General features: G+C 37.3%; 1 protein-coding gene across 1 annotated transcript; it reads right to left on the reverse strand.

Annotated features, from left to right (window-relative positions):
• Positions 1 to 6,653: 6,653 nt before the first annotated feature.
• On the reverse strand, positions 6,654 to 18,117 carry LOC142627200 (tobamovirus multiplication protein 3). The gene is made up of 11 exons (XM_075801006.1): positions 17,557 to 18,117; positions 17,346 to 17,436; positions 17,177 to 17,229; positions 16,972 to 17,064; positions 16,780 to 16,851; positions 10,453 to 10,525; positions 10,317 to 10,362; positions 9,287 to 9,350; positions 9,138 to 9,191; positions 8,689 to 8,766; positions 6,654 to 7,280 (listed from the first exon to the last, which is right to left on the reverse strand). Exons 1-11 carry the CDS (start codon positions 17,725 to 17,727, stop codon positions 7,188 to 7,190), a joined length of 888 nt encoding a protein of 295 aa, XP_075657121.1. The 5' UTR covers positions 17,728 to 18,117; the 3' UTR covers positions 6,654 to 7,187.
• Positions 18,118 to 72,089: the final 53,972 nt, after the last annotated feature.

Here is a 72,089-nt window from a genome sequence, read left to right on the forward strand (position 1 = left end):
CACATACCATAATTTGCCATGCAAATTTTAAATTCTTTGTTTTTTTTTTTGGAGAAAATATTAGTCCACGTGGGGACACTCATAGATTTTGTGTTTGTGATTCACTTCTCAGTGTCATGGACGGTGTACAGACAACAGACAGCACAGTACAAGTACACAGCTATAATTCTCCACTCCCTATACTGTAACTTTCCTTCGCACTTTTTTGTATCATCTGGCTCTGTTTGTCACTTTTTTTTTTGGGAGTTTTGATTAAGCTCATGTATTATCCAAAAACTATTGTCTATTTTAAAATTAAAATTTTTCCCTATTTTAGTAAATAATTTTTAATTGTTTCTTTATTTTCACACATAGTAACTATGATTCATTCTTTTTCTTTACCCTTGAAAAATGTAAAGAAATAATAAAAAATGATTTTGTATGAGTTACAATGACTTGTATACTTGCATATATACTAAGCAAAGTCTCGTTTAGCATAACCAGTACATGATTTAATGTGGATGATTTTTGGGCTTCATTGTATATATTCTAAGCTTTATGCTATTTTAAATGAGCTGGTGCAAACGCTTATTTAAGGAAATGGATAGTCCTTTCTTTTCTTAAAAACAAAATCTTATCCGTTTAATTTTACGGTTTAAAATTTTATGCCAAGATTTGCTTCAAATGCTTTGAAAAGGAAATATTTTATTTATTTATTTTTTGATAAGTAAAATGGAAAGAGTTATGCAAAACTAATTTTCATAAATCTAATAAGTAATCACTATCAGATTACAATCATCTAGAATTCATAGCCTATGTTTGATTGTGGTGAAAATAGAGAAGGTGAAAAAGGAGGAAGGGAAAATGGAGAGTGGATTATGGTTTTCTCTCATTTGATTGGAAAGAAAATGAGGAGGAAAGAAAATGGTAGGGCTCAAGATTTTCCACCTGAGCCCACCAATTTTCATTACTCCAAAGGTGCACATTGCTCATTTTTAAAATATAAATATAATTATTAGTATATTATTATTTATATATATAAATACATTGGTCCAAAATTACTAATTTTTATAATTAATATTTATTATTTTACTTAATTAATTATGATGTCAACCTCTCATTTTTTTCCTCAACTAAACAAAGAAAATATATATTAGTTTTCCATCATTCTACTTTTTCATCCTCTTAATCAAACACACATGATGGAAAACCAAATTTTTTTTCTATCATCCTGCTTTTCTATCATCACAATATTTCTTTATTCTCTCACTTTTCAAACCTTGCAACCAAATAGAGCATTAGTTCTACATGAAACTCTTAAATCATATTCATCCATCATAAAAATTATCTTGAAAATTTTAGAAAATTTTAATCCCACACAGGCGTATGTCTCATTGAAAAATTAATAAATAAATAACATCTTATCCATTTTTATGGCATTAATTAATATTCTACTAAGAGTAAGGATACATTTTACACTAGAATGATATCCATTTGACCAAACAATTCCTCTCCTAGCTCATGAGATAGCTTGAATACTCCATGAATCATTAGTGTGGTGAATGAAATTTAAAACTTTTAGATACATAACGTCCTTCAAGTTTATTGAGCTCACCACTTAAATAGTGTGAAGAAACCTCGTTATCATATTTAATTTCTAAAATTCAACATGCAAACTTGGTTAAAACTTTGGAGGGGAAATGTGATGTTAATAAATAGCTTTATACCTTTCTCTCATTTTGTATTTAATTTGCTTATAAAATACTAAAATATCATAAGTTATTTCCTTCAATTTTTGTTTTTTTTTGCTTTTTGTGGTGATTTTATTTTAACATGAACTTCATGACCATTATTTGACTGCAAAGATGGGACTGGTGGAGATTTTTGGAAATGAGCTCCTACTTCCACGAGTAGGAGCCCTTCCTTCTAGATTTATCATGGTTACTTTTGTTGTTGTACATGGTAACGCCTTGTTTCTTGCTATTGATTGATTGAACGGTTGATAGTTAGTGTAAAATGACAGTTTTGCCTCTGGTGTTAGATTCATTAAATGATTATTGTAAAAAATGGTGTCTACAACGATCTAATTACTTCATGGCTTTTGCACGCTTCAATGAGAAGTTTTTTTTTAATTTTTTTTTAATATATATTAAAGGATTGAATGTTGAAAAAGTCTTGGGAGAAACATATTGGAATCAACTTTGTTTGAACTAATTTTATAACAAATATTTGAACTAATATTATAATAGATATAAGAAATTTAGATATGAATTTTGGGTTTTTGTTTTTATTTATATATTGCGATGGAGCCTGGATCAGCTTAACATTTGTTTTTTCCCCTACACATTTTTTGAGTTTTGTTTCTATTCAAATTTATTCATGGATCATACGTATTAATAACTTATAAGAGAAAATATTTAATGAATAGATCATTATTTAATGACAGAAAATGGCTTGCCATATGTTATAACCAAATACAATTTTAATAAACATAATTAAAATTTTTAAACATAATATCAAACATTACTTCTCATAATAATGAATTTTGTCAGAATTTATTCTATTATAATTCATTCTCTGGAGACTGGACATGTGTTACCAAACGCAACGTGTATTTGATATAAAAACAAACAACAATTTACCGATCAAAAGAAAATTAGAGGTGAAGATAGTAGAACATATATAGCTACTCCAGTACTCCTATATATCCTATGTGACACACAGCCGTTAGCACCGAATGAATGACATACGAGAGAGAGTCATGAGAAAGGGGCAGAGGTTCGTGCATGGATTTGCAAAATCCTATATATATATACGAAAGGGGCAGAGGTTCGTGCATGGATTCGCAAAATCCTATATATATATATATATATATATATATATATATATGTGTGTGTGTGTGTGTGTGTGTGTGTGATAGTGACACTATAGGATTTTGCTAATGTGTAGCCTAAGGGCACATAATAATTAATCAACTTTAGAAATATTTTCTCGAGAATTGAAAAAGTAGTGACAGTTTTTTCAATTTTCGAGAAAATATTTTAAAAAATAGATGGCTTAATGTGTGTATACATATATATATATATGTATGTATGTATATGTATATAGTAATGTATGTATAGTACCTGTGAATATATATATATATATATATATATATATATATATATATATATATATATATATAAACAAACATATATGTGATTTCCTATGATAATGATATATGCATTCATCCATAGCTATCAACAATGATGTAACAAGCAATTATGAGTTTAAATTGTCTGGCTCTTTCAGTTCTGAAAAGCTTTAGTGTGTGGGTTCTGAACAAGAAAGCTTGAGAGGATTTCTCCTGTTCGTCTGAACAAGTTTGTTAAGAATATTTAGGATATCAATATAGTGTGTTTGTAAAAGTTTTATTGTACATTCAAATTGAGCAACACTAGGAGTCATCCCTCAACCTCATGATATAAACTAGGTTTGCCAACTAAAAAACCAGTTAGATTCAGATTGGGACATCAATATTCTCACTCAAACCTTTGATAGAAACACTGTTTTACCAAATTTTACAAATTCCTTTCCACCTGATCAGCAAGTCTAGGCTCCCCATAGCCAAGGTAAATTCACAGTCAAATCTGCCTACCATCTAGACCCAAAAAATTAGATTCCTCTCTCCCAAAAGAGGAATGGAAACATTATCTTTGGAAACTAAAAATTTTAATGAGATGTTCAAAATGCTCGTGTGGAAAATAGCTTGAGATGCTCTCTCCACAAAAGAAGCTCTTAACAAAAAATGGCCCTAAGATGACTTAAATTGTGTACTGTGCAATCGCCATCTAGAATCAATTGAGCATCTTATATATCATCCAATGCCCCTACACCATAAACACCATGCCACTCAACCTCTCTAAGGTAGCATCCATGTCTAATAGTGAAATTGCAATCACCATCTAGAATCATTTAACCGTTTCACGTTTGACATGGACACGCATATTTATTCCTTCCAATACCACAAACACTTTATCATTTCTCTCAAAAGAAAAAAAAAAAAAAAAAAAAACCCACAAACACATCACAGAGAAAATAATGATGCTTACATATATATTTTATAAATATTTTAATTGTTACAATATTAGGTAGAGAGGATTTAAACATTCTTTCATTTTATAAAACAGACTAAGAAATACCACCGAGCTACAATATTTTTAAACAATATATTACATCTTAATTATGGGAAAAAAATACATAATTTTTGTTTTTTCTAATTAGCTCAACTAATAAAATCTCTAATAGTTGATATAATTTTTTGTTAATTATATAAAAAACCAACCCCACTCCCCAAAAAAGACAAAATAATATCATCAAGGGCATATCAAACTATCAAGGCTTAACCAACTAACTCTCAATTGATTCCCAAGAAAACAAAAAAAATCTCAAATTACTTGTCAATAGCTTTTTGGCCTGAGCAGTGACACCCCCAAGGCCTCGACGCTTGTGGTGGCTCTGTCCAGAATTCAAAATCCCCAGTAACTCCACATAATTTTTTATTATACCATCATCATCATCATCATTATTTTAAAATATATACTCTCAATCATTCAAACACCCCCAGTGAACGAAGTTCTCCTATTTGAAAAATACAACCAAGTTATAGATATGGTGTAGTCCTAAGAAAGGTATTAGTGTTCTCCAGGTCATTAAAATGCTTTTGTTTCAACAGAGATAAAAAGAATATTCTTATATTTTCAGAGTTGCTCATAATCTAAAAGAAAAATGCTCCTCACTAAAAAGTTTTACGAAATTTCTGTATACACAGCCTCATGCTCGTGAACTTAATTAGCTCGAATTTCTGTGTGCATGGTTACCCTCTAATCCAAAATACCTACAACGAAATGAAATTATGAGAAATACAAATGGCCAAAAAAGTGGTTCACTAATCACTATAACTCTCAATCTCAAGTAACTTGATTGAATGAGTTTTGGTCACCTTCCTCGTCCGTCCATTAGATCAGTTTCTTTGAAAATGAATGTCGAACCTCTCTATGTTGAAACAATAAAATATAAATAAATATATTTTAAAAAAAGAGTAAAACCTACCATTCCATATGCTAAGAGGTTGATACCAAGACTGGTAGAGAAGACAAGACTAGAAGGTGAATGAAGTACACACCAGCAACTAGTCCACCCTTCTCAATGGGCTTTCATATCCCAAATCATTTCACACACACATTCGTTTTCCTTTAGAATTCAAGGATTCACCCAATTAGTTCTCCTATACACAAATCTACAAGAAACAGCTATAGATGGAAGACAACCAGAGTTTCAGCCATCTCAGAAAAGTTGGTCCAAGGTATGCTTCCTTTCATCCGTGTACTTCTTCCAATAACTCTGTAAGTGCTGAAGTCGATTTTCATGTATAAGTGTACTTGGTTGAGATATGCTTCCAAATAAGAGTGTATACCTCTCTTTATTTTTATTTTTTTTTTCGAAAATGATTAGAAATACTATTAGTAGCTGCCCACAGCTTGAAGCCCTCCCCCTGTTGTTTCCGATGCCTTTATGATGTGTTCTAAAGCATTAGATAAAGCAGCAGACCTTGATGTTTTGGATCATCCTATCCAAAACTTCATATACTTTTTTTTTTGAAAGTGGACTTCCATTCATATAACTGCGAAAATGGAGTACAACAGAGGGAAAAACACAGGTACAGACAAATACAAAAAAAGGAAAGACAAAACTAGGGAGGCTCCTTTTGGTGGAGAAGGTATTGTAACACCGGGAAGGGGGGTGACTCCTTTCCAGACCTGTGTAGTTCCTGAAGTTTGGGCAAGCTGAGCAAGGTCATGAGCAGCTCTGTTGTGCTCCCTTTTCAAGTGCCGAAGGGTACAGCTTGGGAAAGAGGAGAGGAGGCCGAGAATTCCATCGAGGATGTGTCCCAGGGGGCCTCCTGTTTTCCTTTGCATTCAATGATTCCACAATGGTGAGGGCATCGGATTCAAAGGCAGCCCGTGTGATATTCATCTCCAGAGCAAGGAGTACTCCTTGTTCAAAAGCAATGACTTCCACTGAGTCAGCTTCGTAGCAGCCAGGGAGGACTTTGCTCATACCAGCAAAAACATGGCCAGAAGAGTCTCGGATGGTAATTCCTATGCTTGAGGGGCTGCTGTCATGGGAGGTTGCTCCATCCACATTTATACCACCTGGTAAGTTTTGGTTTATTATCCTTATCCCATGTAGATGCTCATTGGTATGTAACACTTCGGATTGTCTAGATTTGTGTGTCGATTTGGATTGTGAACATGTGTGTGTGTCATAAGGGCTGAGTTCCACATTCTGCGTTTAGTCTAAACTTTCCTGATCAATGTTGTTTACATAATTTACACTTTGATTTCAAAAGACGAAATTTCAATTTATATGAATTACTTCTCATCAAGACCAGAAAATTTTAAAATCTACCCTGTAGTCTGCGACCTCATATGAAAATAAAACAGAATATTTTATATATTTTGGTTAGTATGTTAAACACGTACTCAATTTGTCTTGAACCCAAAACCTTAGCCTTCATCTCATAACAGGATGAGATGACAGTATCAATTGAGCTATAGCTTACAATTAGGAACTGGTTTGGATAACAATACCAAAACAGAGGTAATTATACCACTGTCACTACACAATCATAGTGAATATGAATTTAGAATAACGTTTGCTTGATACTTGACAACATTCTTACACAATCCAAAGTAAAATCACAACAATGGGTATTGCATGTTTTTCAGACCATAGGGACAACATCGTAAAATCCGACACAGATCACGTTATAACTAGTTTCAAAAGTTCATTGCCCCAAATCATACTAAAAGCCCCCCCTTTTTTTTGGTTTTAATAGCATGGTGGGTCACAAGTTCAATCAGTATGGAACCTAAAAGAGCACTGATTATATGTTCCCAAGACATAATAGCATAAAGATCACGACACTAACAAGAGTCAGCAACATATTTCATAAGCCTTGAAATTTGGTAATTTCTTGTCAACAAATCTACAACACCATAAGGAGCACAAACAGACAATTCTGTACCCATAAGATTAGCTTGATACTCCAACATAGAATGATCAACATTTGTAATCTTTTCCCCAGCTCTTGTTCTCCAAAGTTGACTCATCCATTACCCCCTTTCTCTAGGTTTGCTTTTCATCATGCATCATCTCCAATCCTCTCAGCGAATAGGGTGGTACTGTGTGATACCACGTTTTGGAGGCAACTTCCTCAAAATGAAAAGGACCAAAGAAGAAGGTAATATTTCAACCAGCTGCAAGAATGGGGGGAAAGGAGAAAAATCAACCTCAAGAATCATAAGGTCATATAAAACAAATTCAAAATCTAGAAACGATACAATAAACATCAAGAATAAGACACTCCAAGATGAGTTATCCCAGAACAAAATTCAGGTACACAAAATACATATGAAATAAAATCCTAATCTAGAACACTAACACAATACATGTTCAATGAACATTCCCAACCTACAGCACAAGAATAACACCTTATCTAAAGCTCAAGAATAACACCTTTCTAGATGAGTTGTCCCAAAACACAGTTCAGGCCATTAAAAACCAACAAACACACACACCCCTACATATTAATCAATAAAATTGAAGACTGGCTACCACTGAACCAAAATAAAACAAAATAATGATAATCAGGGTCGAGATGCAACGCCTAACCATACACCCAACACTCACTAAGTACAATTCTTAAAACATCAAAAAACTTCGTGACTCTAGCATTTCCATTATGTTCAAATTATTTTTTGAATGAGAAAGTCATTATTTTTTCAACTGTCATTTTCTATCCAAGAAGAAAGGGTTTACCTGAATTAGTAATTATAGAAAATCAACCACTACAAGAATATGCCCTCATAAAGTACAACAGATGAAGCATACCAATGTAATAGTTACTTAGAGCATTCCCATCTGGCTCACCAGATGTTATTTTTAGCAAAACAATTTACCTAATCAACCCAAAAACAAATGAAAAATACCTCAATACTCTTCTTGAGGGTACTGTTCATCGCTATTGGTAAAACAAAATCATTTTTTATTCACTCTCTCTCTCTCTCTCTCTCTCTCTCTCTGTGTGTGTGTTGATGGAGGTGCACAGTGGGTTGATTCTTTGGGTTGGCATGCTCGACATTACCACCACCGGTGCTTCGAAGTGCTCACATATTGGAGATTTGTGGGTTGATTCTTTGGTTTTGGTTGATTTATGAATGATTTTTTTGGGTTGATTTGTTTGGTTTGGGTTGATTTTTGTGCAATGGTTAATTGTGGTGGTTGTTGTGGGTTGATTTTTGGAAAGAGGAAAAATAGTATTTAAACAGAATGGATATAGAGTATTGAGGCTAATGTAGTAGAATGTGAATAGTAGATTAGCTGAAGTAACAAAAGTTGAGTTTTGGAGGTCAATTTGGCTAAAAAGTGCATTGAGCCTAATGCTAATGCTCTTATAGCGTGAAAGCTTCGCCATTCACCAAATCAAGTCCATGTAATTAGCCACATCGCCCTAACTCCTAGACACTTCCAACCAATCAAATTAAGTCAGGTAACAAATACAATGTACATTTGCTGTTCAAGTTACTATATAACCTGACAATCAAAACAAGATCAAGGGTCAGTTTGCCATCAGATTTTCCTCTAGGATTATAAACCAAAACTTACCAGGTAGTATATGAAGTTTAGAATAGGATGATCCAAAACATCAAGGTCTGCTGCTTTATCAAATGCATTAAAACACATCTGCAGCGAGGGAAATGATTTTAAAAAGTTGTTAATCAGTGGGATAGACATCAAAAGAAGTGAACAGTAATAGAGTGAAATTGTCATCATCAATTGATCAACTGAACAGCCTGAACTAGGAATGACCAAGCAGCAGGCACAGGATTGTAAATAATTTAGGTCACAAAAAGTATATACACACCAAAATCATACATAAAGCATTCATGTATAAACTTCTGAAATTAAGTAAATATCGACTGACCACCCTAGTAGCTTCATCAGTATTAAACTAAGTAAACATCAAACCAAGTCCACTTTTTGGTTTTGTTGGTTTAAGAAGCAAAGGCAAGGTTTACGGGAAGTGAACCTGAAAAGAATCCAGGTGAACTCACCATAATGCATCGGGCAAGGAAACATGTAAAACATATGGTGGTCACATAGCCAACCTGCCCAAGACAAGAGACCCACAAAAATAAATTCAGAAATTTTAAAAAGAAAAAAGTGAAAAAGTAACAATGATTATTTCTAAAAAAGTAAATACCTCTTGCAACTTCTTACGTCGTCCTTTGGATTCTACAGGGAATCGCTGCAGCATCAAAAAGAGTCTGACAGAAGATGACAGCTGAAAATGTTAGAAGATGACACAAGGTATATGCCAAAATTCAAAATTATGCAGTTATGCCACATCCATGCAACCACATTACTAAGTGATTGAAGATGAGGGATGCCAATGAACAATTATAATTAGGAGAATGATTCACCAAACTAGATAATCAAGTAAGGTGTCACACTGTCAAAATTTCTACCATAAATTGTAGGTAAGACCTAGGAAAATGAGACAGTCTCAACCTGCTCTTATGAGGAGAAAATTTGTCATTTGAGCTAGAGCTCATTGGCAACATACAAATTTTTACTAAATTTCCCAATTTCTTCATCCCATTAAAGGAAAGGTCAAACTTTTTATTCAAATACTCTCAAGTCTCAACTCATTGGCAGATAAAATGCAGATTTTCCTAGCCAAAAGAACACTGACCCATAAGATAGTATAATAAAAATTGAGAGAATAACTCAGGCAGCCAGATTTTCACATAATTTGGATCAAACTGGACTAGGCACAGGAAGAGAAGACTAGCTATAGTCCAAAAAGTAAATTGTTTGCCAAGTTCTAATTAACAAAAATTGAAAATTAAAGCTCACAAACCCATTGAAGGTGAGCTTAGGTTAATGAATGAAGGAGGTTGAATTGACATTGTCTGGTATGAATAAGTCCAATGACATGAAAAAGACATGTCTCATTTTCCTTTGTGTGTGTTTATACTATTTGGTTTCCTGGAGTTAGAGACTGACATGAACACAAGGCCTCAGGTGTAAGCATGCAGATAATATCTTGTAAGTGTTACTGAATGAGCTATCCATTTGGGGCAGAAGAAAATCAGCTGACTAAACTTAATGCAGGGGCAAGTGGATTTTGGTCTATACCTTTACATATACTTATTTATATATGATGCAACCTTGGATGAATTAATGTTGATTGAAAAGCAAGTGCAGCAAACAAAAAAAAAAGAAGTTACCTGCCACCATAGAGGAGAAACCCCAGGGCTGCAAACAAAGAGACACCTGCCAGAATACATGGACCAGGACCCATAAATCAATATCAGGATTAACTAAGCTTTACAAAAATGTATTTAGCGTATAGTAGAAATTAACCTGCAAAGAACATCTTAGATAGAATGACCACAATTGGTAAAGGCTTCCACCACATAATCAACCACATGGCAATCTGGATCCACATAAAACTTCAGTACATAATAGAGTAAATTTGCAGATCAAACTATCCTTGCTTATAACATAAAATCTTATATAATACTCTTTTAGCTTGCATTTACCATAAACATAATTCTATAGTCAACAAGCATGCAACATTATGGATCAAGTAACAAGTATATGATATTGCCAGGATCACAAGCAGAACAGGTGCATGCATAATGATCCCACCAACAAAACTTAGATAGTAATTAGGATGGGTATCAAAGAGTGCAGGGAGAATAGGGAGCATAGTTTCAGAATTGAGATCTAGTACAGGGAGAGTGGGAGACTATCAGATGTACATTACAGACGTGCATATCACACACGCACCATTGGTACTATGACATACACTAAACAGACTGGATAATTATTGCACAATACTGTATAAAATATTTTGTATAAAGCAAGAAAAGCTTAAGATATAGAGGAAAAGCATTGTGATATCTCCAACACAAACAAAGTAGACGATCATTCAACATAAAACTTGCAGGAACCAACTCTCATAAGTCATAGCATGAACCTCTGAGTGAATGGTCAATGAAGAATTAAAATGTGAAAGGAGCATTAAAAAAGCAGCTCAGCATCAAGTCATGTCAACCATGGATTTTTTAATATCATAGGTGACTTGCAAACCATCTCTCTCTCTCTCTTGATATCTCTTTTATTTATTTATTAGTGTTTGCTCTAATGGAAACATTAAGCTACATAACAAATATAACCTCCAAAAAAATATGAACCAAATCCCACCCATGAGATCAAAAAGGTCATTTTCAAATGCTATATAGAGATGTAGATACATATATATATGTATGTAGTAAACCTTATATCCATTTTGATATGAAGGAGAACTTCATTTTTGTTTGCAATAACTTTCTCTTTTTTTTTTTTTTTTTCGTGTGTAGATTGGGGGGTGGGGTATTCTCCTTGTTTGGATTGGTGAATTAGAACTTGAGAATCCACCGCGCGCGCACACACACGTATAAAATTCAATGGTTACAATGGGGGAGGGGGGATTTAAACCATGAATGTCTTCGTTGGAAACACTAAGAGGTGTCAACCAGTTGATCTACAAAGCTACTGACTGCTGGAAAAAACCCACCAAATATATGGCGTACAAATACAATAATAACTAGATGCGAATATGACTTTCATTACCCATGATCCAATCAATGACCATTTTAGCTATCATAAAAGAAAGGAGGAAAAAGGTGAGGGGCAACAAATACTAAAATCATAAAACTAGTCTTAAATATCACAAAACTAGACTAAAATATATGACTTCACAAAGTCCATATGCAGTATGTTTATATCTTATATCTCTCAAAAAAGTAGAAAATTGTACAAGGATCTAACTCCAATGAGGATTCAACTATAAAATACCAGGTAGCGAAGAAATAGACGACAAAAACCAACCAATGAAATCTAGCTCAATTAGCATCTCCTCCCCCCAGGGATAGAGTGGAAGGCTCAAGCCCCACTAGATAGCTAACTTGCTAATAAAAAAGAAAATACATGACCATAAAATGATCAAGAACAATTTGGAAACATCAAGCTTCACTCCATTTGTTTCAACAAAAAATAGTTTTCTCCTATCTTTGGTTGCATCCCTCAAATGATCCCAAAAACATATTCCACTATTTTTCACAATGAGGTCAAAGGGTGCAATGTTGGAGCTGGATTGAGGATAAACCTATGTCCTCGACAAAGGAATGTGATGGTTCAAAATGATCAAATGCTTGGTGTTGTTCAACAACGTTAGGGAGAAAGGTGTGTGTGCACACACACATACAGAGGGGGGGAGAGAGATTCTTTTTCTTTATTTTGTTCTATCAAGAATGGAAGCCATGTAACATGGAAAATTTTTAAGCATTTAAGCCATTTTTGGGTTATTTTCCATTGACTTTAGAAAAGGTCTTCCATTGACCAAATCTTCAATTGTACCAAACGTCAAAAAGTGTTTTATACCAAAACAATTTGAAGAGTTAATGAGCTAACAAGAGAAGGATTGTGATTCAAGTAGCAATTTTGACACTACAGTGTTTAATGAAAGGAGTGTAGACATTGTGCACTCATAAATGAGGAGTGAGTAGTTAAATACATGGATTCATGTTGCATTTGATATTTCTCTTTATTGATGCCACATTATACAATAGACTTTTAGTAAATAAAAATTTGTTCAATCCATAGTGACTTGCTTGTATTCAATACATATATCAGACACAAATTTAAGTGAATTGCTTGTATCCAATACATAAATCAGACATGCAAATTTCACATTACTCGAATTACATGAATCCCACACCTAACCAAATTTCAATTCAAATGAGACAGTTATTTATCGCCAATCATCGATATTTGATGAACGAACGTAACTACTATGGGTAGCACATGTAATCCGAGATAGGTTTGAAAAAAATATTGAAGTAATAATATCCAAGTGGAGTTTATCAAGTGAAAAAAGAAAGACTTTCAAGTAACCGAGCATTTTACCATTTTTCTTAATTAGATACGAATTTTGACAAATCCATCATTGGATTACGTTATCTTCATGTATTCTCCATGCTTGCAAAATTTCAAGATGATCAAAAATCAATAGCCATGTCATCAGCTAATTGTTTAAATTCAACATTTTGTAGTTTAAAATAATGCATAAAAGATAAGTTTATGGATTGAATAGTAAATAACATCTAATTGGCATAAAAATTAGCATACATATTAAGAACATTTAAAACATGTAATCCAACTGTGGAATTTTCAAAATATGAATTTAATAACAAGTTATTGAGTGCTGTAACATTGTTTAGAATTATTACTTATATAAAAAAAAAACATTGCTTAGAAAATAAATAAATAGAAAGATAAAAAATGGTAGCTAGGTTAAGCTCAAGGGGTCCATAAATTCTAGGTGCCACAAATTAGAAAAGGAAGGAGATGACAAAGTCCACCCAAATAAAGAATTCAAAAGCAGGTATTTCAACTCCATCACGCTGACTACTTGGTCCCCAAAGAATTGTGCCTTCCGTTTTCTCCATAGACACCACATGAGACAATGGAATAACTAACCATATCCCTCCAATAACCCCTACTGTACCTCCAACTCTCTAACATCTCCTAATCTGAAAATGGCATCATTCAGAAACACCAAATAAGCATAACAACGTGGACCACAATTCCTAAGCCACCTCACAATGTAGAAATAAATGATTCACATTCTCCTCACTTATTTTACACATAAAACACCACCCACAATGATTTTTTTTTGATAAGTATAAAACACCACCCACAATGATAATACCCCTCTTTCGTATATAATACACTGTCAAAGGGTCAAAATCCTTTCTAAAACCACACACCAGACAGAGAACGTCAAGGGAACATCACCCTTGGTAGGGGAGGGGTTTTACAAATATTTTTCCAAGGAAACTATGATCCACCCCCATAAAACCATGCAATAGCTCCATACATGGAAACCCTTTTGGGCGACGAGATCCACGACAGTCTATCTCTCTCACCAATCTAGATCCTTTTTCCTTTATTTTTATTATGTAGGAGAACTTCACTCAGATTAGTTGAGCATCGCAGAGAATACTGAACAACAATCCTTATTATTAACCAAACTCCTATGGGCAACAAATCCCATCCTCCAGAACCAGTTACTGGGTAATTCAAGGGCATTTCACCCCTAACGGGCTAAGCAGTTTATCCTATGCCCAAGAGGGTCTTCCCAATCTAGATCTTATAGTAATCATATTATTTATAAATGTAAATTGTTCAAACAAATCTACAAGGTATGAGGCTAGGCAATGATAAAATTGAGCACGTTTAATTAAGGGTATTATAAAATTGAGCACATTTGATCAAACATTGATAAGTGGCTATGGAGGTTCACATAAGAGAAGGATCATTCGTGGAAATGATTGGTTTTAAAAAAATAAGAGTAGGAGAAGATGGTTGGATCTACAACCCCGTTGGTATAACAGACAAGGAGAGTTTGTAAAGCCATTAAAGTTGGGTGGGATTCTTTTGATAAGTAATAAGATTTTAATGAAAGAAAAAGGGTATAACCCAAGTACACAGGAAGTATACAAGAGCATTTATAACCACAATGTTCCTTAACCAATCATAAAATGATACATAGAGTTAAATTTTGGAATGATCTTAGGTGCATTGATAGCACCTTGGCATCCATTTTCATTGATCTATTCCAGCTTGTAGCGAATAAGGATGCTAGGGTGTCCGTGAATATGGAACTATCCTATGGGAGAGTGCATTGGAATCAATTTTTGTGAGACATGCTCAGGATTAGGAATTAGACTTCTGCTAATCTTTTTTGAGGTGTTGTACACCACCTTATTAGTGAGGAAAGGAGAGGGTGTTTGGGAAAGTAAACAAAAATGAGTTCTTTAGTGTGCACTGATACTATGAAGAATTAAGAGAGAATGATGCAACAAATTTCCCTTGGAAAAGCAATACAGAGGGTCAAGGTTCATTTGAGGTGGCTTTCTTAGTTTGGATGGCTTTTTGGGGAAGGATATTCACAATAGACAACCTCATAAAAGATAAAATGAGGCACGTTATTGTAAACTAATGTGCTATGTGCAAACAAGATGAAGAGCTGCTGATCACTTGCTTCAACATTGCTCAATGGCAAGGGACTAATGAAATTTTATTTTTGTTTAAATTGGCTTCTTCATTGGAATCTATAAGTAGAGATGAGTGGAAAACTAAAAAACATGGTTCTTAAAATGGTAAACAAGGTCATTTTTTGCAAAGAGAATATTTGGAAGCCTCGTGTGGGGAGTAGGGGGGAGGGGGGGAGAGAGAGGTAGCATTTGATGGCAAGGGAGCATGTGGCCGAATTGCATGGGAATAGTTATACTCAGCGAAGTGTTGGAAGGCCATGGGAGTACGTAATGGGAAGGCATTTTTGGAGGAAGATTCAGATGAGACTGTTCAAGAACCAAGGCCTTTCCTGAAGACCAACTATTGTATGAGGAACTTGGAGGAGATCTTAGTGAAGGTCTTGTGCACATGATGAAAAGACCCTCTCAACACCAAAACAAGAGACCAAAGAAGATTGGTTATGAACCAACATCTTCTTTACCACATGTAACATGGGTGGGCGAGTGTGCAACATGATCATATATAGTGGGAGTTGAGAGAATGTGGTGTTCAAAGAAGTGATAGACAAGCTGAACCTCAAAATTGAAAATCATTCCCATCTTTACATACTTTGTTGGTTCAATAACAGCATTATGTCATGATTACTGTGAGCTGCATAGTACCATTCTCTATCCAGAATTAGTACTTCAACGAAGTTCGATGTGATGTGGTGCCCATGAATATATGCCATATTTGTCTTGAACAACCTTGGCAATATGATCATCAAACCATTCATGATGGGAAGAAGAATATTTACAATCTTCACAAGCTAGGTCCATGATATACGTTGCTACCAATGAAGAAGAAGGCAAGTCCGAAGCCAATAGCAATAATGAAGGAGAGACCTAAGAGAATCAAGTAATAAGGACAGAGACATGACGGACTTGCAAAGAATGTCCAAGATCCGGGAGTCCAGTGCAAAGTATAATCCAAGAAAATCCCCATATATTACCTGTTATCTTTTCCCTATATTTGATATCCAATAATAACCTGTTCAGAAGCCCCAGGGTCCTCCCTCTCAAACAAAACCCAAACTTCTGAATAAAGGTAATTCCCAATCCGCACACATTACTAAACTTTTTTTCATCCAAGATTCTAGAAATTCCCAAACTTGTCAACTGATAATGTGGCATAAAATTACATTAAATTCCTTAATACATGATTCTTAGAAAATTAATAAGTCAAGTACAATTATAAATACACAGAAGATTCTTCAAATCAATTGTTAGCAAAATGGAATATATGTAAATACTCAACCATGTCATTCATTAAGTCTCAATTACACTATATACAAAGCCCCTAATAATTGTTTAATTAACATGCTAAATTGTGATATAGAATTTCCATATCTCGCCTCCGCTTAGTTCTAATAACTCTTTACATTGATTTACCTTAAAAAAAAAAAATAGTTAACAAAGGTAAATGGAAAAATAAGTTGGAAAAAAAAAAGAAAGGTTAGCTAGAGGCATATCATGAAACAGAATTAGCTTCCTCATAGAATGAATCCAACTTCAAACCCTCCCATTTGCCGGGACTTAAAGTGAAACAATAGGCCAGAAATTTCACCTGAACAGCATAAACCACAGCATTAATCGTAATGAAACTTGGTCTCAGTCCATCAGTAGATGCAGCTCGCGCCTGTTTTAATGCACATCAATAGTTATTACGAGTCCACATTTTCCACCTTTTTTCTAATAAGAGTAATCAAACCTCTTTTATCCAAAATATAGCAACTTGGCTTCGAATTAAAAGCCTAACCTGATAGTAAATCTCTGCCCAGAAAAGAACCAAAAGTGCGTATGTTGTGAAGAAAGCAAGACTCGGCGTATCAAGCAAGACATGTTGGACAATCTAATTGACATTTAAGCTAACACGTTAGAATCTTAACACAATTGTTATCGAGTGCAAAGATTTAAAACAGAGCACAAAATCAACAACATGAAACTACGAAGAAAAAAAAAACCTCGGGCCTCAACTTCTGGATCTCCCGACGAAACACGAAAATTAATGATCGAACTGTAAAACAGGAATTGAAACTCAATAATAATAATAATAATAATAATAATAATAATAATACACAAAATTAATCCTCGACGATAATAATAAGAGGAAATTAATAAGGAGATACAAACCTCCATTGACAACGAAATTGAGAAAGTGGAAAACCTTCTGCGTGGTCCATCCATATTCTGGTACTCTCAATTGTATCCGAATTAATTGAACCTTAAACCGCATAATAATAATAATAATAATAATAATTAATTTTACGTAATTACCAAATTCCAATTGATAAAAACCTAAGCGGCGAAATTAAAAATTAAAAAAGAAAAAAAGAAAAGGTACCAGAGCTACGAAGGAGACGATGCCGAAGAGAGCGGCGAGGATGTGATAAATACGATCCTGCCAGAGAGGAGAATCGTCGATTTGGTCCCACCAATTCGAAGCGTTTTTGAGTTCGTACGCTGCTACCATCATCGCCGTTGGTGGGCTTATTACGCTACCGCCACGACCCATCACCACCGTTGATAATATGATGATCACTCTTAACCTTACCTTTTTTTTTTCTTATCCAAAGAACAAAGAAAGAAAGAAAGAAAGAAGAAGAAAATATATAATTGAAGAACTGATTCTTTTATTTCTTTGTTTTGTTTCAATTTCAAATTGTGGTTGGGATCAGATTTTTTTGTGTTTTTGTTTTTGTATTTTTATGGGGAAAAAAAATCCAAAAAAACGAAAGGCGGAGGAGCGGAGCAGGGAGGGGAGAGGGTTATGTAATTGTAATTGTTAGCGGCAATAGAGGCAGGCTGTCGTCGTCCTATCTGGCTTTTTTTAGCTTTATTATTGAATATTGACACTCCCCCTGCGCTCTTACACCTCCACGTTGCCAACACATCATACCTCAATACCAACAAATTTTTTTTTTTTTTCTTTTTTGGTAAAAAGGAGTCCATTCCAACATCATCATTTCCTATCTCTCTCTCTCTCTCTCTCTCTCTCTCTCTCTCTTCTTTTTCACCAATTTTCTAACTTTTTTTTTAATTGTATTTTGAAAACACAACAGGAGTATTCAATATGATTTAAAATAATGCTAACGGCTGCAATTTTGGTATTGACATGTGAGTGTATTCCTTTATCTCATTTCCTTCTCCTATATATGGATGTGTGTGTTTCTCAAATAAAAAAAGACTTGGTCTTATCAAGTCATCCTACATCGATAATGTGTGATATTGAAAATGAGTTTATCACTTGTTCCGCTACACTAACTGCCGCATGCAGTTTTAGTGTTGACGTGTGAGTGTATTTCCTTATATCATCTCATTTCCCCCATATATAGGTGTGTTTCTCAAATAAAAAAAATGATTTAAAAATAAATAAATACTCACATAATTTTAAAATAATGCTAATTTAAATATTAATGTAAAAATATATTATTTTATGAAATTTCACCCTTTCCTTTGACTACCTTCTTCCTTTTCCTATTTTAAAAAAATATATTAGTTTTACATCAATTTAATTTTTAAATTTTTTTGGCACAGATTCAATTTTGCCCTCTTTGTCATCTTATTCATGAAAGATGTAAATACAAAGGGATCAATAACATATCACTTAATTATGATAAAAGAAACGTTTCATTGAAATAAAATTGCCAAATAAGTAATCTACATATTAATTTTCTAGTCAACATATAAGACAAAAAAAAAAATAGTAATACTATCTGATGATGCAAAGAAAAACAGTAGGTTGGATGCTTCGGGCTTTAAAGGGCTAGCCACTGTTTTGAAGGCCTGAAAAAGAAAGAACAAAAATGATCAAAGGTGACCAGGGTGGACCTGCCAAGAACCCTTCGATGCCAAAGTTAGTTTTTCTCTCAAGTTTTGGAGTTCCAACTTTTTACTAACATGTCATCTACGTAAACCTCCACATTCCGTCCAATTTGTGGACGAAACATATGGTTAACCAGTCTTTGGTAAGTCGCCCCCGCGTTCTTCAAACCGAAAGACATCACCTTGTAGCAAAATAACCATTGGCTGTTAATGAAGGAAGTTTTCTCGTGATCTACCTCGTCCATCTTTATTTGATTGTAGCCTGAAAAGGCATCCATGAAACTTAGCAGTTTATGACCCGCTGTTGAATCCACTAGTTGGTCAATGTGTGGCAACGGATAACTATCCTTGGGGCAAACCTTATTCAAATCAGTGAAGTCCACGCATATCTTCCACTTTCCATTAGCCTTCTTGACCATAACCACATTAGCCAACCAGTCTGGATAATAGACTTCCTGAATAAATTTAGTCGCAGTCAACTTCTGGACTTCTTCTTTAATGGCGTTGTCTCGTTCAGGAGCAAAAACCCTTTTCTTCTAACGTACAGGCTTGGAGGAAGGATACACGTTTAGACGATGGGTAATGACACTTGGGTCAATACCTGGCATGTATTTGTGACTCCATGCAAATACATCAAGGCTTTTCTTCAAAAACTGGACCAAGGTCTGCTTTGTTTTCTTTTCCATGCTTGCCCCAACTCTAGTAAATTTCTCAGAGTTGTTCTCGTCCAAAAGAATATCTTCTAGTACTTCAGTGGGTTCCACCGTAATTCTTCTCTCGTCTATGGTCATCGTCTGTACGTGCTTATCCATAGCTAACATGGCTAAATAGCATTCTCTGGCGGCTAGTTGATCTCCTTGCACTTGACCTACTCCATCCTCAGTCAGGAACTTAACGGACAAATGGTAGGTAGACGTTACCGCATTCCAACTATTTAAAGTCGGCCTTCCAATGATGGCATTGTATGAAGATGAGCAATCGACAACAAGGAAGTTTACCTCTTTGGTTATTTGTTGCGGGTACGCTTCGACTACCATAGGTATTGTAACAGTGCCCACATGTTGCACCTTCATTCCTCCAAATTCTACCAAGGGAGAATTTACTGGGCGGAGCTGATCCCGTCCTAGCCTCATTTGTTGGAAGGCGGGGAAATACAAGATGTCCGTTGAGCTGCCATTATCTACCAACACCCTTCTAGTCGTATAATCGACAATGAGCAAGGTAATGACGATCACATCGTCATGTGGGTGGTGAACTCTTTTAGCATCCTCGTTCGTGAACGTAATGGCTTGCTCGTCAGCTCCCCTCGTCTTTAGAGATCGTCCTGACAGTGGGACGTTTTGTACCTCCTTCAGGTATGTCTTTCTTGACTTGGATGACTGACTTGTTGAGGTTCCCCCTATAATAACTCTTATCTCTCTAAGTGGGGGTCGTGACGACTCCTCCACCTTTGCCTTCAACTTCTCATCCTTGTGGTCTCATCCAAGAAAATTCATTAGCTTTCCTTGCCTGATGAGGTTCTCTATTTGCTGCTTCAAATCAAAACACTCATCCGTGTCATGCCCATGATCTCTATGGAAGCGGCAATACTTATTCCTATTGCGCTTATTAGGATCTTCTTTCATTTTCTCTAGCCACTTCAAGGACAGGTCATCCTTGATCTACATAAGCACTTGCTCAAGTGGCATATTCAAGGGAGTGTATTGCTGATTCCTTGCTGAAGAACTCGCCTTCTTGCTATCTCTGTCTTTTTTTCTCTCCTGCTCGAGCCTTCTTTGGATGAGGACCCTGTCAGGATGACGCGGGAGATTCGCTTCCATGCGCTTTGGCTCTTTTCCTCTTCTTGGCTATGATTGCAACCTCTGCATTCATGAAATTTTGGGTTGAATGGATGAGTTCAGCCATGGTTTGTGGCTCTTGCTCGTAAAGCTTATGAATGAATAAATCAGAATTGACCCATTGTGGAAGGTGGCCAATAGCAACTTGTCATCCATCTCGTCTACCGTCAAGACTTCTCTATTGAATCGAGTAATGAAGGACCGCAAACTCTTATTTTCCCCTTGTTCTATAGTTAGCAAACTGGAAGAGGAATGCTTGTGGCGTTGTCCTCCGATAAAATTGTTGACGAATAACTTACTCAAATCTTCAAATGAGCCAGCAGTGTTTAGGGGTATCTTGCTAAACCACACTCGCGCTGGTCCCTTGAGGATGGTAGGGAATGCCCTGCACATAATCTCGTCCGGAACCCCCTAAAGGTGCATAGTAGTCTTGAAGGTGGCAATATGGCCACACGGGTCACGAGTTCCATCATATGAATCCAAGGAAGGCATCTTGAACTTTAGGGGGTAAGGGATGACTATTGATGGAAGCCGTGAAAGGAGAGTCCGTTCGGTGAACTAAGTCATCTACAGGGTTCACCCTTCTCATGTTCTCCCTCATTTCGTCTATAGCTTTTCTCATTTGGTCCATCTCCCTTTCCAAGTGTGGTACTCTTCTTGAAGCAGTACCCCTTAACTGATTCTCGGGCTCAGCATTTTCTCCTCTACCTTCTTGACTTTGGGCTTGCCCTTCTGCGTGTCTTTCATGGTGCTGCCTTTTTAGACTAATCTCCTTATTCAACTCTTGGTTCTGACGGGTTAATTCCGCCATGGCGGCAGCCATGGACTATATGTGTTGAATGGAAGGCGGTTGTATGACAGGTGCTGACTGACACGGTAGGGATTACTAGAAACATCCCTACTCTACTGGTGGCTTGGGTTGGTAACCTTGATCTTGTCCATGAAAGAAAAATTCTGGTTTTGCATCTCATGCAAAACCCACAGCGGAAGCAAAGAACAAGGATCTATTTCATTCATGATTGATAACGTGCACAATGTAAATTTCAGAATTTAAGAACAAGATGGCGTACCTTGGTGTGGAGAAATTCAAAACAAAGATTAGAAGCACTTGGGAACACTTTTAATCTTCACTCCAATGCCACTTTACGCCCAAGATGTGTGGTCTCTCAATCAGTTTTTCAAAGGGAGAATGAAAGTGTGTCTCACACTCTCTCACACACAGTTTCTTTTTCTTTTCTAAACTCCTCTAATAAAAATTCTGTATGTTTCTCCCTTTATAACTAACTGATTATCTAATTGGGTTGGCCTATTGGGCCTTTCCAATTGGGCTTTAGTGTGTGGCTTGGAGTGGGACCAAAAGGGACCAATAAGACACTAGCTCCAATGGGCTTTGGGCTTTTCCGTCAACTCTTGACAAGTCCAAAGTTACCATTAATTATATTTAATACCACTATATAAATATAATTGCACTCTAGGCCTTATTAATAAATTATATCCCAAAACTTTATTATACACGTAACCCCTTCATAAAATATTCGTAGTAACACAAAGTCATAAATGTAGACTGCCACTTTGTAAATTACTACATCTTATCCTTGAGTACCCGGTTTAATTCTTTAAAGTTATTCATTATATATTTATGAAATCCAATTTCATAAATATATACTTTAGTAATTTCTTACTAAAGTGATTAGGCCTAACTCTCTGAATAACTGAAACCATTAAACTTATCTCAAGGGAATATTTTATATCTCTATCAAGAGACTATGAATTCCATCTTGAGAATATATGTTCCATCAACACTAAATATGGCTGCCCAACATACTGAGGTTTTGACCGTTATTTCGCATCTCACTCCGATATATCAAAGCAACCTACACTTCATGATCGAGTCCATTATTCTCTCGGGATTAAGAGTTCATGCAAATAGAAGTCGTGAGATTTATTATTCATTTGACGGTCGTTAGAAGAATAATAAATCTCACAATGTCCCGTTCAATATGTTTTAACTCTTAAAACATGTCAACATATCAACTAGAAGCTTCCACTTCCATGATCAAGACAAATCATCTTAGTTGACACGTTATAGTCTTCGCAGATAAAATGCCCAATTTCATCACCGACTACGAACTATTAATTTTGAGTTTACAAAGAACTTGTGATTTACATCTTCTGTGACTTTTCACATAAATCACATACAATGCATCTCATGGACTATATGATAATGTCCCATATTCACGTAACCACTATTTTAGATAATAATAAAATAACTTTATCAAATACAATATTAAGTCATACATCATGTCATACATCATGTCATACATAATGTCATACATAATATCATACATAGCATCATACAATAGGATTTAAGGGCACTAATCCTAACAGTCCAAACCATACAGTCTTTTGTCGAGGAATGGCAAATCGTCACAACATAAGTAACCGAATTCCCCATAGACGGTGCCAACTGATGATGTGAAGAAAATCAGTAGGCTGGATGATTTGGGCTTCGAAGGGCTAACGACTGTTTTGAAGGCCTGAAAAAGAAAGAACAAAAATGATCAAAGGTGACGGGGGTGGACCGGCCAAGAACCCTCCGATGCCAAAGTTAGTTTTTCTCTCAAGTTCTAGAGTTCCAACTTTTTAGGAATGGCAAAAACATACATTTATCTAGTCTAAATGGGTGTTTATATAGTGCACCCTAGAAACGGTTATTAGATTTGTAACTTCTCCTGTATTTGAGGAGGTCAAAAGGTCTAAGGATAACTTCCACAACCACTATAAGAGTTATATATATTTTCATATAATTGTCATTAGAAGTTAAGTATTTAATAAGGAGTTGTAGCAATGAACCTGGATCTCACTCATGCCTTGAAATAATAACATGTGGTTCCATTGCCAGCTCTTGTAGGCTAATCCACACTTGAGAATTCCCTAAGTGTTAGGGGGTCGACCAGGAGCCTTCCTGATGAACATACCTAGTTCCCACGGACGGTCGTCCTTCCATGGACGGCCTTCTTATGTGGGATGTCCTTCTGCTTTGGACGCCTCCTATGGACGAGTTGGATTTGGTTAGATTTTTTAGTTCACCATCACTATCGACTTACATATGTAGCATCTTTTTTTATTTTTCTATTTTTCTTTTATTTTCCTTTTTTCTTCTCCTTTACTTTTGTCTCACCATCGAGTCTCCAAATCTCTATGTTTTGTCTCTTTACCAAGTTTCTATATGTTACTTAAGCTCTCTCTCTCAACCCAAACTTCAATTAGAACTTTCTATTAGACTCCTTCAAATTCCTTTAAATATAGGCAAATTATAATGAGATTGTCCTAATTCTAATTAAAGAATAGAATAGAAAAACTTCTTCAATCTCTCATATCTAAGCAAATTTCAATGCTAATAAATAGCAACCACCTTTGAAACTTTTGAGGGTATGGGTGGTTTCAAATAGGCTTTAGGGAGTATTTGGTTTTGGAGGGCGATGATGGATTTGAAAGGATTTGGCTGACTAAGGTATTAGCTTAGTTTGATTATGGGTTTTCAGTGTTAGTTTCTTGGGTTTGAGTCAACAATGATAGTAACTTAAAGGTTGAGTTCTAATATGTGGTGTCTTGATGACTTTGGTTATTGTTGGATTCATGGATGAGGAATTTCTTTGGTATAGTGGCTTGAAATTTGGACAACAATAGGGGCTTAGGTAGGTTTGAATTGGGGAGATTTATGTGTCTTAGTTGAGTGGGGGAGTGCTCCTCCTTCGCGTGTTGTGTGTGTGAGGGGGGGGGGATTGGAGGAGTTCCTCTTTGTGTGGTTGTTGATGGTTTTGTTAATAGTGCATCCACACGTATCATTCACCATTATAGTCAAGTAATAAATCAAGGAAAATATCAAAAGACAATTGGTTTGTTGCAATCAAAGAGAAATAAATGAATTGCAGTAGAGAAAGAAGCAACAAAGAGAGGGACTTAGAGGGCGTTTGGATAGCAAAACTTGCGTCCACGTTCAGCTTTTTTTTTTTTTTTTTTTTTTTCCACGCGCATTTGTCACTGTTCATTGGCCATGAACAGTGATTTTAGGCCAATGAACAGTATTTTTTGGGATGAACAGTAATTTTTACACATTAAAAAATTATTTTTGTACAGTATTTTCAGTTTTCAGTTTTCAGTTTTCAGCAATAAGTTCTATCCAAACAGACCCTTAGTGGTGAGAGAAAAGAAAATGCAACATATTCTATTGACATGCCAATTTTATGACATTTAAGTTGATAATGTGACAATTTTATGACAACTAAACATTTTTTTTATCCTATTAAGTCACACATTATGAATTAGTTAAACACAATAGTAATTTTTGTAAATGAGATGACAATAACAACAATATTGAAATAGCCCAACCAAAAAGAGACTAAATTAACACAAATGAACTTTTTAGTACCAAAATGAAATTACCACATATTTATAGAGACAGAATGAGTCTCTTATTTTTTTTAAGACTATTTGGGTGAGATTGGTGTTGACTAATATGGAAAGCTTCTCATTCTTTTTGCTCGTATCTAACTTCTAGGTGTAGTATGTGTGAGAACCACAACCTTAGGGCAAGGTGTCATTATTGTTAGTCATTACTCATTAGTGTTGGTCCTCAAAATGGTTACTCATATACCAATGTAATAACTAATAACCCATACATTGAGGGTTTTGCAAAAGGTATCGTCACTTAATTTTAGTTAAAAGAAAAAAAAAACCCTCAAAATAATCTTTTATCCTATGGAAACTTGAAATTACATTGTTCTTTGAGTAAAAAACTAAAAACGAAAAGTACATTGCTTTTAATCTTAGTTAACAATCTATGAGAAGAAATTATGTCACTTGTTTCCTAGTTACACCCTAGAAAAATAGAAAATGACATGGAAATTAACAAGTTAAAACTAAAATCTAAGACGGAGGATAGGTAACATAATGGAAAGGCGTTGGCATCCATTCCACCCAACCCAAAAGTCAATCTTCTAGGATATAGTGGTCATATCATGTTATGCATGTTCATACAATTTTATCCAATCATGTTATCATGACATAATATGCAATTCATGCCAAAGAATCCTAACATTTGGGTTAAAAATTGCATTCACCATATTTGGCTTCCAGTTAAGCATAATGCCATAATTGTCTCATCATGTTCATATTGCTCGTACATGCTGAGTTCAAATCTTCTGTCCCACTTTTCTTGTTCCACTCTATACTCCACCAATCAAAATTTGCCACGTATTCACCTAATTAATTAAATATTATCATTATTGACTTATTAAATACAACCGTTATTAATTAATGATAATATTTAATTAATTAGGTGAATACGTGGCAAGTTTTTATTGGTGGAGTATAGAATGGAGCAGGAAAAGTGGGATAGAAGATTTGGACTCGTACATGCTCATGTTCATTTGCAAAATTTTGGTCCTACTTTACATGTAGGAAATATATCATCTAATCATCTTATATTTTAGCATGTTATAGGGCAAAAATGGGCAAATGCCCATTTCGCACAAAAAAAAAGGGCAAATGCCCCATTTCCCAAACTAATTAGGAAAATGCCCCTCTTTTGAAACTCGATTTTCTTAAAATCGAGTTTCAAAAAAAAAAAAATTTTGGGAGCCCTATAGCGACGTTTTAAAGAGCCTATAGTGACATTTTAAGGACCTATAGCTCGAGTTACAAAACGCTGCTATAGATCCTTAAAAACGTCACTATAGGCTCTTTAAAACGTCGTTATAGGGCTTAACTCGATTTTGAAAAAATCGAGTTTCAATAGAGGGGCATTTTCCTAATTAGTTTGGGAAATGGGGCAATATGCTGATTTTTTTTTCGCGAAAAGGGCAAAGGCCCATTTTGGCCCATGTTATAGTCAATACTTTAAAGCATGCTTACTCATACTTACCCATATCATAAAAGTTCAGCATTTTACATCTATAAATTGAATAAGTAGAGAAGTAAATAATGCAAAGAGATTTAAGATTTAGAAGCTATAGCTACATACACTACCTCTTGCAAAAGACTTGGTGGTGGATTATCTTAGGAAATATATTATTGTTAATACTGTATTTTGTTTGGCCTTGATTTGCATACCAAAATATTAATTTAAACCCTAAAAAGCCATCGCATTTTTAAACAAGGGAAAATAAGGAAATACATGAAATAATTTTATTTGTCTTGATCGAAAGCTAGGTAAATCATTTTGATAGTCCAAGAGTCTAAAATCACAAAATTACCATTTTTGGCTAACTTTGACGAACCTTAAATAGGGTTAGTTGAACAAAAAATTCAACCATCCGATCAAGATTAATTTGTGCCCATCTAAAAGTCCATGAATTTTCCTTTAAAATAACAATTCACAAACCGAGATGGGCCAGATCAGAGTTGAAACGGATGAGAAATCACAAAAGTTAGGATAGTCTAGATTACTATCTTAGCTACCATTTTCTTTCTTTTCTTTGTACATCCACTATGGATTGAAGTTCTTTTATTATTTTTGATATTTAAATACAAATTTTACATCTATAATCATTTAAATAAAAGTCTTTACATTTCTTGTAATTTAAATACAAGTTTTTACTTTTGTTGTCATTTAAATTCAAGTCATTTACATTATTGATCTTTAAATACAAGTCTTTACATTATTGTCTACAATATTATATAATTAAGACTTGGCTTTTCTCATATTTATGAGTATATCCAATGTGGGAAGGTGTATGCCTTTATGTACACACTAGCTTGTAACCCACGCATATGCATAGATACACTTAAAGAAATACAATAAGATGCATAATATAATTCATATATATATAATTTAAATACTATTGATAGTCATTTTGATATTTTGTTGACTCTTTAAAAAAATTTTGTAAAGATATTATTAGGTATAAAATGTAAATTGTCATTTTTTAAAATTATTGTGAAGCACTTTTTTTTTTTTTTTTTTTTACACAATTCATTTGTTCTAAACTCTTTGATTTTTGTACTTAATAACTCACTTGGATGAATATTTATGATGTAGTCCCACATTTGATTCTAAATTTAAGAAATAAAATTCTTTAAGAATAAATAATTTAGAACACATAGCGCATGAATTTTAATTTGAGTTTCTCTCAGTTTCACCTATTATTATATATATAGATTCGTATACTAAATCCCATAGATTAAATATATATATATATATATATATGTCATCCTTGTATCTTGTTTATTCTCTACACCCTTAATCAATGTGGTGAGTGTAGGCGTATTCTTATACCCTCAAATTGCACAACCACTAATTGATGCTTCCATGGGTGTAGATTCACTATGTATCTTCCTAGTCTATTCCTTTACATCCCTAATCAATGTGGTGAGTGGAGGTGTATTTTTATACCCTTGAATTGCACAACCATTTATTGATTTCCCATGGATGTAAAGTTTATTCAAGGAAGATCTAGACTCTCAAAGTTTAAATATTGCTTTTAAATATTAGTCTTGCCATTATTTATATATATTGCTTTATGCTTTTAAATTCTTTGTTCTTGAAGTTGGAATATCTATCTATCTATGATGATATAAATATATACATGTACATATATTTATTTTTGTGTATGTATACACACAAACACACATACATACAGACACACATACATACATGGATATTAAACTTTCTTTAAATAAATTCTTTATCTCCTTTATTGCATTTACTTTAAGTCTTTTATTTATTGTCCTTGTTGATTTCTCATGAGTGTAAAGGTTTAAAGATGCTAGCTTCCTAGCTAGCATCATAAATCCCATCCCACCAAATAATGAAGGCTTGATTTAAGTAATCTCTCTAAAAATGTGTTCTTCAAATTTTTTGTTAAGCGAGTAGACTAAGGTCAGAGAGAGAGAGTCCTCGGTAGAGTGACCTCATGGGCGTTAGAAAGTCCCTGGGAAAGTCACAGAGAGTCATTGGCTAGAGAGAGAGAGAGAGAGAGAGAGAGAGAGAGAGCTAGCCTTTAAACAAAACAGTCTTCTATAGAGAGGCATGGTTGTAGGTGCTCATAGGAATGTATGGTAGTGGGTGCTCTTGGGAATATGTTGTTGTAGGTGTTTTTTTAGTGGGATGTCCCACAATAGCCCCCTAGTTTTTATGTGCTTGGGTGAGGAGAGAGAGTGGACACTAGAGGTATTTTAGGCCTAGAAAAAGTTGAGGTTAGGACATAGAAGACGTGACCAAAAGAACTAAGGTTAAGACAAGGATGTAGACCATAAGGCCAAGAGAGCTAAGGATGAGAGTGGGCTGTGGACCATTAGGCCAAGAGAGTCGAGGCCAAGAGTAGGTTGTCGACTGATAATTACTTAAAATTACACTATAATATTACTTTTGGTAGTAAATATCACATCAATTAAATGATTAATTACATGTAAATATGTGAGTTTAAAATTTTTATCTAAAATATACTTATTATGTGTATTTTTCTTTTGTAGAAGATTAAATATAATAAGCTATTCATATAGATATGCAGCCAAGAGAATCCAAGGGTCAAGATCATTGGGGGCATGGTTTTTGAGTATTAAACAAGTTAAAAAAATGTGTGAAAATAAAAAGAATAGAAAGACATTCGTTTAAGGAAAAATAGGAAAAATCATGATATGGAAACATCTTGCATTGTCTATGTATTTTTGCGCAGATGTTCGATTGACTTGCCTTTTGTGGCCACAGAAAAACTACTTGAAGATTTACAACTTTTTAGTTCACCTAAAATTTGGAAAAAAATTATTATGGAGGAAAAAAAGGGCTAGAAGTTGACAGTGGACAAAACTCCAAAAATTAAAGGATTCACAATGCCAAATTTCAGGGATTTTCTCTTTTACTTTGTAGAAGGCTGAGGTTATAGAGACACAAAAAACTCTAGAACATTTTTAATCTTGTTGTTTTTTCTTTTAAATTTTTAGCATTGGTTTTATGGATTTATTTTGCATAACTATGTGTGGCTAAATCTCTAGTTTGGGTTAGATGTAAAACCTAGTATTTTGATCATGTGTTTTTAGGATTATCTATATGTTTTTCATGGATTGATGATAGAATTTTGAGATTGGTTTTACTATTTGGAACCATTGCATGTTAATTCAATTAGTGTCAATCATTCCTTGTGGATCAACCTCAATCTTATTGAGATATTATTACCTACAAATAAGCTGCACTTGAGTTCAAGTATTCGATATATCTAAATATCATATTAAATCTTAAGAACTCATCAGCATGCAACAGTTCCAAATGGTAAAATTAATCTCAAATTTCAATCTTCAATCTATAGAAAGCACATAGATAATCCCAAGAGCACATGATAAAAATATTAGGTTTCAACTCAAGCCGTAGCTAGAGATTTAGTCACACATAGTTATGCAAAAAAAACCTGTAAAATAATGCTAAACATCTTTTAAAAAAAAGATTTAAATGTTCTAGGGCTTTTTTCGTCTATAACCTCAGCCTCCTCCAATGAAATAGAGGAAAATCTCTCAAATTTGGGATGTGAATCCCTTAAGTTTTAGAAATTTTATTTACTTGCAGCTTCCCACCCACATTTGACCTCCAAAACGATTTTTTAGAATTTGTGGTGAACTACAAAGTTGTAGATATTCGAGTCTTCTTTCTGTGGCTGCAAGAATTAGGTCAATTGTACATATGTACAAAAAGTTATGACCAAAATAATAAGACAGCGCAAGATGTTTTCATATCAGAACTTTTTTCAATTTTTCCTTAAACGGATTTCTTTTCTTTCATTTTTTTATTTTCACACATCTTACACTTGTCTAATGCTTCAAAAACGATGCCCCAATTGATCTTGACCCTTGGATTCTTTTGTCTGCATGATTAGCTGATTAGTTTTAATTTCCTGCAAGAGAAAAATACACATAATGAGTATATTTCAGAGAAAACTTTCAAACTCACATACTTACGTGTAATTAAATAAAAAATAGAATGATATAACCTACCAAAACTAAGATAATAGTGTAATTTTAAGCAATTATCACACCCTAAACTAGCATTTTGCTTGCCAAACTTACTCACTTTTTTACAATGATAGCTTTTCACTTTAGTTAGATAGACCAATTAAACAAAAAAATCATGTCACATAGAATATCTGGTTATATTGCTCTCTTCTTCAATTCGTGCCCCCCCCCCCCTTTTTCTTTCTTTGTCTTTTTTTTTTTTTTGTCTTTTATTATTATTATTTTTCCAAAAGAGATCTTCACAACTAAGTATCCATTTTCATTATACTTGGTTTAATTCATTGGTTCATCAGGCCTTATAGTGGCTAATAGGATAACACCACCTTATCAAATCTAAACTCCCTAAGAATAATCCAACACAGGCACAACTCAAAGTTCAACATTAATTAAAAGATTAAGAAATAAAAACTCAAATTGCTTGTACTTTTTAATTACATAAAAAGAATAAAAAATTCTCAAACTCATGTGCCAAATCATTCAGCTAGAAAATTCTAATGATTTTATCTATTGTCAGCTTCCAATCCACGTTTGACCTTCAAAATGATTTTTTTTTGAGTTTGTGGTTAACTACAAAGTTGTAGATCTTTGAGTCTTCTTTATGTGACCACAAGAATCAAGTAAACTGGTACATTTTTGCAAAAAAGTTATGAAAAAATAAGATAATAGAGGATGTTTCCATATTGAGATTTTTTCAATTTTTCTTTGAATGAATTTCTTTCTTTCCATTTCTTATTTTTATTTTCACACATCTTTGACTTGTCTAATGCTTCTAAAACCATGCCTCAATTGATCTTGACCCTTGAATTCTATTGGCTGCATGTTAATTCTAACCCAAATGCTCATGCATCAGTGAATGCACAATAAAATAAAAACAAAAATAAGAAAAAAATGGAAAGAAGTTACCAATAAAAGAAATTCCACTAGTTATGCTTTGCTCCAAAATAAATTTTCCTCTAAATACACAGCAACTCCTCGGCAATGGCGCCAAATTGTTTGCTCATTCCCAAGTGCAGGAAATCATAGCAATATAATTCTTGGAGTACCAAGGTCAAATCACAAGGGTTGGAGTAGATTCAAGACAATGTAAGTAAATAACACTTTTGGTGAAGATGAAAAATAATTTTTTCTTTGTGATTCTTAAAAATTAAATAATGACTGGCTTAAATCAATATTTTAAATACCAAGGTCGGAGAGAGAGAGAGAGCCAGCCAGCCTTTAAACCAAACAGTCTTCTATAGAGAGGTGTGGTTGTAGGTGCTCATAGGAATGTGTGGTTGTAGGTGCTCTTGGGAATATGTTGTTGTTGGTATGTTTTTAGTGGGATGTCCCACAATAGCCCCCTAGTGTTTATGTGCCTGAGGTGAGCATAGAGAGTGAACACTATAGGTAATTCATGCCTAGAAAAAGTTGAGGTTAGGTCATAGAAGGTGTGACCAGAAGAACTAAGGTTGAGACAAGGATGTAGACCATAAGGCCAAGAGAGTTGAGGATGAGAGTAGGCTGTGGACCATTAGGCCAAGAGAGTCGAGGCCGAGAGTAGGTTGTGGACTGATAATTGCTTAAAATTACACTATTATATTATTTTTGGTAGGAAATATCACATCAATTAAATGATTAATTACATGTAAATATGTGAGTTTAAAAGTTTTATTTGAAATATGCTTATTATGTGTATTTTTCTTATGTGGAGGATTAAATCTAATAAGCTACTAATACAGATATGCAGCTAAGAGAATCCAAGGGTCAAGATCATTTGGGGCATGGTTTTTGAGTATTAAACAAGTAAAAAATGTGTGAAAATAAAAAGAATAGAAAGAAATTCATTTAAGAAAAAAAAAAGGAAAAATCATGATATGGAAACATCTTGCATTGTTTAGGTATTTTTGCGCAGACTTCCAATTGACTTGCCTTTTGTGGCCACAGAAAGAATACTTAAAGATCTACAACTTTCTAGTTCACCTAAAATTTGGAAAAAAAAAATTATGGAGGACAAAAATGGGCTAGAAGTTGACAGTGGACAAAACTCCAAAAATTAAGGGATTTACATTCCAAAATTTAGGGATTTTCTCTTTTACTTTGGAGAAGGTTGAGGTTATATAGACACAAAAAAATCTGGAAAATTTTTAATCTTGTTGTTATTTCTTTTAAATGTTTATCATTGGTTTTATAGATTTATTTTGCATAACTATGTGTGGCTAAATCCATAGTTAGGGTTAGCTGTAAAACCTAGTATCTTGACCACGTGGTTTTGGGATTATCTATATGTTTTTTTTATGGATTGATGATTGAATTTTGATATTGGTTTTACTATTTGGAACTATTGCATGTTGACAAGTTCTTAAGATTAACAATTGCACATTAACAAATTCTTAAGATTTACTATTTGGAACCATTGCATGTTAACTCAATTAGTGTCAATCATTCCTTGTGGATCAACCGTAATCTTATTGAGATATTATTACCTACAAATAATCTGCACTTGAGTTCAAGTATTCGATATATCTAAAAATCATATTAAATCTTAAGAACTTATCAACATGCAACAGTTCCGAATAGTGAAATTAGTATCAAATTTCAATCTTCAATCTATAGAAAGCACATAGATAATCCCAAGAACACATAGTTATGCAAAAAACAAATTGTGAAATAATGCTAAACGTCTTAAAAAAAAGATTTAAAACGTTCTAGGGCTTTTTGTCCTCTATAATGTCAACATCCTCCTAAGAAATAGAGGAAAATCTCTCAAATTTGGGATGTGAATCCTTAATTTTCAGAATTTTATTCACTTGCAGCTTCCCACCCATGTTTGACCTCCAAAACGATTTTTTAGAATTCATGATGAGCTACAAAATTGTAGATATTCGAGTCTTCTTTCTGTGGCTGCAAGAATCAGGTCCGTTGTATATATGTACAAAAAGTTATGACCAAAATACTAAGACGGTGCAAGATGTTTTCAAATCAGGATTTTTTCAATTTTGCCTTAACACGTCTTTGACTTGTCTAATGTTTCAAAAACCTGTTAGGATGTGTGCGCATAAATCCTAATGTATGATGCTATGTATGACTTAATGTTATGATTAATAAAATTGCTTTATTTTATCTAAAATAATGGTAACATGAATATTTGGACATTATCATATAGTCCATGAGATGTATAGTATGTGATTTATGTGATTTAATCATAGAAAATATAAGTCACAAGTTCTTTGTAAACTCAGAATTTATAGTTCGTAGTCGGTGATGAAATTGGGCATTTCATCTGCGAAGACTATAACGTATCAACTAAGATGATTTGTCTTGATCATGGAAGTAGGAACTTTTAGTTGATATGTTGATATGTTTTAAGAGTTAAGACATATTGAACTGGACTGCTGTGAGATTTATTATTCTCCTAACGATTGTCAAATGAATGATAAATCTCACGACTTTTATTTTTTATGAACTCTTAATCCTGAGAGAATAATGAACCTGATCATGAGATATAGGTTACTTTGATATATCAAGAGTGATATCTAAAGTAACGGTCAAAACCTCAGTATGTTAGGCAGCCACATTTAGTGTTGATGGAACATATATTCTTAAGATGAAATTCATAATCTTTTAACTAAGATATAAAATATTCCCTTGAGATAAGTTTAATGGGTTTGGTTATTCAGAGTGTTAGGCCTAACTACTTTAGTAAGGAGTTACTAAAGTATATATTTATGAAATTGGATTTCATAAATATATGATAAATAACTTAAAGGATTAAATCGTGTACTCAAGGATTAAGATGTAATAATTTTCAAAGTGGCAGTCTATATTCATGACTTTGTATTATTACGAATATTTTATGAAGATGTTGTATGTATAATAAAGTCTTGGGATATAATATATTAATAAGACCTAGAGTGCAATTGAAGCTATTTTATGGTAATTTTGGACTTGTCAAGGGTTGACAGAAAAGCCCAAGGCCCATTAAAGTTAGTGTCTTATTGGTCCTTTTTGGTTCCATTTCAAGCCACACACTAAAACTCAATTGGAAAGGCCCAATAGGCCAGCCTAATTAGATAATCAGTTAGTTATAAAGGGAGAAATATACAAAATTTTTTATAAGAAGAGAATGAGAAAAAGAGAGACATCATTGTGAAATGGTGTGTATGTGTGAGTGGAGCCACTCAATTATTCTTCCTTGGAAACTGATTGAGAGACTACACTTCTTGGGCGTAAAGTGGAATTGGAGTGAAGATTAAAAGTGTTTCCAAGTACTTTCGATCTTTTGTTTTGAATTTCATTACACCAAGGTACGCATCCGCTATGTGTTTTGTATGATATACAAAACTAGATTTTCCAACAATTGGTATCAGAGCCAGGTTTTCATATCATGATTGTATAGCATGTGATTGAGTTTTAGAATTTAAGAACACCGTCATCTTTGTGTAGACATGGTTTTATTATCATGGTTTTATGAATTTACGTTATTAGTGTTGGAATTTATATGCCATGATTCATATATGGAAAAAGATTGAATCCGTATGTCATAATATGGAACTATTCTATACATGTGATTGTTATCATTTGATTGTTTTCATAAGCCACAATAGTTGTTGAATGATGCCGACAAGATCATGTTAATGGTGCTGTGTCTTTGTAGTTGCTTGGATATAGTTATTGATTGTTGAAGTAACTGTAATGCGCATGCACCACTTGGACTTGTTAATGCACCGCTTGGTCTATTCTTGCATGGCTTGAACTTTATTGCACGGCTTGGCCATCTTGCATGTATAACACCAAGGATTCTAACAATTTGAAAGTTATATATATAATGTAATATACACCTATATTACATTATAAACCTATATTACATTATGAGTCCATTTGGATAGAACTTATTGCTGAAAACTGAAAACTGAAAACACTGTAGCAAAATAATTTTTAAATGTGTAAATAGTGCTGCGGGACCCACTTTTAATAAAAAATTGCTAAAAAAGTACATGCACAGTGCGCGCACAGTGCGCGCTTGTCCCTGTAGCAGCGAGAAAAAAAAAACAGCAAAACGTGGACGCAGCAACTTTAAGCTGCATCCAAACGCCCTCTAAATATAATATAATATATGGATTATTATATGTAATATATGATTATTACATTATATATTTTTATATATATTAATGCTAAGATTATGAAATTTGTTCCTAATGAGATTAGGATTATGTTTTTAAAGTGTCTAGCATTATTATGGTTCTTGATCTTAAAAACCTTTAATTTAAAATATATAGTGGGAGAGAAATACAAGGGTTGGATCTCACGGCCTCTATTATCGGTTCATAGTAGTGTGGGTAAACACCTCGTCTTGGCGTATATGCCTCGCGATCCCAAAGGAGGGTGTTTACTTCATAGTACTATAAAATTGAACTTATCCATTTAAAATAGTGTGGACAAACACCTCGTTTTGGTGTCTATGCCTCGCGATCCCAAAGGAGGGTGTTTTGTTCCATGGTATTACAAGTTTAAACATTATAAGGGAGATGAAATGTGGCTACACATGATTCTAGATAATGGTGTATACTAGACTAAGTGTAATGTTAATCTCCCAAAGGAGCTATGTCATTATTACTTAGAGGCTAAAGGTAATACGGCATATTATTAATGTTTGATAAGAGTTATCATGATAGCACTAATAATGAGAATAGTTCTCAACAAATTAATGTGTTTATAATAAACTTGCTACTAAGGAATTATAGACATAGATTGGGTTGTCGTTACATATATTATTTTATGATTTTATTAAGGTTCCATATTATATACTTATATGCTAAATTGATAATGTCCAGTTTACTTATTATATTCATATTTATTATTTTCAGATTTAAATCATAACATCATTTAGCCCACTTGTTGCTATTCTTAAGCAAAACAAAGTTACTAGATCAAACTATGTTGACTGGAAAAGAAATTTGGACATTGTTCTTACTGTTAAAGAGGACAAATATGTGCTTACCCCACGATGTCCTAACTTTCCATCATTAGATGCTCCTCTTGAGAAAAAATAGCGATATGATTGTTGGCAGAAATCTAATGAGATGGCTAAGTGCTATATCTTGACATCTATTTCAAATGTTCTATAGCATCAAATGCAGGACGTAAAACCTTCTTCAGATATAATGCTAAGTCTGAAGGAGATGTTTGGTGAGCAAGGCCATTCTGCAAGGCAAGAAACTATGAGGCAGATTTATAGTACCAAAATGGCTGAAGTTATTTCAGTGAGGGAGTATTGTCTTAGGATGATCTCTAATCTGAATATATTGGAAGTTTTAGGTGCTGATATTGATGGAGAATCCCAAGTAAATATGATACTCCAGTCACTACCAGAATCATTCAAGGAATTCAGACTTAACTATACTATGAACAAAAAGATTTATTCATTGTTTGAATTAATGAATGAGTTGGTAGTGACGGAAGGCATCCTTGGTACTTCTAGTGTTGAAACCAATGTTGGTAAAGCTTTTACTTCTCAACCTAAGTCGAAAGGCAAGGGTAAGAAGAAGAAGAAGAAGAAGAACTTCACTAAGCAAGATGGTAAACAAATTGCTTTAGGAGTTGCCAATAAAGGAAAGAAAACCAAAGGAAAGTTTTTCCATTGTGGTGAGAAAGGACATTGGAAGAGGAATTGTCCAATATTCAAGGTTGCCAAGAATAAGGGTATGAAAAGTTCATTTCTTCTTGAAATATGTTTGGTACAGAATCCCACGAATTCCTAGTGTGTGGATTCAAATTGTACTAATCATATCTGCAATTCTTTTCAGGGGTTCTAGGAGACCAAAAAGTTGAATGAGAGAGAACTATTTCTTACTTTGGCTGATAGGAGCAGGACTCTGGTTGTAGCTGTTGGAATGTTTGATTTATATTTTGAGTCTATAGTTTTAATATTGGAAGACTGTTTGTATGTACCTAATGTTCGTAGGAATTTTATTTCTGCAACTTACTTAGGTAAACATGGATATTGTGTAATCCTGAAAGACAATGTTGTAATAAAGAATGATAAAATTTTTATCTGCTCTGGAAATATTGTGGATGGTCTTTATATTTTAACTCCTGACAAGCATGAATTATACAATTTTTAATTAGATAGTAACTCTCATGTAAAATCATCAAAGAGAAAGTTTCCTTCTACTAGTGATGCATATCTATGACACTTGCGTTTGTGTCATATTAATTCAAATAGGATTCAAAGACTAATCAAAGATGGACTTTTACAGCCCATGGACTTTGATGGATTTTCAAATTTGTGAATTTTGTTTGGAAGATAAAATAACCAAACGACCTTTTAATGCAAAAGGTAGAAGAACCCAAAAGTTGCTTGAATTAGTTCATATAGATGTATGTAGTTCTATGTCAACCCATGCAAAAGGAGGTTATGAGTACTTCATCACTTTTAAGGATGAATACTCAAGATTTGGTTATGTGTACCTAATGAGACAGAAGTCTGAAGCATTTGAAAAGTTCAAAAAGTTTAAGGTTGAAATTGAGAATCAATTGGATAAAAGCATAAAAGCCATTCGATCTGATCGAGGTGGCGAATACCTTCTTGGGGATTTCAAGGATTACCTAATTTAGAATGAGATTGTATCCCAATTGACTACACCTGGAACTCCTCAACAAGATTGTGTAGATGAAAGAAGGAATAAGACTTTTTTGGAAAAGGTTAGTTCCATGATGAGTTATTCAACTTTACCAATTTCCTTTTGGGGATATACACTAAAAACTACTATGCATATTTTGAATTTAATTCCATCAAAATCAGTTCCCAACACACCTAAGGAATTATGGACTAGGCACAAACCTAGTATGAAATATCTTCACATTTGAGGATGTCCAACACATGTGTTGAAAGAGAAGCCTAATAAGTTGGAAGCTATAACGGAAGTTTGCATGTTTTTAAGGTATTCAAAGGAAACCAATGGTTATTTATTCTATAATCATAAGGATAACAAAGTGTTTGTTAGCACCCATGCCAAATTTTTGGAAGATGATTATGTGAATAATTTTAATCCTAGAAGTAAAGTTGTATTGGCTGAATTAGATGAACCTGTAATTGAACAACCAATGGATGAAACTAGGAATAATGTGGCTGTATTGGATACACCACAAGACATTACTCATGAGATGACTAGTACACAGGTGCCTCATCATAGTGGGAGATTTTTTCAACCTCCTATAAGATTTATAGGTTTGGGAGAAACTTATGAAACTATGCCAGAAGAGGCTGAATCGAATCCCTACACTTATAAAGAGGCAATGAATGATATAAATCCACATCATTGGATCTAAGCTATGAAATCTGAATTGGATTCTATGTATTCCAATCATGTATGGGATCTTGTAAAGGTGCCTAACGGCATTAAATCTGTTGGTTGCAAATGAGTTTATAAGAGGAAGAGAGGAATAGATGGAAATGTTGAAACTTTTAAAGCAAGACTAGTGGCGAAAGGGTATACACAAAAAGAAAGTACTGACTATGATTAAACTTTTTCGCTAGTAGCCATGCTTAAATCTATTAGAATTCTCTTATCCATTACTGCTCATTATGATTATGAGATTTGGCAAATGGATGTCAAGACTGCATTTCTTAATGACAATCTTGAAAAAGAAATCTATATGATGCAACCGAAAGGTTTTATAGCAAAGAATCAAGATCATATGGTATGCAAGTTGAAAAGGTCCATTTATGAACTTAAGCAAGCATCTAGGTCATGGAACATTAGATTTGATCCAGAAATCAAATCATTTGATTTTGAACAAAATCTTGATGAACTATGTGTGTACAAAAGACATTGAGACAAAGTAATAATGTTCCTAGTGCTTTATGTTGATGATATTCTACTAATTAGAAATGATGTAGAGGTAATGTCATCAGTAAAGGTTTGGTTGTCAAGCCAATTTGAAATGAAGGACTTGGGTGAAGCTAACTTTATTCTAGGGACCAAGCTTTGGCGACATCGCAAGAATAAGATGTTAGATTTATCACAAACTGGGTATATAGATAAGGTTTTAGAACGGTTTAGCATGCATAACTCCAAGAAATGATTACTTCCTTTTAGACATGGAGTTCCTCTGTCTAATGACCAAAGACCTAAGACTCTTGAGGAAGAAAATACCATGAGACAAGTTCTTTATGCTTCTACAGTGGGAAGTCTCATGTATGCCATGCTATGTACTAGACTAAATATCTGTTATTCAATTGGCATGGTCAGCTGATATCAATCAAATCCAGGACTTAAACGTTGGCAAGCTATAAAGCATATTCTCAAGTATCTACGAAGAACGAGAGATTATATGCTTGTTTACCATAGTGAGGATTTGATTCCCATTGGTTATACAGATTCAGATTTTTAGTCAGATCTTGATTTCAGAAAATCCACTTTAGGTTGTGTGTTCACCTTGGAAGGTGGAGCCATAAGTTGGAGGAGTGCAAGCAATCTTGTATTGCGGACTCCACCATGGAAGTGGAATATATTGCCACTTGTGAGGCGGCAAAGGAAGCTGTTTGGCTCAAGAAATTCCTTTCTGATCTTGGTGTTGTGAGAATGGAGTAAATTCCCATCACATTGTTTTGCGACAATAGTGGAGCGGTGGCACAATCCAAAGATCCAAGGAATAACAAGAAAGAAAAGCAGATTAAGAGAAAGTGCCACATTATTCGAGACTTTGTTGCTCAAGGAGATGTAGTAGCAGCAAAGATTGATATTGCAAGTAATTTAGCGGATCTCTTTACCAAAACCTTGCCCCAAAGGACTTTTGAGTCACATTTGGAAGGAATGAGAGTTAGATTAGTGCACAATAGTCTTTAGGAGAAGTGGGAGATTGTTAGGATGTGTGCCCTTAAATCCTATTGTATGATGCTATGTATGACATTTGATAGGGGAATAATATAGCCCATCTCCAAGTCGTCCATACAGGTCGTCCATAGCCCACCTACTACCATAAACACCCTCAGTAACTTACCTACAAGTGCCTCGTCCAGGGAAGAAGAGCTCAAGACGAAGTACGCACCATCGAGTGATGCACTCGTCCAGTGTCGACATCCTCGTCTTGAGCAAATTCACCCGTTAGACGAGGCGGCCCCCTCGCGTGAAACAAAGCACGCCCAATCGAGGGAACTCGGGACGAGGGTGTCACACTTAGGAAAATCTCCAAATGAGATATGATAATCCCTTATCCCACGCGTAACCGCCGGGTATCCGTTGTGAAACAAGAGCATAACTTCCAGGACGGTTATGCAAGTCACGTTTGATTTCTATCTCTCCTTGAAGCCGAGGAGAAGTTCCAATTTTGGTAACCGCCTATGATAACACTATATAAAGGCATTTCAAGCGACAAACCCAAGGTATGTTCGGTTTTCACTCCAAAAAGTTGGAATTCGAATAACTTAGAGGAAAAAACTAACTTTGCCATCGGAGGATTTTTGGCCGGCAGCCTCGGTCGCCTTTGATACGCTTTCTTTCTTTTTCGAGGCCGTAGAAAGGTCCAGGTAGTCCTTTCAAGTCCGAAGCATCCAAATTACCGATTTTCTTGGCATCATCGGTTAGGCGCCGTACGTGGGAAAGGAAGTAAACTTGTTATTCTATCCCGAGACAAAAGGTTGAATGGTTCGAACAAGATCAAGGGCTACCGGCCATGTGCCAGAGAGTAGGGATGCTTCCAAGAATCCCCTTCGTGATCGTAGACGCCACCTCGTCATGCCACCGCCTTCTATGCAGCACATACAATCCATGGCGGCTGCTATGGCGAGAACCGCGCGTCAAAACCGGGGAATTGAATAAGGAGATCAACTTCGGGAGGCGGCGTCAAGGACACATTGAGGGAAGGGCCCCAAGTCGGGAAGGAGGAGGGGAGAATGTAGAGTCCGAGAAGATCAAACAAGAGGTACCGCTTCAAGAAGGGTGCCGCACTTGGAAAAAGAAATGGACCGAATGAGAAAAGCCATGGATGAAATGAGGGAAAACATGAGGCGAGCAAACCCGAGTAGATGATATGGTCCACCGAACGGACTCCCTTTTACGGCCTCCGTCACACGGTCACCCTCTACCCCCGAAGTTCAAAATGCCTTCTCTAGACTCGTACGATGGAAATCGCGACCCCCTGCGATCACATTGCAACTTTCAAGACGACCATGCACCCGCAAGGGGTCCCGTACGAGATCATGTGCGAGCTTTTCCCACCACACTCAAGGGACCGGCGCGAGTGTGGTTCGGCAAGATTCCCCAAACTCGGTGGGATCATTTGAAGAACCGAGTAAGCCGTTTGTCAACAACTTCATTGGGGGACGTCACAAGCGATCCTCCTCTAGCCCACCGACCATAGAGCAAGGGGACAATGAGAGTTTGCGATCTTTTATCACCCGGTTTAACGAGAGAAGCCTTGACGGTGGACGAGATGGATGACAAGCTATTGCTCGCTTTCCACAATGGGGTCAATTCGACTTGTTCATTCATAAGCTCTACGAGCGGGAACCACAGACTATGGCCGAGCTTGTCCATTCGGCCCGAAGTTTTATGAATGTTGAAGACGCCATCATAGCCAAGAAGAGAAAAAGGGCGAGAGCGCTCGGAAGGGGGCCACCATCGCTACCGGGACCAGGACCTCGTCCGAAGAAAGTTCGGGTAGACGAGAGAAAAGATAAGGATGGTAAGAAGGCCGGTTCCTGCAAGGAATCAGCAATACACGCCCACGACTATGCCATTAGAGCGAGTTCTTATGCGTATCAAGGATGATCCGTCCTTGAAGTGGCGGACAAATTGAAGGGAGACCCCAACAAGCGCAATAGGAGCAAGTCGCCGTTTTCATAGGGACCACGGCATGATACGGACGAGTGCTTTGACTTGAAGCGACGGATAGAAAATCTCATTAGACGAGGAAAATCGAGGAACTTCCTTGGACGAGACCAGAGAGATGAGAAAATGAAGGCCAAGGTGGAAGAATCATCACGCCCCCCACTAGGAGAAATAAGGGTAATTATGGGAGGAAGCTCGGCGGTACAATCGTCCAAATCAAGGAAGACATACCTGAGGGTGGTGCAGAACATCCAACAGTCTGGACGACCTCCTAGAACGACGGAGGTAGACCAACAGGCTGTTACTTTCACGGACGAGGAGGCAGGACGAATTCACCACCCACACGATGACGCGATAGTCATTACACTACTCATCTCTGACTACACGACCAGGAGGGTATTGATTGACAATGGCAGCTCTGCAGACATTCTCTACTACCCCGCGTTCCAACAAATGAAGCTAGGACGAGATCGGCTTCGACCAGTGAACTCTCCGTTGGTGGGATTCGGAGGAATGAAGGTGCAACCTGTGGGCACCATCACGTTGCCGGTGGCTGTCGGGACGTATCCACAGCAGATAACCAAGGAGGTGAATTTCCTTGTTGTTGATTGTGCATCGTCATACAATGCAATCATTGGAAGGCCAACTTTGAACAGCTGGAAGACGGTAACCTCCACCTACCACCTGTCCGTCAAATTCCCGACCGAGCACGGAGTAGGCCAGGTACAAGGAGACCAGCTAGCTGCCAGGGAATGCTACCTAGCCATGCTGGCCATGGACGAGCACATGCAAGCGATGAATATAGAAGGAAGAAGGGTCGTGGCTGAGCCCACTGAAGCATTAGAGGACGTCCCTTTGGACGATGACCATCCCGAGAAGTCTACCAGAGTTGGGGCAAGCATGGAAGAGGGGGCAAAGCACGCTTTGGTTCGATTTCTGAAGAAGAACCTCGATGTCTTTGCATGGAGTCATGAGGACATGCCTGGCATTGATCCGAGCGTCATTACCCACAGCCTGAACGTGTGTCCCTATTCGAAACCAGTGCGCCAGAAGAGAAGAGTTTTTGCTCCCGAGCGAGACAATGCCATCAAGGAAGAAGTGCAGAAGTTGGTCGCCGCGAAGTTTATCCGAGAAGTTCATTACCCAGACTGGTTGGCGAACGTAGTCATGGTCAAGAAAGCCAATGGCAAGTGGCGGATGTGCGTGGACTTCACTGATCTCAACAAAGCTTGCCCCAAGGATAGCTATCCATTGCCGCGTATTGACCAGTTAGTGGACTCGACGGCAGGTCACAGGATACTTAGCTTCATGGATGCTTTCTCTGGGTATAACCAGATTCAGATGAATGAAGCGGATCAGGAGAAGACCTCATTCGTCACGAGCCAAGGGTTGCATTGCTACAAGGTTATGCCCTTCGGTTTGAAGAACGCAGGGGCGACTTACCAAAGGCTGGTTAACCATATGTTCCGTCAACAAATCGGGCGAAATGTGGAAGTTTATGTGGACGACATGCTGGTGAAGAGCCAGGACGAGGATAAACATCTTGACGACCTTCAAGAGACTTTTGATACGTTGCGACGGTACCACATGAAGTTAAATCCGAGCAAGTGTGCTTTTGGGGTTTCATCGGGTAAATTCTTGGGGTTTATGGTGTCGCACAGAGGAATTGAGGCGAACCCAGATAAAATCCAGGCGATACTGAACATGGAGCCACCAAGAAATATCAAGGAAGTCCAGTCTCTCACTGGACGAGTCGCCGCCCTCAACAGGTTTGTATCAAAAGCCACTGACAAATGTTTACCTTTCTTTAAAATCCTTAGGAAGGCTTTTGAATGGACGGACGAGTGTCAGAAGGCCTTCCAGGACTTGAAGACGTATCTAATGACAACCCCGTTGTTGAGTCCGTCTGTACCTGGGGAAGAGTTGTACTTGTACTTGGCAGTGTCCCCACACGCAGTAAGCTCAGCGTTGGTCCGAGAAGAGGGGAGAGTCCAGAAGCCGGTCTATTACACAAGCCACGCGATGAGAGGGGCAGAAGGACGGTACCCGATGATGGAGAAACTAGCCTTCGCATTAGTCACGGCTTCCGGGGAAGGCCGAGACATTATTTTCGAGCACACGTCATCAACGTCCCGACGGACCATCCCATAAAAAAGGCTATGAGCAGGTTGGAAGCCGGCTGGACGGTTAGTACGGTGGGCCGTTGAAGCTCGGCGAGTTCGATGTCGTACCTCCCGAGGAGCGCAATAAAAGCGCAAGCATTGGCGATTTCATTGCGGGAATTCACCCCCAGTCGGGACGACCCCGAGCAAGGACGAAGTAAATGAAATGTGGGTGGTAAATGTAGACGGATCGTCCACACTCGTATGCGGGGAGGGGTTGGAATTGTGCGGAAGTCCCCGGAGGGTGACAAGGCTGGAGTATGCGGTCCGTCTCGGTATCCAACTACCAACAACGAAGCCGAGTACGAGGCTCTACTCGGGGGTTGGAATTTGGCCAAGTCCTTAGGGGCGGAGTCGTTAACAATCAGAGGAGACTCTCAACTGGTCATTAACCAAGTAAATGGGATGTGTGATGTCAAAGAAGATCGAATGAAGAAGTACCTTAACAAAGTGAAACGCCTTGCCCGGAAATTTTCAACTATAAGTTTTATTCAACTTCCCGGGGAGGGGAACGGCGGGAAGCGACGCCTTGGCAAAAGCCGCCTCGGCAGCGAGTCATAGACGAGTTTGACGACGTCCGGTACATGCCGAGCATAGACATCACGACATACGGAGATAGGAGAAGAAGAAAATTGGATGAGTCCAATAATAATCTATCTCAAAGAGGGGAGGCTTCCGAGAAGACAAGGATGAAGCGAGAAAGTTAAGGGTCGGGTCGGCCAAGTATGTCATCATAAATGAGGTGTTGTACAAGCGAGGCTTTTCTCAACCCTACTTAAGATGCTTAGCTCTGACGAGTCAAACTATGTTCCGAGGGAAGTTCATGAAGGATCGTGTGGAAATCATTCGGGGGCAAGGTCCCTCGTCCATAAGATCGTCCGTGCGGGCTACTATTGGCCAACAATGCAGTGCGGACGCTAAAGCCTATGTCAAGGTATGTGACCAATGCCGGCGTTATAGCAATATACCCAGACGGCCGTCGAGTATCGGACGATGACAGCCCCCATGGCCCTTCGCACGATTGGGGACCGGATATCCCGGGTCCTTTTCCAATAGGAGTCCGGCAAATGAAGTTTTTGGTGGTAGGGATAGATTACTTTACCAAATGGGTAGAAGCGAGCCTCTTGCGGCAATCACTCGGCGAACGTGAAGAATTTTGTATGGAAGAATATCCTATGCGGGTTCGGAGTACCCAGGGTATTAGTATCCGACAACGGACGTCAATTTGACAACGCACCCTTCGTGGATTTTGCAATCATTTTGGAATCAAGAATCACTATTCTTCACCCTCCCATCCACGGGCAAATGGGCAAGCGGAAGTAGCAACCGATCCTCTGAAAATCATCAAGACTCGGCTTGAGGGGCAAAGGGATATGGCCGTGACGAGCTACCCGTGTTCGTGGGCCTATAGGACGACCGCACGAACTCCGACGGGAGAGACCCCGTTTAAGCTAGCCTATGGGAGTGAAGCCGTTATACCGAGAGGTCCATATGGCAAGCCACCGAGTGATGAAGTACCAGGAGAAAGACAACGGGGAACAACTTCGCCTTGACCTCGATCTTATTGATGAGGTAAGAATGGATGCGGAGCAAAGGACGGCAAGATACAAAAATCTCATGGCCGGACAACATGACGCCATGGTAAGGCCCGGACGGTTCGGTGTTGGGGACCTTGTCCTCAAGGGTCTCCTTGGCGACCGGGAACCCAGCTCATGGAAAACCGGGACCCAATTGGGAAGGACCCTACAAAGTAGTCAATTGCAAAAGGCGGGGTCCTACTACCCGGAAGCCTGGATGGACGGAAGTTAGAACATCCTTGGAACGTGGAACATCTTTGCGAAAGTACTATCGGTGATGAGCGAGGGACGAAGGAAGTCAATGGCAAAACTACAGTTGTGGTTTGCGTGTTTGCTTATATTTACTTGTGCTTTTACTATTATTATAGCGTGTTATGAATAAAAGTGCACTAGTTCTTAAACTCTTGCACTACTTGCAGACTAGTTTATGAAAGACGATGCTATGTACTTGGTATCTTAATAAGGCACTAGCTTATAAGCGTGTGCCAAGTTCGTGAACAATGTTCATGTAATAATATGGTTTGGATTTCTTATGTACTTGAATTCCAGTTTCCCTGATAATATCCAAGGACGAGGAAAAAGCCTTTGACAAATAAAATCACTGGACGAATACAAACCCGTCTAAGCTCTGAGGCATGCTCGTCCAAAAACAAAAAATGAGGATAAAGCAAAAATGCTAAGGCATGCTCGTCCAAGCTTTCCTTAAAAAAAAAAATGAGGATAAAGCAAAAATGCTAAGGCATGCTCGTCCAAGCTTTCCTTAAAAAAAAAAATGAGGATAAAGCAAAAATGCTAAGGCATGCTCGTCCAAGCTTTCCTTAAAAAAAAAATGAGGATAAAGCAACAAAGTTAAGACATGCTCGTCCAAGTTTTCCTTAGCCAGGGCATACTCGTCTAAGAAGGGAAGTAGGCCTTAACACCTGCGTTCTAACGGCGAGCATATGATCGTCCTAATACAATCGTCCATAAGGGCATCATGTAAACAATCACCCAACACTGGGAAACATTGCTTAAAAGGCAAATGAATGAAAATACATACACTCGTCCATGGAACAACAACGATGATAACTGAAAGTAAGCATTCATTAAACAATAAAAGGGTGAACGACCACCGTCCAAAAACCCTTGAAAAGTAAGCCTTGAAAGGCATTGTTTATAAAGCCGTCAAAAGTGCTCAGGACGAAACAAATGTACTCTTATACATTTTAAAAAAAAAAAAAAACAGGAAGAAAACACTTGAACAAATGATGAAAATTTTCAAACGGGCATCAGGCATTAGGGTCGTCTTCAGCAGGCTTGGTAGAGGCATCGTCTTCAACATTGACATCTTCAGAGCTAGTCTGAAGAAAAGAACTAGCAGCGCCTCCAAGTTGAAGGACGATAGGACTGAAGTCAACTTCTGGAAACCTTTCTTTCGCCTCCATGCGAAAGTCTTCAAATCCAGCCGCATAGTTGGCGTCCAGAAGGTCCGTAAACTGCTTCGAAGCCCTGAACTCCTCCACAGCCTCGTCCTTAGCCCTCACAAGGGAATTGCTTAGCTCGTCGGTCTTTTTCTGAAAGTGGTCAAGACGAGAGTCCTTTTCCACTACATCAGCCTTTAATTCCTCGACGAGGTTTAGCAAATCCTTGGCCGCGTCCTTAGCCTCGGCCTGCCCTCGGCCCAGCTCTTGCACTCATCCTTAACCTCCTTGATCCTCCTCTCCAACGACGGCCTCGTCTGTCCAACTCGCAGCCTTTGCCTAGACGCAGCTATAAACTTGGACATGGCTGGCACAAACAAATAAGAATTTTTGTATCAAGCAAAGTAAACAAGCATGAAAAGCTAACGACGAGAACAAATTTGTATCCATCACCTTGAAAAGATCGTGGACACCCGAGTGTTCAAAATCCGTCAAGGACATGTTGTAGCATGCAGCCACGTCCTCGTCGGACACCGCACGTTGGAACCTCTCACAAGACAAGCCCTCACTCTCGAGCAGTTTGGGCACAACATCAACGGGAGGTTGGGACGGGGCGAGAACGGCGGTCTTGGACGGTGGAGTGGGAGCGAGGCTCGAGACGACTCCACGTCGAAGATTGGGACGGACGGTGGTGGAGGAGGAACAGGACGCCAGGAGAAACGACCCCGGCCTTGGATGACTTTCGTGCTTGGCTCTCCGCCGGGAAGGTTTTCAAGGTTGATGGCCTTTGACGAGGCTCCTCTTATCGCCAACGAAGGACGAGCCCTAGTTTCAGTGTCTTGCTTGCCACGCTCGTCCACGACCCCTTTGCCTTTGTTTTCCTTCATGGTAGCCATCCCTAAAATAAATAATAATAATTAGAAGTAAAACAAAAAAAATAATCAAAAAAAAAAATGGGTGAGGAAAGGCAATGCGAGAACTCACGTCGGCGGACTGTAATCTCGTGGGCTAAGGCTTCAGAGAGGGCTCGGGAGCCAAGTCCCCAAGTTGCAAGACGCTGCAAGGTAACCAAAGAGTGGAAGTCCCTGCAGGTGAAGACGAGCTTTCTCGGACGCGTCCTAGATGGAACCGGCTCAACGACGGCCTCCTAACACACCTGCAACAAGGACGAAGAAATTAGCCCAGAGAAGATATATAATGAAGGCGATGCTACGGTAGTGGTGAGCATACCTTCGGGACGAAGGTTCCCTAAATCTCCTCTATATGGGGGAAATGAATCCCCTGCCCACATCGGCGGGGCGTCACGCCCAAAAACCCAAGACGAAGAAGAACTCGATCTTCCAACTCCTATACGAGGTAACCAAAGATTTAATTATCCTACGATCTTTTCTCTGAAATTTGTGAATTGATAAAAGCCACGAGATTGACTAATTTCGAGGGTTTATAGCAAAAAAGGAACTCGTCCACGGTAAGAGGACGGTCCCCCCTTCGAAGACCTCTCTCCACAAAATTTGCATAGAAACAACTAGTCTCCATGCATTAGGATTTAATTGACATAAACCTATACCTAACCTAGTAAGCAACTCCCCGGCAAAAGCATTGAGAGGCGCAAGACCCCTAGAAGATAGGCTTCATAAACCCCAATGCCAAAATGAGGTTGGCAACACCACTCATCACGGACGGCCAATCTAGGATTTAGCTCGTCCGGGATTTGGTACCAACTCCTAAGGGACGTTAGTTTTCTCTCGTCCGTCTTGGCTTGGAACCCCAACAAGCGCAGTGGATACAGCCTCAACCTCGTCCCTTCTAGTGGACGATGGCGCGCTTTAGAAGGACCAGCCCTAGACCCGATGCTACCCTCTTCCTAAATTCTTCCCTGGAAAACTTCTACGGGAACCCCGGGAACCCCCGGAAACATACTCGTCGAGGTGTTACCACTACTCCTACTTCTTGTCACTACTAGAGCCACTATAGCTAGTTGTGTTACGATATTCATCTATCTCCCTATCAACGCTATTGCTAGACGAAGAAAAACTTTCGGACATTTTGGAAATGTAAGGGAAGCCTAAAACGAGCGTAGAGAAAATACCTGGCTCTAGACGAAGAAAACTAAAGGACGTTGGAATACTCCTAGACGAGGCGATGGACGAGAGATGTCAAACGAGAGAATTTTAAGAATGAGGAGGGTAGGGGAGGAAATCCACTATTTATAGGCGTTGAAAAGTAAAACCCGAACGCAATGACCAATCGGGAAGAACCACGTGGCAACCTCCTCGAAAACCCAAACCAACACAACGGTTAACTCGGGTAAGTAATGACACGTGACATAATATGAAGCCTTTGCAACCTCGTCCCTTACATGAGACACGTGGAATAATGTGTTGAAACGAGTCGAAGAAACAAAAGAGCTTTGGACGACCTTAGAACGGGGGCAGCGATAGGGGAATAATATAGCCCATCTCCAAGTCGTCCATACAGGTCGTCCATAGCCCACCTACTACCATAAACACCCTCGGTAACTTACCTACAAGTGCCTCGTCCGGGAAGAAGAGCTCAAGACGAAGTACGCACCATCGAGTGATGCACTCGTCCGAGTGTCGACATCCTCGTCTTGAGCAAATTCACCCGTTAGACGAGGCCCCCTCCGCGTGAAACAAAGCACGCCCAATCGAGGAACTCAAGGACGAGGGTGTCACACTTAGGAAAATCTCCAAATGAGATATGATAATCCCTTATCCCACGCGTAACCGCCAGGTATCCGTTGTGAAACAAGAGCATAACTTCCAGACGGTTATGCAAGTCACGTTTGATTTCTATCTCTCCTTGAAGCCAGGAGAAGTTCCAATTTTGGTAACCGCCTATGATAACACTATATAAAGGCTGTTTCAGACAAACCCAAGGTATGTTCAGTTTTCACTCCAAAAAAGTTGGAATTCGAATAACTTAGAGGAAAAAACTAACTTTGCCATCGGAGGATTTTTGGCCGGCAGCCCCGGTCGCCTTTGATACGCTTTTCTTTCTTTTTCAGGCCGTAGAAAGGTCCAGTAGTCCTTTCAAGTCCGAAGCATCCAGCCTACTGATTTTCTTGGCATCATCAACATTATGTATGACTTAATGTTATAATTCATAAAGTTGTTTTATTTTTATCTAAAATAATGGCAACATGAATATTTGGACATTGTCATATAGTCCATGAGATGCATAGTATGTGATTTAATCACAGAAGATATAAGTCACAAGTTCTTTGTAAACTCAAAATTTATAGTTCGTAGTCGGTGATGAAATTGGGCATTTCATCTGCGAAGACTATAACGTATCAACTAAGATGATTTGTCTTGATCATGGAAGTGGGAACTTCTAGTTGATATATTGATATGTTTTAAGAGTTAAGACATATTGAACTGAACCGTTGTGAGATTTATTATTCTCCTAACGACTGTCAAATGAATAATAAATCTCACGACTTCTATTTGCATGAACTCTTAATCCTGAGAGAATAATAGACCTGATCATGAGATATAGGTTGCTTTGATATATCAGGAATGAGATCTAAAGTAACAGTCAAAATCTCAGTATGTTAGGCAGCCACATTTGTTGATGGAACATATATTCTCAAGATGGAGTTCATAATCTTTTAACGAAGATATAAAATATTCCTTTGAGATAAGTTTAATGGGTTTGGTTATTCAGAGTATTAGGCCTAACCACTTTAGTATATATGATGAATAACTTAAAGGATTAAACCAGGTATTCAAGGATTAAGATGTAGTAATTTTCAAAGTGGCAGTCTATATTCATGACATTGTAAAACTACGACTATTTTATGAAGGGGTTGCATGTATAATAAAGTTTTGGGATATAATATATTAATAAGGCCTAGAGTGCAATTATATTTATATAGTGGTATTAAATTTAATTAATGGTAACTTTGGACTTGTCAAGAGTTGACAGAACAGCTTAAGACCCATAGAAGCTAGTGTTTTATTAGTCCTTTTTGGTCTCAATCCAAGCCACACACTAAAGCCCAATTAGAAAGGCCTAATAGGCCGGTCCAATTAGATAGTCAGTTAGTTTTAAAGGGAGAAACATACATAATTTTTTATAAGAAGAGAATGAGAAAAAGAGAGACATCATTATAAAATGGTGTGTATGTGTGAGTGAAGCCACTCAATTATTTTCCCTTGAAAACTAATTGAGACACCACACTTCTTGGGCATAAAGTGGAATTGGAGTGAAGATTAAAAGTGTTCCCAAGTACTTTCGATCTTTTGTTTTGAATTTCACCACACCAAGGTACGCTTTCTTGTTCTTAAATTTTGAAATTTAAGTGCATGTTATCAATCATGAATAAAATAGATTCTTATTTGTTGCTTCCGCTATATGTTTTATATGAGATACAAAACCAGATTTTCCAACAAAACCATGCCCTAATTGATCTTCACCCTTGGATTCTTTTGTCTGCATGGTTGCATGATTAACTAATTAGTTTTAATTTCCTGCAAGAGAATAATACACATAATGAGTATATTTCAGAGAAAACTTTTAAACTCCCATGTAATTAAATAAAAAATAGATATGATAAAACCTACCATAACTAAGATAATAGTGTAATTTTAAGCAATTTTCACACCCCAAACTAGCATTTTGCTTGCCCTCAATCAAAGATGTGTAGAATTCATAAAAAATATTGCATCACAACCAAGTTCATTTTTTTCTTTCAAGGGAAAATTATTTAGCCATTAAATCATAAGAATATAACAACAAGATTTTTTGGGGAACACTTGAAGTACTCAAATCTAGAATTTAAAGGCACAGAAAATTGGGAATAATACTAGCTTCATTATAATTTTCAAGACAACAACTCAAGTTTAATATATTAAGTCTCTATAAGAAAATTGCAAATAAATATGCACCAAGTTAAACAAAGTAAAGTTTCAGTTCTCAAATGCAATATCTAAACCAATATCCACTAAGAACGGGTCAAAGACCTAAGATTCTGATTCAAAACCTAGCTCATTGTCTAAGTTAAAGAAAGACGTGGATATTCACCTGTCAACGTCTGGCCTCGAGACGGCAGAATCGCTGTCGGGCCTTCGTCCGACCACCCGCTGTGGTGACAGCTCCCACGCACGTGGGGTCCCATTGGAGGGCCCCTCTCGATGATGGTTGTGCATGTTTGCGTGGAGCTTTTGTTGCTCTCTCTCTCTCTCTCTCTCTCTCTCTCAGTGGAAGAAGGTGGGTCTACCTTTGGCGTTAGGGCAGGAACCTGGGCCAAATTTTAAGGGATTACCAATGGTGAGTGAAGTCGCCACCAATCATTGGGTTTTTCTAAGGTGTGATTGGTTAACTATTTCTAGTTGATTTTATTACCAATCCTAGGCTAAGAAAAAACTCATTTTTCTTAATCTAATGTGGATGGCAAAAAATCTTGATTCTTGAGTCTGGATGTTTGATTACTTGTGGGGAAGGTGTTAGGCATCCCACAATGCCTGTCCAAGAACAGTCCTTTATTTTGATAAAACCTTAACTTTTGGAAATTGGCAGTAAAATCATGATTTCGGCATTGGCTTTTGGGGCTTTGCATGCATGGGGCTTTGAGGTTTAGCTTTTGAATGGGTGTGGTCCCAACCTATACTTTCCTAAGGCATTCAAGCGAAATACCAGATTTCCATGTCAAAAACCCGGCAACATGTCACGTTGCTTTCGCTGCGAAAATTAGGCATCACTTGCCTTAGGTGACATGGGTTGTGACAATCACACTAGAAGGGGTGAGCAAGTATATATATACATACATCATGCACAATGCAAGCACATAGAGCAGGAAAGTAAATGCCTACATTGTTACGTACCAGCTGCAATATCAGATTGTATTACGTACCAATTGCTATATCTGATTTGGTTCTTGCTTTTGAACTTGCTTAGGAGTTTATCTTTATTTTAGCTATTGATTGTTATCTAATATTTCAAGTATTTGTTATTTATTGGGATAACAATTGCCTTTATCCTTATCAGATTAGTAGGCTAGGTTGTAGGAATTGTTTCTATTGTTTAGGTGTTGGATTTGTTTTTTCGTTCAGTTGTAAGCCTATATAAGGCCTATTATGATTAATAAAGAGGTATGAGAATAGTTTAGTAAAAATTAAGCTTTGTTTGTTAAGGAGGTCTCGGTTATCCCTCGAAATATAACCATAAATTTCCTCTCGTCTACTGTTTTATTTCTGAAAATCCTTAGATCTAACCATAGCCCCTCGAGGGAAAAGGGGATCTGCACGCGGCTGTGGAGGGGGGTTGTATCAAATTGGTATCAGAGCTAGGCATGAAGAAACAATTGTTGGAATGCATGAAGGAACAATTGTTAGAATGCATGGATAAATTGAAAGAGATACTATCTCTAGCAGTTGATCAAATGAAAGGTATCAAGAAAATGCAAGTGATACGCAAGTTCTTGCGTTTGGCTAGATATGAACACGAGATACCAACTAAAGAGGGTGGTGGGCAAGGTGCAACCAAAGAGAGGAATTTGGCTCTCTATGAAGAAGAGAAGCTAACTAAGGAAAGTAATGGGCAATGCAAACTCAAAGATAAGAAGGCCACAAAATCAAATCATTCCACCTTTACACAATTCAAGCATGCAACAACTTTTAAATTGGGTTAAAGATAGTTTTGCAGTACCAAAAAGCTTACCACCTCTGCGGGTGCCTAGTCATAAGATCCTTGCAAGCACAAGAAGTGATCAAGTATATGAGAAGCAACTTGTAAAGATTGAGCTCATATGCAACAATAATTTTCAGATTAAGCCCTTGAGGACAAGGGTTGTGATAGGGGAATAATATAGCCCATCTCCAAGTCGTCCATAAAGGTCGTCCATAGCCCACCTACTACCATAAACACCCTCAGAAACTTACCTACAAGTGCCTCGTCCAGGGAAGAAGAGATCAAGACGAGGTACGCACCATCAGAGTGATGCACTCGTCCAGAGTGTCGACATACTCGTCTTGAGCTAATTCACCCGTTAGACGAGGCAGCCCCCGCGTGTGAAACAAAGCATGCCCAACTGAGGAACTCAAGGACGAGGGTGTCACACTTAGGAAAATCTCCAAATGAGATATGATAATCCCTTATCCCACGCGTAACCGCCAGGTATCCGTTGTGAAACAAGAGCATAACTTCCAGACGGTTATGCAAGTTACGTTTGATTTCTATCTCTCCTTGAAGCCAGGAGAAGTTCCAATTTTGGTAACCGCCTATGATAACACTATATAAAGGCTGTTTCAGACAAACCCAAGGTATGTTCAGTTTTTACTCCAAAAAAGTTGGAATTCGAATAACTTAGAGGAAAAAACTAACTTTGCCATCGGAGGATTTTTGGCCGGCAGCCCCGGTCGCCTTTGATACGCTTTTCTTTCTTTTTCAGGCCGTAGAAAGATCCAGTAGTCCTTTCCAGTCCGAAGCATCCAGCCTACTGATTTTCTTTGCATCATCAGGTTGATTTCAAGGGAGGAGGAATGTTACGTGCCTAGTTTTTATTTAATTTTTTTTATTTAAGATTTGGGTTATTAGATAATGATAGGATAAATTGTTAGCTTAGTATTTGAATAAATCTTATCTACTTGTAGTAGATAAAGATTAGGTTTCTTTTGAATTTAAATGTTAGCTTTATCTTGTAAAGCCATCTATTTATATGGCTTGATGTTGATTAATAAAGGGGGTCGTATCATACATCCCTAGAGTATGGCCCAAAATATAAGTGTAGGAAAGTAAACAGGGGTTGCCATACTCTAGAGATGAGGACGAATGGTACACAGCATGATACACCTAAAACAAACCGTCTAAGAGAGAAAGGGAGGAGGAAGGAGCGGGGGTTTAAAAGAGTATATAACCAAAGGGATAAACTAGTCTTCTAAACCTATTGTACACAGTCGCTTGGCTCAAATCTACACGTTCGCATCCTTACCCCTTTTGCTTGTGCCTGGGAGACTGTGCCCTAGCTCCATGCATATTTGCTCCATATGTGTACCTGCAAAGGTAAAAACAAGAAACCAATAGACAAGCGATGGAAGGAAAAGGTGCGGAAAGCATATGAAAGAAGCATAAAGCAAATAAGCGTGATAGACATGGCAAGCAACAAGATAAGCAGACAAACAAGAAGGCAAGCAAACAAGCAAAAGGTGGTGTCCACGGGGAACAAATGTAGGTTTGGATTGAAGGTCCATAACTTCATTCTGTTAAAGCACGGCATGACAAACATAGCCTAGGTCTAGGCACACAAACATGGCATGGAGCGCACAAGCACATGGAAGATCGCATTAAGCATGTAAAGAGCATAGATCCAAACACACAAGCATGTGAAAACATAGATCTAGACATATAAGCATAGAAACATGCATGTAAACATGTAGATCCTAGCACATAAATGTGGAAGAACGTGAATCCAAGCATAGAAGCATGTGAAGACACGAATCTAAACATAGAGCACTGCAAGATAGGCGTAAATGTATGTAGATCTAAGCAAGACATAGACAAAATATTATACAAACATGTGAGTATGAAATCCTAACATCAACATGGAGCAAAAGGATGAAAAAAGCATGAGAAAACATGGCATAAAACATAAAAATGTGGATCTAAACATATAAGCATGTAAACAAGCATAGAAACATGCGGATCTAGCCAAACAACACATGGGAAAGATAGATCTAGGCACAAACACATTGGCCCAAAGCATAAAGCACGTAGATCGAAACAAATAAACATGTGAGCAAGCATAAAAGAACATGGATCTAAGTTAGAAGCATGCTTGAATTAAGATAAAGCGAGAAACATGTCAAAGAAAACAATAAAAATCATGTTATTCAAACAAAAATAGCAAGAATATGCTAAGAAAAAGATTTAGAAGGTTAAGGGTATGAATGATAGCTAAAAAAGCTACATCCACACCTGTAAACCCCTAATCCAAGATGTAGAATCAAGGAGAAGAAGATTGGGCACAGGAACACTACCTTGTTTTGTTGGTGAAGATGCAAGAATCAAGAAGCTTTGATGTGTTCTTTTGTGTTTTTTTTTGTGTGAGTTTTTTGTGTGTTTGGAAGAGAGAAAACGCATAGGCAGAAGGCAAAAATAAAAAAAATGTGGTCTCCTTGGTCTGGAGAGTGCATGGGGCTATTCATAGCCCTGACATGCATTTTAAGGCGGCGGTCCTTGGAGGACCGTCAACGGCCCTTCAAGGACCGTCTACCTCAAAAGGCCTCTAATTGGCTTGGTCTTGACTCCTTTGGATGGATTTGGACTTATTGTTTCTAAAAAGGTATGAAACTCAAAAATCCAACGGTCGGATCAAAAGTTATGACTCTCGGAAGTTTGCAGTGCATCGATTAATGCGTCATCCTGGTTTTCGTGATATCTCGGCCGTTCTAGCTCCGATTTTGACCCATGAATAGTCGTTGGAATGAGAATTTGATGATTTTTGCAATGAAGTAGTTTCAACCTGTTCTAATAGCTAGATCAAAATAAGGGTTTTTGGGCCCACTCGGGATCGATCTTGGGTCAAACTTGGTCAAAGTTGTCAAAATTCTCCGAGAAGCTTGGGTTTGATGTAAAACTGTGAAAAATGTTGTTTTGTGAGTGTTTTAATCTCGTTTGACACTCAGCCAAACTTGTGGCTAACTAGGGGCCTTTTGGTCATTTTGGCTGAAAAGGGCACTTCGGGTGCTTCGGTGCCCGAACGGGTTGCGCCACGTTGTTCTGAATATTCTCGCAGCCCCATGGAGAGAATGATATTTTTGGATTTTTCGGGATTCGGCACGCAAATCGAGAGCGAACAAAATACGATATAAACATCACCTTAATACCTCCTGGGCTTTATTTGTGATATTCCGACATACTCTTTTTTTTACAATGATAGCTTTCACTTTAGTTAGATAGACCAACTAAACAAAAAAATCATGTTACATAGAATATTTGGTTATATTGCTCCTTTTTTTTTTCCTTCTTTTTTACCCTCTTTTTCTTTTCTTTGTCTTTTATTATTATTATTTTTCTGAAAGAGATCTTCACAACTAAGTAGCCATTTTCATTATACATAGTTTAATTCATTGGTCCCTTAGCCTCCAAATTTCAACTTTTTTATTTCTTCAGCGAACCAAGTGAACAAGCAAGTCAAGGTTCATCAGGCCTTATAGTGGTTAATAGGATAACACTACTGATGAAGCAGAATCTCGTCGGTTTCTCTGGGATTCGTCCAGATGGTTCCTGGTAATACTTTGACGAACCTATGGAGGCAAGAACTTATTCGAATGGTCACCGGTGTGGTGCCTGCCACAATGCCTCCGATGCCAAAGTCAGTGTGAAAGAAGGTCGCAATCAAAATATCAAGAATAACCTAGTATAAATTGTGATACTGTGCATACCTCGTATTGGTGTTGTGAGGACTTTATATATCTTTGCGGATTATAGCCGTTGGGGTATTAATGTCTCCCCTGGTAACGTCTCTGGCGGAGTAATGGGTTTTAATGCGTTCCCACTGGTTCGTCCAGCTGGTCCTGTAACGGTTCGGGACATTATTGGCAGCATTGAGTGGCCTTAATGTTCTCATCAATGGCGCGGACGATTGGTCGGGTTCGTCTATGGAGGTGGACTCGTCTGTATTCAACTTCGTCAGTCCCATCAACCGCCTTATCAAATCTAAACTCCCTACGAATAACCCAACACAAGCACAACTAAAAGTTCAACATTAATTAAAAGATTAAGAAATAGAAACTCAAATTGCTTGTACTTTTTAATTACCCAACAAGAATAAAAAATTCTCAAACTCATGTACCAAATCATTTAGCTAGAAAATTCTAATGATTTTGTCTATTGTCAGCTTCCAATCCACGTTTGACCTTCAAAATGATTTTTTTCTGAATTTGTGGTGAACTACAAAGTTGTAGATCTTCGAGTCTTCTTTATGTGATCATAAGAATCGAGGAAATGGGTACATTTTTGCAAAAAAAGTTATGACAAAAACAATAAGATAACAGAGGATGTTTTCATATTGTGATTTTTTCAATTTTTCTTTAAATGAATTTCTCTCTTTCCTTTTCTTTTAAATTTTTTTTATTTTATTTTCACACATCTTTGACTTGTCTAATGCTTCAAAAACCATGCCCCAATTGATCTTGACCCTTGAAGTCTCTTGGTTGCATGTTGTTTCTAACCCAAATGCTCATGCAACAATGAATGCACAATAAAATAAAATAAATAAAAACAGAAAAAATAAAAACAAAAATAATGGAAAAATAGAACGAAGTTACTATTAGAAGAATTTCCACTAGTTATGCTTTGCTCCAAAATAAATTTGCCTCTAAATACACAGGAACTCCTTGGTAACGGCGCCAAATTGTTTGCTCACTCCCAAGTGCAGGAGCTCAGAGTAATATAATTTTTGGAGTACCGAGGTCGAACCACAAGGAGTGGGGTAAATTCAAGGCAATATAATTAAATAACACTTTTGGTGAAGATGAAAAATAATTTTTGCTTGGTGATTGTTAACAATTAAATAACGACTAGTTTAAATCAATATTTTAGATACCAGGGCATCAGGGTGTTTCCCTATTTTGATATGAAATTATTTGTAATCTAAGAAAATATATATTTCATAATTGATTGTTCTTAGACAATGAAAAACTTATGATTTAGTAGAACTGGGACAATTCAAGAATGCATTATAACCTAAATTAACAATGCAGTTAATAGTTTCAGAAACACTCATTCACTTTAAAACCTTGTTTCTATTTGAAACTATTAGAAATTCATCTAAATAGTAAGAAAAATATGATTGAACTTATTGAAAGCATTGAAGAACTAATACATCAAAAATCTAATTGAACAATCAAATATGTTGTTCTTTCAAATTTTGAAAGAATCACAATGAATTATCATACTATATAGAAGAAACTTAACCCCTAGCTCTAACCAAGAGTTTAGGTTGCCATTAGGTAAAAGAAAATACAAGTTTCTATCTCCCAAATTCTTTCTCCACAGCCCCCCTTCAAAACCCTAATGTAAAAGTGTACAAAGAAAATAAAACTTTTGACTATTTAATTTTTATCAAGATTTTCAGCAGCAATTTGTAAGTTAATTTTGGCCTTCAAAAAAAAATGTGAATTTCGGAAAACTAAAAACTAGAAAGTTGTAGATATTTAAGTCATGGTTCAAGGCCATCTAGCCTTGAGTCAATTGGATTTTTAAGGAGAGAGATACTCCCAAAATACTAATCAGTGCTCAAATCGGATATTTTCCTTTTTAGATTATGCCTCTTTGACTTCTTTCCTTAATTTGAAGCTTCCAAACTTGGTAAACGACCCAATCACTCTAGCTATACCTCCTTAGACATTTAAGCATGATCCTTTAGTTCCTTTTTAATTCTCAGCCATGAGTCAATTGGATTTTTAAGGAGAAAGATACACCCAAAATATTGACAGTGCTCAAATATGATATTATCCTTTTCAGATTATGCCTCTTTGATTTCTTTCCTTAATTTGAAGTTTCCAAACATGGTAAATGACCCAAGCACTCTAGCTGCACCTCCTTAGACATTTAAGCACGGTACTTTAACTCCTCTTTAATTCTAGTTTAACCTCCATTCTCTCCCAAACTCTAGTAAGCTCATTATTTCACATGATTTCCTGAAAGTAGAAAGTTACTCACAATGAATGACATCTTATTCAAGAAATTATGTAAACATTAATAATAGGGACTAATGCAAATCATAACTAATTATACAAATTAAACATAGTAATAAGGAGATAACGCTCACATAAATATATAATAAATATATATGTTAAGCCGTTATCACATGTGTGCATGATTAGCTAATTAGCTTTAATCTTCTACAAGAGAAAAATATACGTAGTGATTATATTTCAAAGAAAACTCACATACTTGTGTATAGTTAAACACAAAATAGATATAATAATGCCTACCGAGACTAAGATAATAGTGTAATTTAAAACAATTATCATATCCCTATAAATGTTTCACAATATAAGGAAAATTCAAAAACTAACGATGAAAAAGAAAAAGAAAAAGAAGAAAAACTTCCCTTAAGCTATATGAATTAATGACTAGTATGAGAAACTTTTTTACTTTTTATTGACTACTTTGAATGTTGTCACACAAGCTTTTGAAAATCCCACATTTTCCAAATTATTATTCTAACATAGTTTTTTAAATTGAATTTAACTTCTACAAAGATTCTTTCAATTCAAATAGAGAAAAATATTTTTATTTCAAAACCTTATATATTTAGGAGTAATTATTCCGTACTTCTTGAGTACAACGAGATAATATTCTTTCATCTCACATGAATGGTGGGTTCCATTATCAATTAGATTTACTGTGAGATTCATCTTTAATATGACATGATGAAGTACCATGTTAATGTACTCAAGAAGTAATTGATAATTTTTCACAATTTTTTTCATGCATTGAACCCAAGATCTCCAGTTTATTTATTGGATAAACTACAGAATTAGTCCTTAACCTTTACACTACATCTCAATTTAATCCCTAACATTTCAAATATGTCAATTTGGTCTCTAACCTTTTGGTATTGTGTCAAAATGGTCTCAACTGTTAAGTGATGGATGGAAAATGCTGACGTGGCTAACGTTAAAATAAAATATTATTTTTTTGCCGCATAAACTTCCACATGTATTGCCACATCAGTTATAGGCATAAACCGGGGGGGGGGGGAGAGAGGGGTTGCAATGAATGGAGTCACCACCTAGTTATATGGTTTAGGAACCATAAATATAGCGTCCTTTTGAGGAAGAACTTTTTGATCTTACTACCAGACTTTGGGTTCGGAGTTTAGGTACACTTTTGGGAAGGTGTCAAGCACCCAAGATCACCTAACCTTAAGGTTGGCCTCCCATCATTGTGTCCTATATCTTAACCCTATTAAAAGTTATCTAAATACTTGTATTCTAGACTAACGTACACACTAACATGCATCTAACAAACAACATGGCATCTTTAACCCTAAACACATACTTATCCATCTGTCTAACCAAAAGAGAGCCAAACATATTGAAGAAACCCTAATCATACATCTAACAAAGCAACAACTTAAACATGACAGCAAGTGTATCAAAACATATTAAGAACAAAACACATTAAAAACCCTAATCACACATCTAAGAACCCTAGCACAAATGCCTGAACATTGCTAATGCATGACTTACCCTTTACTTACCTTTTAGCAACACAACACCTATGGCATCATGAATGGCCATGTGAATGCATGTTCATGGCATCGAAGCAAGAAACAAACACGAAACCCTAATCTAGACATGTGTTAACAATAAGCATGTTAAAAGATAAGCAAAAATTTTATGATGCTTGAAAACATGTGTAAAAAGAGGCTACGTAGACAAACATATGAAGGTAAGAACAAAACAAACAAAAATTAGGGTTTTTTGAGTAACAACATCATGCATACTAGAACAAGTTTGTGTACACATGAGTTCAGCCTGTGTACATAGGCTAGATCATGCGTACGCAGAGCCTTACCCAGAAACCCTAATCAACATAGAAATAGAGCAGAAACCAAAAACATAAAACCTAGCAACCTAGCATGCTCAAAGATATAAAGAAAACCTAAAACTAACCTAAACAAACATATAAAACATAAACTAAACAAAGAAACAGATTAAAAACGAGGATTAAAGACGAAAATAAAAGAGAAAAGCTTTAAGGCATAACTCAAACCAAAAGCTCCTAGGCTTTTGTCGACCATTCCCCTCAGTCAAATCTATCACAATTCAATGAAAGAGTGATTAGTAATCTTAAACTCAAAAGATTGGGGCCAAAAAAGGTCCCAATCAAATAAAAAATGATTTAAGCATGTTTTGTGAAAAACTTTTTTTGATTCACTATTTTCTAGTGAATCTAAGGTTTTTCCCTTAGGAATTCTGTGTGTTTTGAAAATGTACCATGTAAAGCTTTATATAGTGGAAAAAATGGTGTTTGGAGCAGCTCCCAAGTGGTGTGGGATTCATTCCAAACTTTAGCCATTATTGCAAAAAATTTGCATTTCTTATACTTCTGAAACCCTAGCTGCATGCGCGAGATCATGCCTGCATACGCACGTAGTGGCTCACGTATGTAGGGTGCGATCCACGTACACAAGCCGAGGGATACTTTGGTCAATTTATTTCCAAAGAAAGATTTTTGCACATTAAAAAAGGTTATACTTTCCATTTTAACACTCCTCAAGTCAATTTGATATCTAATTGAGCTTTAAATTGGTCTTGGGCCTTATAGTTCGAGCATCATTGAGGAATAGGGGCTCGAGTTGTAAGAGGTACAAAATGCGATGTCTACATCAGCATAAACTTTAAAAAATCAAGTGCCACGTGTCCTTCATATATATATATATATATATATATATTAAGAGGATTCAGAGTGCTTTTCTCTCTGAAAGACTGATTACAGAAATGTCCTAGTTGCTTTTGAAATTATGCATTACCTGTCATTGAAAAATTAGGCTTCCAAGAATAATGGACCAGTCTTGTCATGCATTGCATCATTACCGTCTCTTATTTTGTGCTCATTAATGGAGTTGCTCATGGTTGTATTGTGCCCACTAGAGGGTTGCATTAGGGTGACTTGTTGTCACCTTATCTCTTTATGTTGCGTGCAGAAGGTCTTTTAGTGCTTATTAATGAAGCTTCTAGATACCAAGCCCTCCATGGAATCTCAATATGCCAAGGATGCCCAAGAGTAACTCATTTGCTGTTTGTTGATGACATCCTCCTTTTCTGCCAAGCCAAGGGGCAAAAGTGTAGGAAACTTATTGAAATTCTTGACTTGTATGAAGTTGCATTTGGGTAAATGATCATTGCAGACAAATATTCAATCTTCTTTAGCTAGAACACCACTCAAGCCACAAAAGATGAGGTGATGCACATTCTTGGCCCAATGTAAGACACCAGGCATACCAAGTACCTTGGTCTTCCCTCTCTTGTCGGGAAATCCAAAACCCAAGTCTTTGCAAAAATAAAGGAAAGAGTTGGAAAAAAACTCTTTGACTGGAAAGAAAAAATTCTCTCTATGGGCGGCAAAGAAATCCCTATTAAAGCTATAGCCCAGGCAATTCCCACATACACTATGAGTTGATTTCAACATCCAAAAGGCCTTTGTGATGAATTAGAAGGCATGACTAGAAGATTCTGGTGGGGCTAGAAGTAGTAGGAAGCCAAAATAGCTTGGATTAGGTGGAGGAAATTATGTCAACCAAAGCCCAAAGGAGGTATGAGATTCAGAAACCTCCAAACATCTAATCTAGCCATGCTAGCTAAGCAAGACTGGAGGCTCCTCACCAACAAAAACTCTTTAGTTGCAAAAAATCTTCAAGGCAAAATACTACCCTAATGGAGATGTGCTCAAAGCCAAGCAAGGAAGCAACCCTTCCTATGCCTGGAGAAGTATCTACAATAACTTGGAGGTAATTTGTAGAGGCACAAGATGGAGAATGGGAAATGGCAAAATGATCAACATCTGGGATGACAAGTGGCTACCAACTCCAACTAGCTATAAGATAATTTCTCCCCCAAGAGACTTAGATGACTTTCCTTTGGTCTCATCTCTCATTGATGAAGGTACAAAAAGCTGGAAATCTAATTTAGTTAGGGGACTATTCTTACCTTTTGAGGCAGAGACTATTCTAAGAATCCCATTGAGCTATAACCTCCCTGATGACAAAATTATTTGGGTGGGAAACAAAGGGGGGAGTTTTCTATTAAAAGTGCTTATCATATAGCAGTCAATATGGTGGATGCACAAGTTATAGGAGAAAGCTCCTCGGGTGATGTGAGAGCTCCTTTTTGGAAAAAAGTCTGGCACCTAAACCTCCTTGCAAAAATTAGAATCTTTGCATGGAGAGCTTCCATGAATGCCCTTCCAACCATGCAAAATCTTCACTCAAGAGGAATTATTTTGGATGAGATATGCCCTCCTGCAATCATAATAGTGAAAGCACCACTCATGCTTTGATTCATTGTGATGTTGCTGCCAATGTTTGGAGTAACTGGACTGAGTGCCATATAAAGCTGCCAGATACCATCTATGAAATCTCTGATATTGCTCTTAAATTGCTTAATAATGGTACAAATAAGGACCTTAAGACCTTCTTCTCTACATCATCGTTTATTTGGTATAACAAGAACCAAGTCATTCATGATGCAATATTTAGGCCTCCCCTTCAAATTTAGGAGTCTACGCAGCGGTTATCCTATGACTATAAAAGTGTCAACTCCATCAACCCACAGAAGACTATCTCAAACCAATCAAGATGGACAGCTCCCCCGTCTAGCTACTATAAGATAAATGTGAATGGAACAACTTCTCAAGATCACAGACCCTCTAGTATTGGTGCAATCATAGGAGACTCCAATGGCTTGGTCACTGCTACCATTAGCAAGACTCTCCCTGTGCAAAACTCTGTGGAAGAAGTTGAAGCTATTGTGCTGGAAATAGGGTATTACTAGCCTAGGAAATGAATCTCATAGACATCATCATTGAATCAAATGCGCTCTCCATTGTCCAATCCATCCAAAAGAAGGAGATAAATGGCACTATTGGTCATATTCTCCAAGGGACTCTTTCAACTCTCTCTGTCTTTCATTCCTGGAAAATTCAGCACTTGAAAGGGGAGTTCAACAAGGTTGCTCATGAGCTTGCTCATCTTATAGTAGGGTAACTTAGATTTGGAAAGGGATTGATCCTCCATGTATTCAACATTTGCTTAGGTAGGAATGCCTTTAATTTCTCCTTTCCTGTATACTCCTATCCCTGTTGTACTTTAATTTCTTTCGTGAATGAATTTCAGATTTCTCATCAAAAAAAGAAAAAAAGAAGAAGTTAGTTATGACTTCAGGAAATGTTAAAAATGCCCATAATCTAATTAGATAATCCTTATTCTTAAAAAATATAAAATGGGGTTAAAATTTTAATCAACAAAATTATAAAAAAAAAAAAAAAAAAAAACTACTAGAGAAACTTTTTCTAAAAATTAGCACTCTCTATTTAAATATATCTCACGCACGTTTGATAAATTTTTTCCTAAAAACTAGCACACAATAAACCCAACATTTTATCTCTATATATTAAGATGATTCAGAAAAGTAGTTATGGTTTCAAAAAATATAAAAATACCTCTAATTTAATTAGAAATTCTTATTCTTAAAAAATAAAAAACATGGTTAAAATTGCAATTCAAAAAAAAAAAAAAAACTGCCAGAGAAACTTTTTTCCTAAAAATTAGCACTCTCTATTTAAATATGAGAAATGATATGTCTACAACATTTTCACAACAAATTCTAAGCGGCAGGTTGTTACTAGTTCTTATTGTTGGGAAAAAAAAGTAATCTTAGCATCAGGTTCAAATTTGAACAAAAAACAACTAACCACCTATGATTTGTTGTGAAAATGTTGTGGACGTAGCACCTCTCATTTAAATATATTACATGCAGGTTTGATACATTTTTTTTTCCCCTAAAAACTGGCACACACTAAATCCAGCAATTTACTCCTTTCCAAATCTTAAATTTTAGTTTCTTACAAATCATTTCATGTGTAATCTCACTAGCTATAGATAAATTCAAATTGAAAAATAACATTAAAAAAAAAAGAGCCTCATTCCACGCGTGTGATGAGGCTAGTGTGTGTGTGTGTCTATATATATATATATATATATATATATATATATATATATATATATATATATATATATATATATTCCTTTCATTTGCTTTTGCTTTGCTTTCTTTGGAAACAAATGAGATTATAAACCTAGAATTGAAAAATTCAACATCACTTTCCTTGCATTTTCTCAGCAACCAAACTTTGAAACTTAAGCCACTCACCCAATTTCCTTGTTCTTCTTACTCCCTATCCACACTATTGTGCTTAATGGAATCAAAATTTTCCTCTTCTTTAATCTCAACCAATGATCAAATATTTTACCCTTGCTCTTCCTACGTGCTGTCAGAGTGATGTGCTTGTTGGCATCATCTTATACCTCTTCTCTAATCCTAGTCCCATCCAAATATCAAAATAGTCCATAAAATTCTTTAGTGTTACTAACAATTTGTTGTTAGGCCTAGTGATAGATTTTATCAGCAACAATTCAATTACGCCTATGAGTTATGAAAATAGTATTGGACTTTATAGAGGGCCTTTGAATTTCAATAAGCAACATAAATATTGTGTGATGAGTCAAAAAATAACCTAGGGTCATCATTCTTGTAAATGACGACCAAAGTGAGGGTTACACATTTATTGCACGCATTAATGACGAAACATAATGGACGAAGCAACGGTAACAAGTGAGCTGTGCACTTCAAAGCTCCCATTGATAACACACTAGTCGTTACTTATAAATGCTGGAATTCATTATCCATTAAGATAGGAAACAACTATAAAAGAGAGGAACAATAGAATCCAAAGGAACACACAAATACTCATCCAAAAACCATTCCAAGTCAAATTTCTCTCTAAACAACTTCATCCTTTTCTAACTTAAGCATTTGAGTGTTTTTGGCAAATACCACACCGGTGTATTACACTTCTTTCCCAAACTTTCTTGCAGGTTTGCATCAGAGACACGACTAACCACGAGATCGTCCATCCACTGAGACGAGGTTCTCAACTTGGTGATTTTTCGCATTATCAGTTTGGCACCATTTGTAGGAAACACTAATCATTCAAGCCATCTTCCTTAAGTGACAAAAGAGAACCTTGTAGCACAAGATGGATGCCGATCAAGCCGCACAACAAATTTAAGCCATGATAGCCAGCATGGAGGAATTGGCTTGCCAGAATGAAGAACTAAGGAGAGCTGCTGAATCTCAGAACGAAGAATGGCAGCAGATTGTCAAGAACTAGAATGAAGAAAAACACCGGAGGATCGAAGGAAACCATAATGAGGAAGAATCAAATAGTCAGGTTAACAGGAGGACGAGGGCATTAGAAGAAAATTCCAAAATGGAGAGCGAGCTCTATAACATGAGAAGGGAGATGGATGATCTCAGGAATGAAGTAAAAGATAGAGTTGTGGATAACTTGGACGGAATAATTCAGAGGACGAATTCACTATTCACCACTGAGGTTTTGAATCATCCTTTCCCACTGAAGTTTCGCCTTCCCCAGCTGGAGTCGTTTGACGGTTCAGGAGATTCCTTGGATCACATTGAGTCGTTCAAGACATTGATGCTTTTGCAGATGACCCAGATGAAGTAATGTGCAGGGCCTTCCCAATGATGCTGAAAGGCGCAGCTAGAGTGTGGTTTTCCAAGTTACCCTCATGCACCATTATAAACTTCGAGAAGCTCAACAAGGGTTTTGTTTGTCATTTCATTTAAGGACAATGACACTAGAAGCCAATTGAGTATCTTCTTAACATATGCCAAGCAGAGGGAGAATCGCTAAGGCAATATGTGATGTGCTTCAATAAAGAGTTGCTGTAGGTGGACGAAGTGGAAGATCAAGTCATCCTGACGACCTTCCAAGTAGGATTGCTACTAGGAGATATCTTTTTCTCAATCACAAAGAGTCCGCTGAAAACAGCGGCAAAACTACTTCATAAGGCCCAAAAGTATATGAATGCAGAGGATACAGTGACTGCTAAAGGAGTGACGACCAAAAGGAAATGAGACGAAGGAACCAGTCACAACCCTGACAGGAAGAAGGAGACAGGGCCCTAGGCATACGTTGGACAAAAAGAGGAACCTCCCAGATCGAAGGCCTAAGTTCACTAGCTTCATTCCCCCAGTGATGCCAATTGAGCAAGTACTGATGGAGATAAAGGACAAATCCTCTCTACAATTGCCTAGACCCATTTACGCTCCACCAGGATCATGGGCATCGCATTGACGAATGCATACATTTGAAGGACCAGGTAGAAACTCTGATCTGTCAAGGGAAATTACAAAAGTTTGTACAAAAATCGAAGCCGTATAGATGACAACATAGGGATGAGAAAGATAGGGAACTGGAGACTGGGAGTAAGAAGGCCCTCATAAGAGAGATAATGATGATCTTAGAAGGATTGATAGTAAGACGATCCTCCAAGTCATTGAAGAAGGCATATGCAAGGGAAGTGAACAACATCCATTCGTGATTCCCACCTTCAAAAATTCTAGATGCAGCGAACCAGACATCGTCTTTTCTGAGAAGGACGCTCATGGTGTTAGACAACCCCATGAGGTTCCACTGGTGATAATACTTAGGATGGAAGAATTCAACATCCATTGGGTATTGGTAGACAATGGAAGTTCAGTAGACATCATCTATCTACCAGTCTTCCAACAAATGAAGCTGAGCAAAGAAAGGTTTTGACCATTCACTTCCCCATTGGTAAGTTTCACTGGGGATAGGGTCACCACCAAAGGTGTTGTCAAACTAACCATAATTACAAGCGCTTATCCAGCACAAGTCTCCAACGAGATTTATTTCCTCATAGTAGATTGCCCATCGACATACAACGTCATTCTTGGACGACCAACACTCAATAAGTTGAAAGCAGTAACATCGACTTATTATCTAAAGGTGAAATTCTTAATAGCCCCTGGCATAGGGGAAATCAAAGGAGACCAAGTCCTCACTAGGGAATGCTATCAAGCTGCCCTAACATCAAGGGAAAATCACACATGGATGATAGATGAACCTGAACCAGTTCCCGAACCGTCAGAAGTCTCGCAAGAGGTTGAGGTTGTCCTTGGAGATCCATCTAAAGTTTTGTAGAGAAGACGAAGATAACAACCTTCCTAAGAGAAAACCAAGATATTTATCTTGGAAGTACAAGGATATGCCCAGAATCGAAAAGGAGGTCATCCAACATTGTCTCAACGTTAATCCAGAGTGCAAACCCGTATAGCAAAGACGGAGAATATTTGCACTTAAGCACAATAAGGCAGTAGCAGAAGAGGTTGAGAAACTCCTAGAGGCAGGTTTCATAAGGGAAGTTTTTTACCCCGAGTGGCTTGCCAATGTGGTAATGTAAAGAAGAGCAACAAAAAGTGGAGGATGTATGTTGACATCATAGATCTCAACAAGGCATGCCCGAAGGATAATTTTCCCTTACCCAGGATCGACCAATTGGTGGATTCAACTGCCGGACACAAGCTTTTAAGTTCCATGGATGCCTTCTCCGGCTACAATCAAATCATGATGGACGAAGAAGATCAAGAGAAGACCACATTCATCACTAGCCAAGGGTTATACTGTTACAAGGGGATGCCTTTCAGACTGAAGAATGCAGGGGCCACATACCAGAGGTTGGTGAACCGCATGTTCTCTCATCAGATAGGAAGACATGTGACAGTGTATGTAGATGATATGCTGGTGAAGGGCAATGACGAAGCAGACAACCTGGACGATCTAAGGGAGACCTTCGATACACTATGTAAGTATAAAATGAAGTTAAACCCAACAAAATGTGTTTTTACTGTTTCATTAGGGAAGTTCTTGGGATTTATGGTAGCTTAACGGGGCATAGAGGCTAATCCAGACAAGATAAAGGTAATAATAGAGATAAAGTCCCCAAAGACAGTGAAGGAAGTACAGAGTTTAACAGGAAAAGTCGCAGCCCTGAACAGATTTGTCTCTCGAGCAACAGACAAGTGCCTAGCTTTCTTCAAAGTTTTGAAGAAAGCCTTTTAGTGGACTAACAAATGTGAGGAAGCCCTGATGAAGCTAAAAGACTCCCTAACGGAGCCGCCATTATTAAGCCCTTCAGTAATAGGAGAAAAGCTACATCTTTATCTAGCAGTATCCAACAAGGTGGTGAGGTCGGCCTTAATCAGGAAAGAAGGTGATATATAGAGGCTGGTGTATTACACCAGCCAAGCATGTCAAGAAGCTGAAGAAAATTACCCAAGGCTAAAGAAGATTGCTTTCGCCTTAGTGGTAGCCTCTAGGAAACTCCGCCACTACTTTCAGGCACATCCTATCATTGTCATGACTGACCAACTAATAAGGATGACGATGGACAAGATAGAGCAGCAGGTTGCCTCGTCTAATGAGCTATAAAGCTTGGCCAGTTCGCATAGAATATTAGCCGCAATCAAAGCCCAGGTCCTCGTCGATTTCATTCTAGAATTCATTGCCCTCAAGAGGAAGAAAAGCCCCAAAAGATAACCTGGGCTGTCAAAATAGATGGGTTCACCACCTAGAAAGCTAGAGGAGCAAGTGTAGTCCTTATCTGCTTAGCATTGGTACACTTTCAATATATCTCGAGAACGGTGATCGAGTAGCTCGACGTAACGCTCGGCTCATTGCGTCCATGGCCACGTTCCGAGGTCGTCCCCCATTCGAGGAAATCGAATCCCGGTCTGCATATTCCTGTGAGCGGTCACGGTGTCGATGAGACCCGGAATGATGGGACCCTGCCACATGGTGGTCCCCTACACTAGCCGACCTTTCCCTTCGTTCCTCGTGGTCTCCTCTTTGACGCCTACCCCTCACTTCCAACTCCAAATCCCTCACCAGTCTACATAGACATTCGAGCTCTTGATCCTTCCGCTCAAGCTCTTGGTCCCTTCTGTCAAATCGGTTGCGCCTCGAGGCGTCGGACATTGTCCAGAGCATTTGAAACGATCCCTCTCCGAGCCCGGACTGCTCTTCTTCCCCATGCTGCCTATCTTTGCGCATTTTCTGCCTTCTTTCTCACCATGTGGATCCCCGTGAAGACCCCTTAGAGCCACTTCCAGCATAGCTTCCTAGTTGACCCCTAGAAATTTTCCTCTATGTGTCTCGACAAAACCAAAGCTACGTAGGAGATTCTCATAGATGGCGCCAATTTTGCGTACCCAAAGAGTGGCTGCTAGGCCCAACCTCTATCTGGGCTCACAATCTATTTGTATTGTGGGCTTTGGATTTCCTACTATGGGTGATTTTATACCCGGTAACCCAAGTACCCCTATTTTCTCTACTCTTAGAATTGCTCTCCCTTTTTCTCTCAGTATTCTCTCTCAAACTGCCAACCCCTTCTCTCAAATTCTCATCTCATATTTATAGCCTAAATGCTAGTGGAAGAGTTATGATTATTTTCATGGTGAGTGGGAAGAGAGGTCCAATGCTGTTACCCTTAAGTGGGTGTTTAGTTGGGAGTGGGAGGTGGTGAGAGTGGCATTGGAAATAGTTCCACCGTTAGAAGGACTGCCTGGCAGGGATACTCCCTAGGTGATGCCGAGCATCCTAGGACTCATCTTCCCGGGAAA

Source organism: Castanea sativa, chromosome 3 (assembly GCF_040712315.1).
Source record: "Castanea sativa cultivar Marrone di Chiusa Pesio chromosome 3, ASM4071231v1".
In the NCBI taxonomy this organism is placed as follows: domain Eukaryota; kingdom Viridiplantae; phylum Streptophyta; class Magnoliopsida; order Fagales; family Fagaceae; genus Castanea; species Castanea sativa.

Excerpts from the sequence above, each read along its gene's own strand:
- LOC142627200 (XM_075801006.1), bottom strand. The coding sequence starts at position 17,727 with ATGGGTCGTGGCGGTAGCGTAATAAGCCCACCAACGGCGATGATGGTA. Across the intron at positions 17,230-17,345 it reads CAATTTCGTTGTCAATGGAG|TTCGATCATTAATTTTCGTG; the intron begins GTTTGTATCTCC and ends CCTGTTTTACAG. Across the intron at positions 9,192-9,286 it reads GACGTAAGAAGTTGCAAGAG|GTTGGCTATGTGACCACCAT; the intron begins GTATTTACTTTT and ends TGTCTTGGGCAG.